This window comes from Homo sapiens, chromosome Y (genome assembly GCF_000001405.40).
Source record: "Homo sapiens chromosome Y, GRCh38.p14 Primary Assembly".
Lineage (NCBI taxonomy): Eukaryota > Metazoa > Chordata > Mammalia > Primates > Hominidae > Homo > Homo sapiens.
The window spans coordinates 11402034-11460188 of NC_000024.10; the positions used below are offsets into that span (position 1 = coordinate 11402034).

Here is a 58155-nt window from a genome sequence, read left to right on the forward strand (position 1 = left end):
TCAATAGGAAAAAGATGTTCTTTCAACAAATGATTCTATAAGAACTGGTTATTCATTTACAAAAACTAAACCTAGATCCTTAGGTCATATACGAAAATTAACTAAAATGGATCATAGACCTAATTGTATAAGCTAAAACTGTAAAACTCCTAGGAAAAAAAAATAGGATAAAATATTTATGACCTTGGACTAAGAAAAGTTTTCTTAGATATAATATCAAAAACATGTTCCATAAAAGAAAAACAGATAAATTAGACTTCACCAAAATGATGAAATCTTTGCTTTTCAAATATTTTTTAAATAAATGAAAAGAGAGGATCATTCCAAGATGGGCAAATAGGAACAGCTCCTGTCTGCAGCTCTCAGCATAATTGACGTAGAAGACAGGTGATTTCTGTATTTCCTACTGAGGTACCTTGTTCATCGCACTGAGACGGGTCAGACAGTGGGTGCAGGCCACAGAGGGTGAGCCGAAGCAGGGCAGGGCGTCGCCTCATCTGGGAAGCAGCAAAAGTGGTCGGGGGATTTCCCTTTCCTAGCCAAGGGAAGCCGTGACAGATGGTACCTGGAAAATCCGGACAGTCCCACCCTAATACTGTGCTTTTCCAATGGTCCTAGCAAACGGCACACCAGGATATTATATCCCATGCATGGCTCGGTGGGTCCCATGCCCACACAGCCTTGTTTACTGATAGTGCAGCAGTCCGAGATCGAACTGCAAGGTGGCAGCATGGCCTGGGAGAGGGGCGTCCACCATTGCTGAGGATTGAGTAGGTAAACAAAGCAGCTGGGAAACCTGAACTGGGTGGAGCTCACTGCAGCTCAATGAGGCCTGGCAACCTCTATAGACTCCACCTCTGGGGGCAGGGTATAGCTGATTAAAAGGCAGCAGAAACTTCTGCAGACTTAAACATCCCTGTCTGACAGCTCTGAAGAGAGCAGTGGTTCTCCAGCATGGAGTTTGAACTCTGAGAATGGACAGAGCTGCCAGTAGGGGTTTACAGACACCTCATACAGCCAGGTGTCCCTCTGAGATGAAGCTTCCAGAAGAAGGATCAGGCAGCAATATTTGCTGTTCTGCAGCCTCCACTGGTGACACTCAGGCAAACAGGGTCTGGAGTGGACCTCCAACAAACTCCAACAGACCTGCAGCTGAGGGTCCTGATTGTTAGAAGGAAAACTAGCAAACAGAAAGGAACAGCATCAACAAAAAGGACATCCACACCAAAACCACATCTGTAGGTCACCATCATTAAAGACCAAAGATAGATAAAACTACAAAGATGGGGGGAAACCAGAGAAGGCAAGTTGAAAATTCAAAAAACCAGAGCGCCGCTTCTCCTCCGAAGGATTGAAGCTCCTTGCCAGCAATGGAACAAAGCTGGATGGAGAATGACTTTGATGAGTTGACAGAAGTAGGCTTTACAAGGTCAGTAATAACAAACTTCTCTGAGCTAAAGGAGGATGTTCGAACCCATTGCAAGGAAGCTAAAAACCTTGAACAAAGATTAGATAAATGGCTAACTAGAATAAAGAGCATAGAGAAGACCTTAAATGACCTGACAGAGCTGAAAACCATGGCATGAGAACTACATGACACATGCACAAGTTTCTGTAGCCGATTCAATCAAGTGGAAGAAAGGGTATCAGTGATGGAAGATCAAATGAATGAAATGAAGTGAGAAGTGAAGTTTAGAGAAAAAGAGTAAAAGGAAATGAACAAAGCCTCCAAGAAATATGGGACTATGTGAAAAGACCAAATCTAAGTTTGATTGGTGTACTTGAAAGTGATGGGGAGAATGGTTTTGACATGAAATCCTTGCCCATGCCTATGTCCTGAATGGTATTGCCTAGGTTTTCTTCTAGGGTTTTTATGATTTTAGGTCTAACATGTAAGTCTTTAATCCATCTTGAATTAATTTTTGTATAATGTGTAAGGACAGGATCCAGTTTCAGCTTTCTACATATGGCTAGCCAGTTTTTCCAGCACCATTTATTAAATAGGGAATCCTTTCCCCATTGCTTGTTTTTACAAGGTTTGTCAAAGATCAGAAAGTTGTAAATATGCGGCACTATTTCTGAGGGCTCTGTTCTGTTCCATTGATCTATATCTCTGTTTTGGTACCAGTACCATGCTGTTTTGGTTACTGTAGCCTTGTAGTATAGTTTGAAGTCAGGTAGCCTGATGCCGCCAGCTTTGTTCTTTTGGCTTAGGATTGACTTGGCGATGTGGGATCTTTTTTGGTTCCATAGAAACTTTAGTTTTTTTCCAATATTGATTCTTCCAACCCATGAGCATGGATTGTCCTTCCATTTGTTTGTATCCTCTTTTATTTCATTGAGCAGTGGTTTGTGACCTCTCCATGAAGAGGTCTTTCACATCCCTTGTAAGTTGGATTCCTCGGTATTGTATTCTCTTTGAAGCAATTGTGAATGGGGGTTCACCCATGATTTGCCTCTCTGTTGGTCTGTTATTGGTGTACAAGAATGCTTGTGATTTTTGTACATTGATTTTTTATCCTGAGAACTTGCTGAAGTTGCTTATCAGCTTAAGGAGATTTTGGGCTGAGACAATGGGGTTTTCTAGATATACAATCATGTCATCTGCAAACAGGGACAATTTGACTTCCTCTTTTCCTAATCGAATACCCTTTATTTCCTTCTCCTGCCTAATTGCCCTGGCCACAACTTTCAACACTGTGTTGAATAGGAGTGATGAGAGAGGGCATCCCTTTCTTGTGCCAGTTTTCAAAGGGAATGCTTCCAGTTTTTGCCCATTCAGTATGATATTGGCCGTGGGTTTGTCATAGACAGCTCTTACTATTTTGAGATATGTCCCATCAATGCCTAATTTATCGAGAGTTTTTATCATGAAGGTTTGCTGAATTTTGTCAAAGGGCTTTTCTGCATCTATTGAGATAATCATGTGGTTTTTGTCTTTGGCTCTGTTTATATGCTGGATTACCTTTATTGATTTGCATATATTGAACAAGCCTTGCATCCTAGGGATTAAGCCTACTTGATCATGGTGGATAAGCTTTTTGATGTGCTGATGGATTTGGTTTGTCAGTATTTTATTGAGGATTTTTGCATCAATGTTCATCAAGGATATTGGTCTAAAATTCTCTTTTTTGGTTCTGTCTCTGCCAGGCTCTGTTATCAGGATGATGCTGGTCTCATAAGATGAGTTAGGGATGATTCCCTCTTTTTCTATTGATTGGAATAGTTTCAGAAGGAATAGTACCAGTTCCTCCTTGTACCTCAGGTAGAATTCGGCTGTGAATCCATCTGGTCCTGGACTGTTATTGGTTGATAAGCTATTGATTACTGCCACAATTTCAGAGCCTGATATTGGTCTATTCAGAGATTCAACTTCTTCCTGGTTTACTCTTGGGAGGGTGTATGTGTCGAGGAATTTATCCATTTCTTGTGGATTTTCTAGTTTATTTGCGTAGAGGTGTTTGTAGTATTCTCTGATGGTAGATTGTATTTCTGAGGCAACAGTGGTGATATCCCCTCTATCATTTTTTATTGCGTCTATTTGATTCTTCTCTATTTTCTTCTTTATTAGTCTTGCTAGCAGTTTATCAATTTTGTTGATCGTTTCAAAAAACCAGCTCCTAGATTCATTGATTTTTTGAAGGATTTTTTATGTCTCTATTTACTTCAGTTCTGCTCTGATCTTAGTTATTTCTTGCCTTCTGCTAGCTTTTGAATGTGTTTGCTCTTGGTTTTCTAGTTCTTTTAATTGTGATGTTAGGGTCATAAAACACCATAAAGATACTCCTCGAGAAGAGCAACACCAAGACACATAATTGTCAGACTCACCAAGGTTGAAGTGAAAGGAAAAATATTAAGGGCAGCCAGAGAGAAAGGTCGGGTTAGCCACAAAGGGAAGCACGTCAGACTAACAGCAGATCTCTTGGCAGAAACCCTACAAACCAGAAGAGAGTGGGGGCCAATATTCAACATTCTTAAAGGAAAGAATTTTCAACTCAGAATTTCATATCCAGCCAAACTAAGCTTCATAAGTGAAGGAGAAATAAACTCCTTTACAGACAAGCAAATGCTGAGAGATTTTGTCACCACCAGACCTGCCTTACAAGAGCTCCTGAAGGAAGCACTAAACATGGAAAGGAATAACCAGTACCAGCCACACAAAAACATGCCTAATTGTAAAGACCATCGATCCTAGGAAGAAACTGCATCAACTAATGAGCAAAATAACCAGCTAACATCATAATGACAGGATCAAATTCACACATAACAATATTAACCTTAAATGTAAATGGGCTAAATGCCCCAATTAAAAGACACAGACTGGCAAACTGGATAAAGAGTCAAGACCCATCAGTGTGCTGTATTCAGGATACCCATCTAACGTGGAGAGACAGACATAGGCTCAAAATAAAGGGATGGAAGAAGATCTACCAAGAAAATGGAAAACAAAAAATAGCATGGGTTGCAATCCTAGTCTCTGATAAAACAGACTTTAAACCAACAAAGATCAAAGAGACAAAGATGGCCTTTATATAATGGTAAAGGGATCAATGCAACAAGAAGATCTAACTATCCTAACTATACATGCACCCAATACAGGAGCACCCAGATTCTTAAAGCAAGTCCTTACAGACCTACAAAGAGACTTAGACATCCACACAGTAATAATGAGAGACTTTAACACCCCACTGTCAATATTAGACATATCAATGAGACAGAAGGTTAACAAGGATTTCCAGGACTTGAACTCAGCTCTGCAACAAGCAGACCTAATAGACATCTACAGAAGGCTCCACCCCAAATCAACAGAATGTACATTCTTCTCAGCACCACATCTCACTTATTCCAAAATTGACCACATAGTTAGAAGTAAAGCACTCCTCAGCATATGTAAAAGAACAGAAATCACAACAAACTGTCTCCCAGACCACAGTGCCATCAAACTGGAACTCAGGTTTAAGAAACTCACTCAAAACCACACAAATACACAGAAACTGAACAACCTGCTCCTGAATGACTATTGGGTAAATAACGAAATGAAGGCAGAAATAAAGATGTTCTTTGAAACCAACGAGAACAAAGACACAACATATCAGAATCTCTGGGACACATTTAAAGCAGTGTGTAGAGGGAAATTTATAGCACTAAATAACCACAAGAGAAAACAGAAAAGATCTAAAAACAACACTCTAACATCACAATTAAAAGAACTAGAGAAGCAAGAGCACACAAATTCAAAATCTAGCAGAAGGCAAGAAATAACTAAGATCAGAGCAGAACGGATGGAGATAGAGAAACAAAAAACCCTTCAAAAAATCAATGAACCCAGAAGCTGGTTTTTTGAAGAGATCAACAAAATTGATAAAACACTAGCAAGACTAATAAAGAAGAAAAGAGAGAAGAATCAAATAGATGCAATAAAAAGTGATAAAGGCGATTTCACCACTGATCCCATGGAAATAGAAACTACCATCAGAGAATACTTAGAGAATACTACAAACCCCTCTCCACAAATAAACTAGAAAATCTAGAAGAAATGGATAAATTCCTGGACAAATACACCATCCCAGGACTAAATCAGGAAGAAGTTGAATCCCTGAATAGACCAATAACAGGCTCTGAAATTGAGGCAATATTTAATTAGCCTACCAATCAAAAAAAGTCCAGGACCAAATGGATTCACAGCCGAATTCTACCAGGGGTACAAAGAGGAGCTGGTACCATTCCTTCTGAAACTATTCCAATGAATAGAAAAAGAGGGAATCCTCCCTAACACATTTTATGAGGCCAGCATCATCCTGATACCAAAGCCTGGCAGAGACACAACAAAAAGAGAATTTTAGACCAATATCCCTGATGACCAATATCAATATCAATGCAAAAATCCTCAATAAAATACTGGCAAGCCGAATCCAGCAGCACATCAAAAAGCTTATCCACCACTGTCAAGTCAGCTTCATCCCTGGAATGCGAGCCTGGTTCAATATATGCAAATCAATAAATGTAATCCGTCACACTTCAGCCTTCGAGTAGCTATCAGGTGCGCCACCATGCCCAGCTAATTTTTGTGTTTTTAGTAGAGATGGGGTTTCACCATGTTGCCTAGGTTAGTCTTGAACTCCTGGGCTCAGGTGATCTGCTCGCCTTGGCCTCCCAAAATGCTAGTATTACAGGCATGAGCCACTGTGCCCAGCCAAACTATGTAACTTTTCATGGAAGACAAATCTATAAAGAAAGCAGATCATTTGTTACTTGGGACTTGGGTAGGTGGGAGTGAGGATTTAATGAAAATAAACATGAGGAAACTTTTTGAGATTATGTAAGTATTCAAAAACTGAATTTTTGTAATTGTTGTACAACTCTATAAATTTGTCAAAACTCATTGAAATGTGCATTTAAAATAAATAAATTTTGTGCTCTGTATATTATACCTCAAAAAAGCTGATAAAATATAAATTGGAAGAAAAGTACTGGAAAACATAAGTTGGGGATGAATGAGGGTGATCAAAATTAATGCATCCTTCAAGATGAAACTAGTGATTTTAATTTTACGATTAGTTTTTTAAATTACTTGTTAATTCAAGTACACATATTACATTTCAAGGGTAATCGTGAATAGAATAGAACTAAAACATACAACTTTTAAACAAATAGAGGGGAAAAACCTTGATCAATCTAATAGAATGCATTGGGGAAAAGAATTGGAGAAATAATATGGTTACCAGAAAGCACAAAATATGAATGCAGAAGTAAATATAAATTTATCCATAACCACAATAAACTTAAATGATCTAAATTAGTTAAAGACAGGCACTTGAAGACTGGATAAAAACGTGAAAATCCAGGTATAACCCGTAATAGTTAAAAACATGAAGACACAAAATTCTGAAGGTATGAGATGAGTAAATGATAAATAAAACAAATATTAACCAATATATGGCTGATATAGCTATTTTCATATCAAAAACTATTATTTAAGACAAAAACATTCCGAGGAATAAAGGTCATTATGTAAGGACATGTATGCATGTAAGAATTCAATCACAAAATATATGAAGCGCAAATTGCAGAATTACAAAGAAAAATGGCTAAATCCTCAACCTTGAAGAAACTTAAACCTCTGAGTCAATGATAATCAAAATGTAGTAAGATTATCTCAGATTTTAACCACTGTATTAAAAAAGCTTAATTTAAAGGAAATATATAGACTTCTGTATGCTCAAATTAGAGAATATATATACTTTGAAGCCTGATAAAGTCTTAGGAGAACTGAACCTATGCTAGCCTATGAATCAAATCACAACAAATAAACAAACATTATAACATGCGGCTTATCCTCTCTAACCAAAATGCAATTTATAAGAGAAAAAAATGTAAATTTCTTTCATCTTCAAATTAAAGGCGTATCTTAAATAATTTTTCAGTCAAAGAAGACATGAAAACAAAAATCAGAAGATATTTGGAAGTGAAATACTACATAACAAAACTTGTGAGATAGAGCTGAGGCAGTACTGAAAGGGTAATTTATATCTTTAAATGTTTATATTGAAAAATAGGTTGAAAATTAGTTAAGTGTCCACCTTAGGAAGTTTAGAAAGAGAAAAAGAGATTGGGCATGGTGGCTCAGGCCTTTAATCCCAGCACTTTGGGAGGTCAAGGAGGGCAGATTACCTGAGGTCGGGAGTTCAAGACCAGCTTGGTCAATATGGTGAAACTCCTGTCTCTACTGAAAATACAAAAATTAGCTGGGTGTGGTGGTGGGTGCCTATAATCCCAGCTACTCGGGAGGCTGAGGCAGAAGAATTTCTTAAGCCAGGGAGGCAGATGTTGTAGTGAGCCAAGATTGGGCCACTGCATTGCAGCCTGGGCAACAGAGCAAGACTCTGAAAAAAAAAATTGGAGTAAACCTAAATAAAATAAATTAAACTCAATAAGGCTAAAAGTAGAAATAGACATTAATAAACTATAAAACAAAGAAACAATAGGCAAGATTCAGAAAACCAAATGCTGATTCTTTGAAAAGAATAATAAAATAGGCACTCTTCTGGTAACATTGATTAATTAAAAAGAGAAGGTATAAATAAGCAATATTAGGAATAAAAAATGAAGTGTAACATAAAATATGAGTGAAAAAATAATAAAGTGAATACTATAAATGACTATATGAAAACAGTCTAAAAATATAAATGAAATGAACAACTTCGTTGGCTACTACATCTTATAAACACTTAGTCAAGAAGAAATAGGACACCTGAATATTCATGTATCTATTTTTAAAAATTCAATCAGTAAATACTTTCTCATAGAAAACACCCACTAGTATGAGATACTTTAATATGAAAGTTCTACCAAACATTCAAAGAACATATAAATAAGCACTATCATATCAAAATAATTTCAGAGAATGGAAAAAAAGGGAACACCTTCAATTCATTTTGTGAGGCTAACATAAATGCAATATAAATATTTAAGATCATTATAATCCAAGAAAATTGCAGGCTAAACTAAGCTTAGATACAAACATCTAAAATAAAATAATAGTAAATCTAATAATGTATCCTAAAAAAAATTCTGGACCAGTTGGGTATCTCAGGAACAGAAGCAAACGTTTAACAATTTGCCCAAGCAGCTTTTATTTTATTTTATTATTTTTAAAGAGACAGGGTCTTGCCCTGTTGCCTGGGTTGGAATAGTGGCACGATCATATATCTCACAGCATCCTTGAACTCGTGGGTTCTAGGGACCCTCTGCCTTAGCCTCCTGAGTAGCTGGGACTACAGGCACACACCGCAATGCCTAGCTAATTTTAAAAAAGTTTTTATTTTGTAGAGATTAAGTCTCACTATGTTGCCCAAGCTAGCCGCAAACTCTTGGCTTCAAATGATTCTTCCACCTTGGTGCCCCGAAGTGTTGGGATTACAGGCATCAGTCATGGCACCTGGCCTGAGCAGGTTTTAATAAGTCACCCCATATTTGGAGAATTTCTAATATTATTAATATTACTTTCTCAATGCAGAAGCCAGGAACACAAATTTTTAAACTTCCTTTGTCATGAAGACATTGACACATGATGAATACACTGCTACTGACATTAATTTCTGCTTTTATCTGCATAGCTAGTACCTCCAGGAAAAGGAGAGGAATGAGGTTGGAAAATAGTACACAGGAAGCTTCAACTATATCTATAATGATTTTATATATGTGTGTGTGTGTGTGTGTGTGTGTATATATATATATACATATATATATATATATATATATATACATATATATATATATATATTTTTTTTTTTTTTTTTGAGGCTGGAGTGCAGTAGCGCAATCTTGGCTCACTGCGACCTCTGCCTCCTGGGTTCAAGCGATTCTCCTGCCCCAGCCTCTTGAGTAGCTGGGACTACAGGTGCATGCCATGATGTCTGGTTAATTTTGTATTTTTTAGTAGAGATGGGTTTTCACCATGTTGGCCAGGCTGGTTTGAACACCCAACCTCAGATGATCTGCCCGACTCAGCCCCCAAAGTGCTGGGATTACTGGTGTGAACTACAGTGCCTGGCCAGATAATGTTTAAATTAGAAGGTTGCATGCATAAATATGATATCTTGGACATTGATGAGATCACATAGACAAACTATGTAAAAGGAAAAGAGGAAAAGGCCCATGTCTAAGTCCTGAGTGATATTTCATATTTAGAAGTTAGGAAAAGAAGAATGGAAAATGGAAGACAAAAAAGGATGAAGCAGTGAGGGAAGAAGAAAACCAGTAAGTGGTGCCTCAGAATTAGAAAAAAAAGAGAAGTGTTTCAATAAGAGAGTGATCATCGGCGTCAAAAGCTGCAAAGATCTTGAATACGATGCAGACAGAAAAGTTCACTGGATTTGGTTAATACACTTAGTCAGATAACAAAAAAACAGCAATTTCACCAGTTACGCTCCTTTTCATACTCCAGAGATGAAGGATAATATTCACTAGCCTATATAATATTCTAAGTCTTGAATGTCAAATAACATAACATAGGTGATTGTGTTAAATGTCAGAGTATTTAAGGAATAATTATGTTGCAATATACAGGCCAGCGTGCATTTGTTGCTGCTGGAGTAGTCAAGTTTTATTTCTGACAAGTCTTCAGTTCCAGGGAGCCTCTCCCTGGCTGAGTAACTCTCACCCATTCATCTTTCAGGGAGAGTTTGCTGTGCATCCCAAGTATCTTAGAATTGGGTAGAAGTTTAGCTTTAATTAGTTTGACCTTGAGTCTAGCAACAGGAGAAGGAACAGGCAGCGAAGAGGCTGTGAATGATGTCCCAGCAGCAGGAGACAGGGAGTGTCATTATCATTCCTGGTCTTCTCACAGTACTCTGAATACAGAGAGTGAGGAAGATTAGGGGGTCGTGTCTGCTGACCCCCTGATGATCTCAGACCCTCTCTGCTCTTTCTGGATGGTGACCTGTTAATTCTGGCATATTATTACTGATAATATATTTATCCTTTTCACTGTGATTTGCCCAATTGTTGCTTTAGCACTGGACCTTGTCAAGAAGTTGTTGGTAGTGGATCCAAAGGCACGTTTTATGACAGAAGAAGCCTTAAGACACCGTGTCTTCAGGTGGGTGTGGGACAGTGCCTGCAAGCATAAAATACATGGGAAGCCCTGCTGCCTGAAAGACATGAGACAGAGGACAGAAACATGTTTAGTCTGTTTAATCTAATTGTTTTAGATGTACGGGGGGTATCTTGGAGGACGGGTTACAACCTGTATTTTTTTTTCTTTTTTGAGACAGGTTCTCATTCTCTCATCCTGGCTGGAGTGCACTGGCACGATCTCAGCTCACTGCAACCTCTGCCCCTTGGGTTCAAGTGATTCTCCTGCCTCAGCCTCCTAAGTAGCTGGGATTAAAGGTGCATGCTACGAAGCCCAACTACTTTTTGTGTTTTTTGTAGAGATGGGGTTTCGCCGTGTTGGCCAGGCTACAATCTTTTTGATGTTACTCATGGCTGTTGGATGTACAAGCTCAATTTATGTCCTGTTCTGGTTCCACTTGGCTGTCCCAAGTCTTCAGTCTGGCCTGTGTTCTTTTGAGGGCTTGTTCTGGCTCTACCCCCAGCCATGCCCACTGCTCTTCATAGGTGGGGTGCATTCCAGCCATCTTCAACTTTAAATCAGGGAAGTGGGGGAGGGGGAGGAGGGCAGCCTCCCTGGGGAGAATCCAGCTATTTCTCAAGCCCAAGTGACTGGGTATAAAGCTTCCCACTGCTTGTTCATTCCGGTGAGTAAATGTGTCCTTAGTGAAGGCCGTCACGTGCACCTTTCATCTGTGTTACTGCTGTGCTCCTGCTAGGGGTTGGGGTTGCCATTATTAAATGCTGACCTCATTTGGAACTGTCAAGAGTTGGAAGTACGTTTTGGCTTTGCTGGATTAATCTTTAGTTTTTGAATTAGCTACCCCATTGGGCAGGTTTTCTGATAGATGTTTGGTCTTCTGTAACGAGCAGTTCCATTCAACACAGCCATGTCCCTTTCTATTAATTTTCTTTTGGTCTGTGTATCAGTCTGTTCTCACACTGCTATAAAGAACTGCCCAAGACTGGGTAATTTATAAAGAAAGGACGTTTAATTGACTCACAGCTCCACATGGCTGGGGAGGCCTCAGGAAACTTACAATCATGGTGGAAGGGGAAGAAGGCATGTCTTAATGGCAGCAGGTGAGAGAGCTTGTGAAGGAAGTGAAGGGCGAAGAGACTTTTATGAAACTGTCAGATCTCGTGAGAACTCACTATCACGAGAATAGCCTGGGGGAAACTGTCCCCATGAGCCAATCACCTCTCAATAGGTCCCTTTCTCAACACCTGGGGATTACAATTTGAGATGAGATTTGGGCAGGGACATAAAGCCAAACTGTATCAATCCGTTTTCTGTGGAGATGGGGGACAGAACTGGTAGCTTGAGCTAGAGGCTGTTACTTGAGCTAAATGCTGTTTCTCTGGGGATTACTGGTCCAGGAACTCCTTGGGCAATCCAGCCTCAGCCCCGTACTTCTGGGACTCTAGGAAGACTGTCCCCATTCTCTGTTCTAATACTCTACACCTAACAGTTTTGCTCAGGCCAGCTCAGGTTGAGAACAACAAAAACTTAAAAAAAAAAAGACAGATATATGTGTTTTGGATGTTGCCCTGGAAACTACAGTCTCCCCAGAAGAAATCTGTCAGATGATTTAGCATTTAATAGACCACACAGATTTGAGACAGCGGGACCCTGCAGGAAAGGGCTTTGGAAACAAAGGGTGCCTTTGCATGTGGGGATTTTAATTTTGATGAAAAAAAGAAACATGTCTTTTGGCTCTTTTCATGTGTCCTAATAGGGAAATTCTCGGGTCTAAATGTAGAGGTACAGGAGCTGTGTTCATCCCTAGCAAAAAACAGAGCTGGCCTGTTGAGCCTGGGAACAGGGTTTGCATCTGCCTGAAATTTATGAGCAAGGGTAGCCCATTTTTCTTGTATTTCGTCTCAAATAAAACTTATTAACAACCAAGGAGAAGGTGAAGTTCAACTCTGTTGCAGGATCTCCCTGGAATACTCTTTTAGCCACCTTTTGTTTTTGCAGTAAAAGGAGGAATGAGCATTGAATGAAGACAAGGATGAAGACTGACCATCTAAAACATCTGTTAGTGATAGTTTGGGTTTTATTTTGGGAAAATTCAGTGTTTTCGCAAAAAACAAATGGTTTTGTGGGTCTGGAGCTGGACTGAGTGTTGGGAATGTGGATTCTTGTTTCTGTTTTGTCATTAACACAGTGCCCAATTTTGGGAGCATCCCTTACATCTACTGTCTGCCTCATATTTACTGCCTGAAATAGACGATTTCTTCTGTTTGCTTTCAAGGGATATTATAATTTAATTTTTATTTTATTTATTGTTCGAGACAAGGTCTTCTTCTATTGCCTAAACTGGAGTGCACTGGTGCAATTATAGCTCACTGCAGCCTCGACCTCCTGGTCTTAAGGGATCCTCCCGCCTCAGCCTCACAAAGTGCTTGGATAATAGGCACGAGCCACTGTTCCTGACTAATTTAATATTTTGGAATAATTGTAGACATCATGAAGAAAATCAATGTTTATTTATTTATTTCCTTTTTTGAGATGGAGTCTCGCTTTTGTCTACCAGGCTGGAGTGCAACGGTGTGATCTCAACTCACTGCAACCTCCACCTCTGGGTTCAAGTGATTCTATTGCATCAGCCTCCCAAGTGGCTGGAATTACAGGTGCCTGCCACCATGCCCAGTTCATTTTTGTATTTTTAGTAGAGATGAGGTTTCACCGTGTTGGTCAGACTAGTCTCAAACTCCTGACCTCAGGTGATCCACCCACCTTGGCCTCCCAAAGTGCTGGGATTCCAGGCATGAGCCACTGAGCCTGACCTGATTACTTGTTTTAAATATAGGCCTGATTAGGCTTGTGACCACTCTGTTTGGCTTTACTGAAGGTCTGCCAAGAGATGGACTTTTGAGAGTGACACTGCAAGATAATTGAGATCCAAAGTAAGGCCGTGAGAGGGTGCGGAGAGGAATCCAGATGAGCTTGCTGCTGTCAAATTGCAATGGGGAGCTACACTGTGAAACTCAAAACAGAGTGACCTCAAGAGATATGCCCTGCCTTCGCCTCCCAAAGTGCTGGGATTACAGGCATGAACCACTGTGCCTGGTCCTCCTTTCCTTCTTTCTTTCTTCCTCCTTCCTTCCCCCTCCCCTCTCCTCCATTTCTTTCCTCTCCCCTCTTTCATCCCCCCTCCCTTTTTCCTTCCTTGTTTCTTTCCTTCCTTCCTTCCTCAGGGTCTTCTTTGCTCACCTAGGCTGGAGTGCAGTGGCATGATCACTGCACCATGACTTTCAGGCTCAAGTGTTCCTCCTGCCCCAGCCTCCCAAGTAGCTGAGACTACAGGTGCATGCCACCATGTCTGGCTAATTTAATTTTTTTTTTTTTTTTTGGAGACAGAGTCTTACTCTTTTGCCCAGGCTGGAGTGCAGTGGTGTGATCCTGGCTTACTGCAACCTCCACCTCTTGAGTTCAAGTGATTCTCCTTCCTCAGCCTCCTGAGTAGCTGGGATTACAGGCATGCACTACCACGCCTGGCTAATTTTGTATTTTAGGTAGAGACGGGGATTCACCATGTTAGCCAGGCTGATCTCAAACTTCTGACCTCAGGTGATTTGCCTGCCTTGGCCTCCCAAAGTGCTGAGATTACCAGCGTGAGCCTCTGTGCCTGGACTAATGTTTAAATTTTTTTTGTAGTGACAAAGTCTCACTATATTGCCCAGGCTGGTCTCAAATTCCTGGCCTCAAGCAATTCTCCCACCTTGGCCTCCCAAAATGCTGGGATTATAGGCATGAGCCACCATGCCCAACCTAGTGTTGTAAAATTTCCATATCCATCAAATTGCCAAATGGTGGAGGACTTTGCTGTATCCTCTCCCTTTCCCCACTGTGGTATGCTTGGCTTAGTTGGAGGAGGGGCTGGAGTTGGGTGGGAAAGTACATGAGGCATTGGAATCAGATAACTCTGGGTCTGTATTCTGCACATGCCACCTGTGAGTGGCTGAGCTGGCCTTCTGGCCAACACTCAAAGGCCACATTCCTAGTTATAGATGTTCCTTTCACCTTGCTGAAGATGGGAAGAGCTGCACCAGACCACCTCTCAGGGTTTCCTAATGCAAATCCTTGAACCCTGCAGAAGTAAGCATCTAGAGAGGTGGGAGCTACTGGTATACACACTGTCTGTGCCCTCCTCATCTCCCGCTCCTGCAGCATGAAACACCTGTAATGCTTTGGTCTGTTTATTGTCTCCCTTTCTCATTAGACCTGAGCTCTGGGATATTGGGGGCTTAAGTACTTCTGAAAATTTTTATGGCATCTGCTGTGTGAATTTTCCTAGGGTGCTGGGCTGGTTGTTAGGACAGCCTGGGTGACTGGCCTCATTCATGGCAAGGGCAGCAGGTGGAGAGTGGTCCTGGAAGGATTTTAGGATTTGCATGGAGTCAGGCCCAGCCCCTGGCCCCCTTATTGTCACCTTTCTCAGGATCTGGGATGCTAATTCAGAAACTCTTGACATCTGGAGGCTGTGATTGACCCACTGAGAGCTTTTAGGCATGTGGATGTGAGTCAGCCAGGATTGATGGAGCATTGACCGCTAATTGGACTCCTCTGGGAAGGTAGAGGGGGGCAACACATAATGCCTTTGCTGTGGGAGCTTCATCAAGGGGATGATTCTTGGACAGACATCTTTTCCTCCCTCTTTCCACAGGGACATGCTACCCCTGTCATTCCAGGAGTTTATTATACTTCAGACACAGCTACTTATGTTTTTAATTCCCTCACAGGATGAAGACATGAAGAGAAAGTTTCAAGATCTTCTGTCTGAGGAAAATGAATCCACAGCTCTATCTCAGGTTCTAGCCCCGGTATTCGTATTCCTGATGATCACTAAATGTAGTCTGGGCTTAAGGAGCTGATAAGCAAAGATGATGAAATTCAAGATTTTCCTGAGCAGCAATTGCTTAACATTGTTTCAGTTATAAGGTAGTAGAAACTCTGTTTGAACTTGATTCACTCCAGCACCCTTAGATTTTAAAATGCAGGATATGTTTAATGTCTAACACATAATAGACAGATAAGCACAGCTAGGGATTGTCATCCAAAAGGTCACCTGCAAGGCAATTTTGAAATACTCTATTAGAGGCTCAAATATAAATTTGTTGGAAAAATTAAAATTTGGGTCAGTAGTTGATTCCTTGATTACAATTTTATTCTTTAAAGTTCTTTGTGAGTATAAGTTAATTCCAGTCCTGCTTTTTTGTTGTTGTTGTTGTTGAATGGTAGCTGTCCTTTTTCCCACTGTTTCCTCCCCGCCACCCCTGATTTTTTTTTTTCTTGAGACAGAGTCTTAGTCTGTCACTCAGGCCAGAGTGCAGTGGTGCAATCTCAGCTCACTGCAACCTCTGCCTCCTGGGTTCAAGCAGTTCTCCTGCCTCAGTCTCCCGAGTATCTGGGACTACAGGTGTCTGCCACTGTGCCCAGCTAATTTTTGTATTTTTAGGTGAGATGGGGTTTTGCCATGTTGGTCAGGCTTGTCTCGAACTTTTGACCTGAAGCGTCCTGCCCACCTCGGCTTCCCAAAGTGCTGGGATTACAGGTGTGAGTCACCACACCCAGCCTTCCTCCCAATTTTGTATATGGGAAAACAACTAAAGCACAAAGGTTGTCTTCCCGCAAAAGACCAAGACTTGGGGCTTCAACTGAGAGGTATTGTAGTCCTTTTAAACTTGATATTTAGAAGAGGATGATCCAGAGGAAGTTGGTTATGCTACTTGCTTTCAGTAAACATCATTCAGGTGTCAGAAGCCATAGGGAGAGAAATATCTATTAGATAAGCATGTCTGAGTTGAGGGCTGTGGTGAAGACTCAGTTGTCAATGATGACAACCAGTAATTTTTGGTACTAGAATTTCACGTCAAATACCTCCACTTTACTGGAAGTACATTGAGGAACTTTGACAATCTTAAAGAATCCAGTGATTTTCTTTTGAACATTTCTCCATTTTCCTTTATTTTCAGCCTTCTACTATTCGAAAGCGGCCTCGTGAAGGGGAAGCCGAGGGTGCTGAGACCACAAAGCGTCCGGCTGTGTGTGCTGCTCTGTTGTGAACTCCGTGGTTTGAACATGAAAGAAATGTACCTTCTTTCACTCTGTCATCTTTCTTTTCTTTGAGTCTGTTTTTTATAGTTTGTATTTTAATTATGGGAATAATTGCTTTTTCACAGTCACTGATGTATAATTAAAAACCTGATGGAACCTGGGCTTTGTTCTTCTGCTTGATAATCAGTTCTTTAGTTGAATGGCTTTATTATTTATTTATTTATTTGAGATGGAGTCTCACCCTGTTGCCCAGCCTGAAGTGTAGTGGTGCAAGCTTGGCTCACTGAAACCTCTGCTTCCCAGGTTCAAGCAATTCTCGTGCCTCAGCCTCCTGAGTAGCTGGGATTACAGGTATGCACCACCATGCCAAGCTAATTTTTATATTTTTTTGTACAGACAGGGTTTTGCCATCTTGGCCAGCCTCGTCTTGAACTTCTGACCTCAGGTGATCTGCCTGCCTCGGTCTCTTAAAGTGTTGGGATTACACATGTGAGCCACTGTGCCTAGCCTGAATGGCTTTTTTATATTTAAAGTTGTTGTGTGCCTTTCATCTGGAGCTACACCTTGGTTATCACTAGGCAGGTTTCCCAGGATGTCAGCCTGGTCTCAGCCTGTGAGAGCTGAATACAAATTCTAAGGGCCCCTTGGAAAGTTCCAGGGAAAGGAGCATAGCGAGGTTGGGGGTGGAGTTTGTAGAGACTGGCTGGCTGGCTGCTGACATCTTCATGAGAACAGCAGGTACCTTGATGCATAATAACAGGCCAGGTTATATTCTCATCCTTGCCCTCATAAAGATACAGGTCTACAGTCTCTGAAAACTTTGGGCTAGATAAGTTGTGAAATTTAATTACCCAATTTTAGGAAGGTGGTAAGGCATATCTACTATGTGTATGTGTAGCACCCCAGTGGAGTCCTACACATGTGGAGTCCTACCCCAGTGGAGACCAAACATGTTAATATTTCCACAGCAAATATTCACAGTAAGAGGGATAGAAAAAGATTATAGGTATTTGCATGTTGATTCATATCAGCCTTTTCTTCCAAATGAGCTACAATGACTCATTTTTGAGAGCTGTTTGGGTTTTGGAAGTGGAGATAAGGCATGGGTATGTCTTCTTGACCCAATAATGACTGGGGAGGCCCTGTGAAAAGACTTACCCTTGGCTGCTCTTGTCCTCATAGTGATTCTATGAATGAGGTCCTCTAGCCACTGTCATGTCACAGGTGAGGAAACCAAAGTTGGAGGATGAAGGTAACTTTTCTGATGTCGTGCAGCTGGTAAAGGGCAGAGCTGGGACCCAACCCAGGTCTTTTTGACTCTAAAACTTATGTTCATTATTGTCCACTGAATCTGCTTTTATAATTTTGCTTGGTTGATGCTAGGGCACTTTGTAGCTCGCTGGCCATGCCATGAATTGAGTGCTGTGGTTCAAAGACCACTGGCAACTCAGTCAAGGCAGGCTCAAGCCGTACACAGCCATTTCCTTAGGAAATGGGGATGGTGGTTGGAAATTTCTATTAAAGGGTATATAAGCATTCTGAGACTTGGCTGGCCTGGTGTAGGCGGTTTGTTGGGAATTTAGGTGGTTTGCATGTTTAAAGGAATAAGGCTGAGATTGCCAGTCAGATAGGTTTTAGCTCATTTGAATATTTAATGTGGAGGCTGTGGTTTCCTGGGACTTTTTTCCCACTGTAGAGAGTTAGCCAGATTTTCTCTCTTTCTTTTTCTTTTTTCTTTTTTTTTTTTTTAAATTGAGATGAAGTCTCATGCTTGTCACCCAGGCTGCAGTGTAATGGTGCGATCTCAGCTCACTGCAACCTCCACCTCCTGAGTTCAAGCGATTCTCCTGACTCAGCCTCCCGAGTAGCTGGGATTACAGGCACCTGCCACCATGCCCAGCTAATTTTTGTATTTTTAGTAGAGATGGGGTTTCACCATGCTGGTTACGCTGGTCTTGAACCCCTGACCTCAGGCAATCCCACCGCCTCCCTCCCAAGGTACTGGGATTAGAGGCATGAGCTACCATGCCTGGCCACCTTCTCTGTTTCCAGAGCATTTTGTATTAACTCCTTCTCATGATATCTTCCATGGCAGGCTGAATAATGGCCCCTCCAAAGTGTCCTCAACTTAATCCCCGGAATCTGTGACTATGTTCCATGAAAAAAGGGACTTTGCAGATGTGATTAAGCATCTTGAGATGGGAACTTATCCTATGTTGCCTGTGGGTCCAGTGTCCCATCACAGTGCTCTTTTTTTTTTTTTTCGAGACGGAGTTTTTTGCTCTTGGTGCCCAGGCTGGAGTGTAATGGCACAATCTCGATTCGCTGCAACTCCACCTCCCAAGGTTCAAGCGATTCTCTTGCCTCAGCCTTCCGAGTAGCTGGATTACAGGCGCTCGCCAACATGCCCAACTAATTTTTGTTTTTCCAGTAGAGATGGGGTTTCACCATGTTGGCCAGGCTAGTCTTGAACTCCTGACCGCGTGATCTGCCCACCTTGACTTCCCAAAGTGCTGGGATTACATGCGTGAGCCACCACATCCAGCCTACTGTGCTCTTTTAAGAGGGACTCAGCAGTCAGGGGAGATGGCAATGCGATGATGACTGTCTTAGTCTTTTTTGTATTGCTATGCAATATCTGAGACTGGGTAATTTATAAAGAACAGGTTTATTTCTTACAGTTCTGGAGGCTGGGAATGTCAAGATCAAGGGGCCAGCTTCTGGTGAGGGTCTTCTTGTTGTGTCATCCCATGATGGAAGGTATCACATCAAGAGAGAAAGGGGGCTGAACTCAATCATTTTATTAGCAACCCATCCCATGATAATTAACCCTCTGCTGAGATAACATCATTACTCTATTAATGAGGGCAGATCTTTCATGACCTAATCTCTTAAAGGTCCCGCCTCTCAACACTGTTGCATTGGAGATTAAATTTCCAACACATGAACTTCGGGGGACACATTCAAACCATAGCACTGTGCAGAGATTGGAGTGGTGTGCTTTAAAAATGGAGGAAAGGGCCACAATTCAGGGTATATAGGTAACCACTAAAAGCAGAAAAAGGAAAGAAAACGGGTTTTTCCTTCAGAACCTCCTGAAGGAATCAGTCCTTTACAACTTGACTATAGTCAAGTGAAACTGATTTGAGGCTTCTGACATATAGAACAATAAGATATTAAGTCTGTGTTGATGTAAGCCAATCAGTTCGTGGTAATTTGTTACAGCAGCCATAGAAAACTAATTGACTCATCAATGGGAGAAATCAGTTGCTGGTTGAAGGCTACCAAACACCTACTTCCTTTCCTAAGGTCACTTTAATTTTATCTTGGAGGAATTATTTTCCCTATCCCATTAAGTTATGGGAGATGGGGCCAGGCATGGTGGCTTAGCAATCCCAGCACATTGGGAAGCTGAGGCGGGTGGATCACTTGAGGTCTGGAGTTTGAGAGTAGCCTGGCCAACATAGTGAAACCCCATCTTTACTAAAAATACAAAAATTAGTCAGGTGTGGTGGTGGGTACCTGTAATCCCAGCTACTCCAGAGGCTGTGGCATGAGAATTGCTTGAACCCAGGAGGCAGAGGTTGCAGTGAGCTGAGATCGCACCACTGCACTCCAGCCTGGGTGACAGAGTGAGAATCCATCTCAAAAAAAAAAAAAATTATGGGAGAGGATGGTAAAGCTAAGTATCTTTTGCACCTACTCCCCAGCCCCACCACTGCAGAAGCTAAAGGGGTTCCTAGTGGCGTCTTCTGCCATGGAGTTGTTCCCACTGACCCCTAGATAGAAGTGTGTGTAGGACTTTGAAACATGAACAAATGGAGCTGGGATGGCAATGGCGGGAACAATATTGTGCTAATCTGAACTCTGCACTTCCTAAATTTGGCTCTGGGTAAATTACCTCAAATTGCTGAGCCTTTGTTTCCATATTTACAAAATGGGTGCGGTAAGAGTACCAACCTCTTCTATGCTGTCTGGAGGAGTCAGGTCCATAAGGTAACTGGCATGTGGTAAGAGATTCGTGAATGTTGGCTTCTATCATTAAGGGTGGGGGAGCCACATAAGTAGCCAGAGGGAGTCATAGAAAGTTCTTGAGCCAGAGAAGTAAGATAATCTTTTCAGCTTTTTGTGCAGCAAAGAAAGCGGATAATTTGCTTGCCTTTGACCAAGCAAATTTGGGATGTGCCAGGCATGGGGTGAATGGTGGGAACCCAAGTAGAGGGATATTTCTCATTGACTGAATTAACTGTGACTCCGTATTGCGGAGCAGCCAGGTTGCTTCATGGTGGACCTACTGCATGCCTACATGATGGTGCCGTGGATAGCTCTTGTTTGTGCCAGCCCTGTAATTGATACTTCCTGTGGTAATTGCATCCCTATTTTTCAGAAGGAAGCATCCCTCCTCCCAATTTCTGGTTTTCCCCATGTCCTTCTGGAGGGAATGACCCCAACCGCTTCCTGAAGGGGCTTCATGAAAGCCAGGTCTGGCCAGGCTGGATGTGGTGATTGGCTCAGGCAGGGGCATGTGGCCCAAATGGGTCCAGAGAAAGTCAGTCCTGGGACTTTGGCTGGAACTATTGGGGAACAGCCTCTGCTTTCTTGGGCAGATGTGAGTTAGGAGCTGCTCAGGTCACTATGTGGAAAGAACCGCATGAGAATGAAGTAATCAAAGGGAAGCAAGCACTGAGATATTAGAGAGACTTATCTTGTATAAGTGCCTGTATCCAGCTATGCCTGAAATGAGGTGCCACCCCAGGCCTTTTCATTCATGCTATCAGTTTTGTTCCTTTTTTCTGTTTTACTCTTGGTGGAGTTATTATTTTTTCCTTGTTACCTGAATAAGAAAAATACCAAACTAGAAGGCTGGGTGCAGTGGCTCACGTCTGTAATCCCAGTACTTTGGGAGGCCAAGGCAGGTGGATCACGAGGTCAGGAGTTTGAGATCAGCCTGACCAACATGGTGAAATCCCGTCTCTACTAAAAAATACAAAAAAATTAGCCGGACGTGGTGGTGCGCACCTTTAATCCAAGCTACTCAGGAGGCTGAGACAGGAGTATCGCTCGCATCTGGGAGGCGGAGGTTGCAGTGCGCCGAGATCGTGCCACTGCACTCCAGCCTAGGTGACAGAGCAAGACTCCATCTCAAAAAAAAAAAAAAAAAAAAAAACAGAAACTTCCAAAATTGACACCCTAACATCACAATTAAAAGAACTAGAAAAGCAAGAGCAAACACATTCAAAAGCTAGCAGAAGGCAAGAAATAACTAAAATCAGAGCAGAACTGAAGGAAATAGAGACACAAAAAAACCTTCAAAAAATTAATGAATCCAGGAGCTGTTTTTTTGAAAGGATCAACAAAATAGATAGAAAGCTAGCAAGACTAATAAAGAGAAAAAGAGAGTAGAATCAAATAGACAAAATAAAAAATGATAAAGAGGATATCACCACCGATCCCACAGAAATACAAACTACCATCAGAGAATACTACAAGCACCTCTACGCAAATAAACTAGAAAATCTAGAAGAAATGGATAAATTCCGCGGCTCATACACTCTCCCAAGACTAAACCAGGAAGAAGTTGAATCTCTGAATACACCAATAACAGGATCTGAAATTGTGGCAATAATCAATAGCTTACCAACCAAAAAGGGTCCAGGACCAGATGGATTCACAGCCGAATTCTACCAGAGGTACAAGGAGGAACTCGTACCATTCCTTCTGAAACTACTCCAATCAATAGAAAAAGAGGGAAACTTCCCTAACTCATTTTATGAGGCCAGCATCATTCTGATACCAGAGCCGGGCAGAGACACAACCAAAACAGAGAATTTGAGACCATATCCTTCATTAACATTGATGCAAAAATCCTCAATAAAATACTGGCAAACCGAATCCAGCAGCACACCAAAAAGCTTATTCACCATGATTAAGAGGGCTTCATCCCTGGGGTGCAAGGCTGGTTCAATATACGCAAATCAATAAATGTAATCCAGCATATAAACAGAACCAAAGACAAAAACAACATGATTATCTCAATAGATGCAGAAAAGGCCTTTGACAGAATTCAACAAGACTTCATGCTAAAAACTCTCAATAAATTAGGTATTGATGGGATGTATTTCAAAATAATAAGAGCTACCTATGACAAACCCACAGCCAATATCATACTGAATGGGCAAAAACTGGAAGCATTCCCTTTGAAAACTGGCACAAGAGAGAGATGCCCTCTCTCACCACTCCTATTCAACATAGTGTTGGAAGTTCTGGCCAGGGCAATTAGGCAGGAGAAGGAAATAAAGGGTATTCAATTAGGAAAAGAGGAAGTCAAATTGTCCCTGTTTGCCGATGACATGATTGTATATCCAGAAAACCCCATCATCTCAGCCCAAAATCTCCTTAAACTGATAAGCAACTTCAGCAAATTCTCAGGATACAAAATCAATGTACAAAAATCACAAGCATTCTTATACACCAACAACAGACAAACAGAGAGCCAAATCATGAGTGAACTCCAATTCACAATTGCTTCAAAGAGAATAAAATACCTAGGAATCCAACTTACAAGGGACGTGAAGGACCTCTTCAAGGAGAAATACAATCCACTGCTCAAGGAAATAAAAGAGGATACAAACAAATGGAAGAACATTCCATGCTCATGGGTAGGAAGAATCAATATCACGAAAATGGCCACACAGCCAAAGGTAATTTATAGATTCAATGCCATCCCCATCAAGCTACCAATGACTTTCTTCACAGAACTGGAAAAAACTACTTTAAAGTTCATATGGAACCAAAAAAGAGCCCACATCGCCATGTCAATCCTAAGCCAAAAGAACAAAGCTGGAGGCATCACACTACCTGACTTCACACTATACTACAAGGCTACAGTAACCAAAACAGCATGGCACTGGTACCAAAACAGAGATATAGATCAATGGAACAGAACAGAGCCCTCAGAAATAACGCCGCATATCTACAACTATCTGATCTTTGACAAACCTGAGAAAAACAAGCAATGGGGAAAGGATTCCGTATTTAATAAATGTGCTGGGAAAACTGGCTGGCCATATATAGAAAGCTGAAACTGAATCCCTTCCTTACACCTTATACAAAAATCAATTCAAGATGGATTAAAGACTTAAACGTTAGACCTAAAACCATAAAAACCCTAGAAGAAAACCTAGGCATTACCATTCAGCACATAGGCATGGGCAAGGACTTCATGTCTAAAACACCAAAAGCAATGGCAAGAAAAACCAAAATTGACAAATGGGATCTAATTAAACTAAAGAGCTTCTGCACAGCAAAAGAAACTACCATCAGAGTGAACAGGCAACCTACAAAATGGGAGAAAATTTTCGCAACCTACTAATCTGACAAAGGGCTAATATCCAGAATCTACAATGAACACCAACAAATTTAAAAGAAAAAAACAAACAACCCCATCAAAAAGTGGGTGAAGGACATGAACAGACACTTCTCAAAAGAAGACATTTATGCAGCCAAAAAACACATGAAAAAATGCTCATCATCACTGGCCATCAGAGAAATGCAAATCAAAACCACAACGAGATACCATCTCACACCAGTTAGAATGGCAATCATTAAAATTCAGGAAACAACAGGTGCTGGAGAGGATGTGGAGAAATAGGAACACTTCTATATTGTTGGTGGGACTGTAAACTAGTTCAACCATTGTGGAAGTCAATGTGGAGATTCCTCAGGGATCTAGAACTAGAAATACCATTTGACACAGCCATCCCATTACTGGGTATATACCCAAAGGACTATAAATCATGCTGCTATAAAGACACATGTACACGTATGTTTATTGCAGCATTATTCACAATAGCAAAGACTTGGAACCAACCCAAATGTCCAACAATGATAGACTGGATTGAGAAAATGTGGCACATATATACCATGGAATACCATGCAGCCATAAAAAATGATGAGTTCACGTCCTTTGTAGGGACATGGATGAAATTGGAAATCATCATTCTCAGTAAACTATCGCAAGAACAAAAAACCTAACACCGCATATTCTCACTCATAGGTGGGAATTGAACAATGAGATCACATGGACACAGGAAGGGGAACATCACACTCTAGGGACTGTGGTGTGGTGGGGGGAGGGGGGAGGGATAGCAGTGGGAGATATACCTAATGCTACATGACGAGTTAGTGGGTGCAGTGCACCAGCATGGCACATGTATACATATGTAACTAACCTGCACAATGTGCACATGTACCCTAAAACTTAAAGTATAATAATAAAAAAATTAAATTAAATTAAATTAAAAAACCATAAAAAAACAGACTAGTAAATGCACCCAGTTACAAATTCCAAGAGACTCTTGAAGATTATTTTTGTTAGTAGGGAAAACATTCTCTATTTTTCTGCCAACTTTAGGGTTTTCAGAGAAGTTTGGCGGAGAGAAAGGAAAACAATGATGTGAGAAGAAAGAGTCCTTGCAGCCCCAAGTTGGGTGAACTCTTCCCAGCTACTTATACCACAGGGTTTTGGGAGAAGAGCCCCTTCCATTAAACTTTTAGGAGTCTTGGATGGATAGGGTGGGAATTACACCAGTGAAACTCAGCTTTGTGTGTGCCAGGCATTGGGCCCTGGGATATGCATTCATGTGTTTTATTATGACATTTTAGTCAATGACAAACCACATGTAAGTCAGTGGACCATAAGATGACTATGGAGCTGAAAAATTCCTATTGCTTAGTGACATAGCCATTGTAATGTTAGGATAATGCATTTCTGTGTTTCTGGTGATGCTGGTGTAAACAAATCTGTGCTGCCAGTTCTATAAAAGCCTAGCATGTACAATTACATACAATATATAATACTTGATAATGAACAACTATGTTACTGGTTTATTTTTTTGAGACAGAGTCTTGCTCTGTTGCACAGGCTGGAGTGCAGTGGCACGATCTTGGCTCACTGCAACTTCTGCCTCACAGGTTGAAGAGATTCTTCTGCCTCAGCCTCCTGAGTAGCAGGGAATAGAGTCACCCACCACCACAGCCAGCTAATATTTGTATTTTTAGCAGTGATGGGGTTTCACCACACTGCCCAGGCTGGTCTCAAACTCCTGACCTCAAATGATCTGCCCTCCTCAGCCTCCCGAAGTGCTGGGATTACCCACATGAGATACTGTGCCCAGCCCTGGTGTATTTAGTGTTTTTCATAATTTTAGAATGTATGTCTTCTACTTACATTAAAAAATAGTTAACTATAAAACAGCCTCAGGCAGGTCCTTCAGGAAGTGTTCTGGAAGAAGAAGGCATTGTTATCACAGGAGATGACAGCTCCATGCGTGTAATTGCCCAGTCTGGAGTGCAGGGGCACAACCTCGGTTCACTGCAACCTCTGCCTCCTGGGTTCAAGCGATTCTCCTCCATCAGTCTCCTGAGTAGCTGGGATTACTGGTGCACACCACCATGCCTGGCTAAGTTTTGTATTTTTAGTAGAGATGAGGGTTTCACCACGTTGGCCAGGATGGTCTCGAACTCCTGACCTCAAATGATCTGCCTGCCTCGGCCTCCCAAAGTGCTGGGATTACAGGTGTGAGACACCACGACTGGCAAATTTTTTTAAGATACATTTCAGTAAGCTAAGGTTAATTTATTGAAGAAAAGCTTTAAAAAAATTTGGTGTAGCCTAAGCATATGGTGTTTATAAAGTCTACAGTAGTGTACAGTAAGGTCCTATGCCTTCACACTCACTGACTCACCACAGCATCTTCCAGTCCTGCAAGCTCCTTTCATGGTAAGTGCCCTATACAGGAGTACCATTTTAAAATCTCTTATACTCTATTCTTACTGTACCTTCTCTATGTTCAGGTACTCAAGTACTTACATTGTGTTACAACTGCTTATGGTATATTCAGTAAAGTATCAGACTGTACAGGTGTGTAGCCTAGGAGCAATAGGCTATGACATACAGCCTAGGTGTTTAGTAGGCTATACAAGGCTATACCAGGTTTGTGTAAATGCACTTTGCTGTTTGCACAATGCTGCAATCACCAAAGGAGGCATTTCTCAGAACCATCCCGTGATTAAGAGAGTCATGATCATACAGTCATCATCTCAATGAAAGCTCAGTCAACCCTGTGAAGTGCTACTGCCACACTCCCCTTTTGCACATGTAGAAGTCAAGGATCTTTGGCTCCTCTGAGTGACTTGTTCAAGGTTTCTCAGTTTCCGAGCGATGGAGGCGGGACTTGAATTGAGATTTCCCTTTCTTGAGAACCTGTGGTCCTTAACCATTAAAACCACTTAAGAGGTCTTCTCTCTTGATCACTACCTACTAAGAGCTAGGTGTGGTGCTGAGGCATTCTCTTGATTATCATATTGAGTCTTTAGATTTAGGAGAAACAGGCTGAGCGTGCTGGCTCATGCCTGTAATCTCAGCACTTTGGGAGGCTGAGGCAGGAGGATCACGAGGTCAGGAGATGGAGACCATCCTGGCTAACACGGTGAAACCCCACCTCTACTAAAAAGACAAAAATTAGCAGGCGGTGGCGGGCGCCTGTAGTCTCAGCTGCTCAGGAGGCTGAGGCAGCAAAATGGCATGATCCCGGGAGGTGGAGCTTGCAGTGAGCCGAGACTGTGCCACAGCACTCCAGCCTGGGTGACAGAGCGAGACTGTCTCAAAAAAAAAAAAAAAAAAAGATTTAGGAGAAACAAGTCCCGAAGCCCTGACCCTAACACGCAAGGGTTAGTGGAGATGTGGGACTTGAACTCAGCTTTTCCTGTTGAGTCTGGCTGTCTCCGGGACGCAGGCACGTGCTTGCACACCTCCACGGTGGCGAACCCACCCCCTTAGTAGCGTCCTTAGCTCCGAACTTCTTGCGGGGAAGTTCCTCTTGGCCCAGACCCTCGTCCTAGGCCCCGCGTCGTGGGGGAAGCGAAAGGGGCATTGTGGGGAAGTGGCCGAGGTGTCGGGTCCGGGGTGGTCTGCAGAAGGGCAGGCAGCGGTGCGGAGCTGGGAACCACGCGCTCACCTGCCATGTCCGACAGGCCCGGCGGGGGTGGGCGAGACACTGGGAACAGCGGCCAGCTCCAGAGGGCTCGAGGCAGGGCTCGCGCGGAAGGGGGGGCGCACGCGGTTGTGGGGCAGTGAGGGTCGCCGTGGCGGCGCGCAGCACGGCGGGAACATGGCGGGCGGAACTGGCGCGCGCGGCTAGCTGGCGGGACCGTTAGCTCGAGGCGGACGTGGCCCGGACCCTGTGGATATGGAGCAGTCGCCACCGCCCGCGCCCAAGCCTACCCAAGGGCTGACCCCCGCAAGGAGCTGAAGGCAGCGGGAGCCCGAGTCGTCGCTGGCTTCAGCGCCGGTGAGTGCGTGAAGGGCTCGGGCCGGGAGACTTTCTTTGTGAAACTCCGGTGGTGGGAGCCAGGCCAGGCCTCAGAGGCTGAGGAGCGCCTGTGAGGTGGAAGGCATCTCCCAGTCCGGGTTCTATCCCAGCCGCGAGCCGTCAGGCGGCGGGACCTGGTCCGCCGCCTGCCTGCCTCAGTTTCCACGGGAGTGTGTGTGGGTGTGTGTGGGTGTGTGAGGGTGTGTATGGGTGTTGGCCTGTGCACACCGGAGGGGGGGCTCGGTGTACAGTCGGCGCCTAATGCACGCAGCACCTCCCCTCTCCCCCCAGTCCCCGTGGGTCGGAACCTGGGGAATGGAGTCCACCGGAGCAGTAGGCGGCACCCGCGGGGAGACAGGTGTTGGCACAGCCCGGGAGGCTCAGGTGCCACCTTTCCCGGGTGGGGTTTGTGAGGAGTGAGCTGTTCGTCCCCGGAGGTGAGCAAGACTGTCGGTGGCTCATCACAGAGCGCTGTTTTGGAAAGTGTTCCACCCACCTCAGCTTCGTGCTGTGTTTGGGCCACTAGTCAGGGGGAAGGATGCTGAGAGACATGGACTTTAGAGGTGGGGCTCCCGCTGGACGGGATGGCTCTGGGCTCTCCAGCTTACCCCCACCCTTACCTCCCAAACCCGTTAGAGCGTAGGAATCATTGGGAGCACCTGATAAAAATGCCTCGGATTGTGGCTCACCAAAGCAGGGAAGCCGATTTGGAACTTAAGCTCCCAAGTTGTGATCAGTCGAGCTTGGCAAGCACTGCTTTAGAGAGTAGGCTCCCTGCAAGCAGGAGCCGGTTTTGTGTATACCTTACCATGGCATCTTGGTACCTGGCATGATGCCTGGCACACGGTAGATGATCAGAAAATATCTGCAGAAAGTCTAAATTATTAGGGATAGTGCAACATAGGAGTTCTTGAGACATTTTCAGGAGCTTCTTGAGATTAATATCTGTCAGATTTGTTTTACAGTATATGATATTTCTCAGCTCCCAACTTTTGTGATTGTTTTTAATGCCATGTTTTCAGTATGTTCTAGGCAAAAGCAGGGTATATGTTGCTTAGTGTACACTATCCACTAGGCCGGTTGTGGTGGCTCACTCCTGTAATCTCAGCACTTTGGGAGGCAGATTGCTTGAGCCCAGGGGCTTGAGGCTGTAGTGAGCCAAGGAGTTAGAGGCCAGTGTGGGAAACATAGCGAGGCTCGTCTCTGCAAAAATTAGCTGAGTGTGGTAGCGTGCATTTGCAGTCCCAGCTACTCTGGAGGCTGAGGTGGGAGGATCGCTTGAGCTCAGGAAGTACAAGTTGCAGTGAGCCAAGGTTGTGCCACTGCATTCCAGCCTGGATAACACAGCGAAACCCAGTCTCTTAAATAAGTAAATAAATACATAAATGATTATGTATACTCCAGCTAGGTTAAAATTATTTCTGAATCAAAATTCGAAATTAAAATATGCATGTTTCTTTCTCTTCATCATTTGAGAACACTAGGCTTTTAGGATTTCATTCCGTTGGGGCAGGCAAATATCTACATTTTTGACAAAGCAAATATGAATTACTGTTAATTCAAGAAAGGTGGGAATTTTCTTAAACATGAGTATTTGTAGTCTTTGTGATTTTTTTAAACTTTAAATATAAGTTTTCTTTTTTTTTCTTTTTTTTTGAGATGGAGTCTCACTCTCTCATCCAGGCTGGAGTGCAGTAGCACAATCTCAGGTCACTACAACCTCTATCTCCCAAATTCAAGCAATTCCCCTGCCTCAGCCTCTGGTGTAGCTGGCATTACAAGTGTTTGCCACCACACCCAGTTAATTCATGTATTTTTAGTAGTAAGGAGGTTTCACTGTGTTGCCCAGGCTGGTCCCAAACTCCTTGACCTCAAGTGATCTGTCCACCTTGGCCTCCCAAAGTGCTGGGATTACAGACATGAGCCACGGCACCTGGCCTTATTTTTATATTTTTGAGACAGAGTCTCAGTCTGTCGCCCAGGTTGGAGTGCTGTGGCATGATCTCCACTCACTGCAACCTCCACCTCCCAGAGTCCAGCGATTCTAATGCCTCAGCCTCCTGAGTATCTGGGGTTACTAGACCCGGCTAATTTTTGTTGTATTTTTTAGTAAAGACTGGGTTTCCCTATGTTGGCCAGGCTGCTCCGGAAATACTGGCCTCTAGTGATCCACCTGCCTTGTCCTCCCACAGTGCTGGAATTACAGGCATGAGCCACTGCCCCCAGCTAATCTTTGTGATATTTTGAAATTGAGGTTTATATTTTGTTCAGAGTCAAAGCTAAAATAGAATTGTTTGAAAATTAATATTTCAGGAACTACTTTTTAATTAAGTTGAATTATATTTTATTACTTTCATTTCAGTAGGGTTTTAACTTAAATATATATATACACACACATATACACACACACACACATATATATGCACACACACACACACACACACACACACATATATATATATATATTTTTTTTTTTTCCAAGACGGATTCTTGCTCTGTCACCCAGGCTGGAGTGCAATGGCATGATCTTGGCCTTACTGCAGTCTCCACCCTCCCGGCTCAAGCAATTCTCGTGCCTTAGCCTCCCAAGTAGCTGGAACTATAGGTGCCCACCACCACACCTGGCTAATTTTTATATTTTTAGTAGAGAAGGGGTTTCACCATGTTGTCAAGGCTGGTTTTGAACTCCTGATCTCAAATGATCTGCTCTCCTTGGCCTCCCAAAGTGCTGGGATTACAGGCGTGAGCCACCATACCTGGCCTAAAAAATATTTTTAAAGACAGGATCTAGCTATGTTGCCTCAGCTGGTCTTGAACTCCCAGTCTTGGCCTCAAATGATCCTTCTGCCTCAGCCTTCTGAGTAGCTGGAAGCACAGTTGTGAGCCAGCACACCTGGCTTTTTTTGATTTGTAATAAAAAAGTTAATAGAGTTTCTTGTTTCACTGGACAAAATATACATATATAGGAAGGAAAGACTTTTGGACTTGAGATTGCGCTGAAGAAGAAAAATGGAAAAATTAAGCATTTTAGTCTCTCAGTGTGTTATTTTTGTAGCTTATACAGATATGTCTTTTTAAAGTGTCTTTAAAAAGCTTTATTGAGATAAAGATAAATTAGATAAATTCACCTACCATGAAATCAACCCCTGGATTGCAGAATTTTGTGGTTTATAATATGTTCACAGAATCGCACAAACAAGATAGGTATCTAGATACTTTCAGACAATTTTCATCAGTCCACAAGAAATCCCATACCCATTAGCAGTCATCCTTATTCCCTTTTCCCCTAGTCCCTGGCAATAACTTGCCTACTTTCTGTCTCTGAGTTTAGCTCTTCTGGAGGTTTCACAGAATGAAATCTTACTACATATGGTCTTTTGTGATTGACTTATTTCACTTGGCACAGTGTTTTCAAGGTTTATCCATGCTGTAGCGTATATCAGCACTTCATTCTTTTTTAATGCAGAGTAATCTTTTGAATAGATACACTATATTTTATCAGTTCCTCTGTTGATAGGCACTTGAGCTTTTTTTCCAATTTTTGGCTGTTATACACAATGCTGCTGTGAACATTTGTGTACAAATTTTACTGTGGATGTATATTTTCATTTCCCTTGGGTATATCCCTAAGGAATACTCTATCTGGGTCATATGATAATTGTTTAAGACTACAGGCACATGCCACCACACCTGGCAAATATTTAAAAATGTTTTGTAGATAAAGGGTCTCGCTATGTTGCCCAGGCTGATCTTGAACTCCTGGCCTCAAGAGATCCTCTCACCTCAGCCTCCCAGAAAGTGTTGGGATTAGAGATGTGAGTCACTGCACCTATAAAAGAGGCTGATACCTCTTTTTATGTATTTTTTTTAAACAGGGTTTCGCCTGTTGCCCAGACTGGAGTACAGTGGTGGGATCACAGCACACTGCAGCCTGGACCTCACTCCATATGATTCTAGCTGTGGGTGTCTTTCCTGTAGTTTTTATTATGTTGCGATATGTTTCTTCTGTACCCGTTTCTTTGAGGATTTATAGCATGAAGGGATGTTGAATTTCATCAAATGCTTTTTCAGTTTCAGTTGACACGATCATAGTTTTTTTTTTTTTCATTTATTTGGTTGATATGATGTATCACATTGTATGTTGAGTGACCCTTGCATCCCAGGGATACATCCCACTTGATCATGATGAATTATCTTTTTAATGTATTACTGAATTTGATTCACTGGTATTTTGTTGAGGATTTTTGCATCAATATTAGAGATACTAGCCTGTAGTTTCCTTCTTTGATGCCTTTGTCTGATTTTGGTATCACAGTAATAATGGTCTCATAAAATAAGTTTGGAAGTATTCCCTCCTGTTTTTCAAAATAGTTTGAGGAGGATTCGTACTAGGTCTTTAAATTGTTTGGTGTGAAGCCGTCAGCAGTGAAGACATGAGTTCCTGGGCTTTTCTTTACTGGGATACTTTTTCTGATGGCTTCAATCTCATTACTTGCTAGGGATCTGTTCTGGTCTTGGATGTTTTCATTGTTCAACCTAAGTAGGTTGTATGCATCTAGGAATTTGCCAATTTCTACTAGGCTTTCAAATTTATTGACATATAATAGCCAGTTATGATCCTTTGAATTTCTGAAGTATTAGTTGTAATGTCTCCTTTTTTTATCTGTTGATTTTATTTATTTGAATCTTGTCTCTTTTTTCTTAGCCTGGTTAAAAGTTTGTCAATTTTGTTTTGCTTTCCAGAAAACCAACTTTTCGTTTAATCTTGTGTGTTTTTTCTTTCAATTTTATTTCCGCTACGATCTTATTTATTTTCTTATTTTTGGTTTAGTTTGTTCTTACTTTACTAGTTCTTTAAGATGTATTGTTTATTTGAAGTTTTTATTTTGTTTGGATGGTAGGCACTTATAGCTGTAAATCTCTGCCTTTGTACTGCTTTCTGCGTAACAAGTTTTGGTATACTGTGTTTTCATTACCCTTTGTTTCATGAAATTTTTGAATTTCTGTCTTAGTATCTTCATTGACCCGCTAGTCATTTATTCAGGAGGGTAGTGTTTAACTTCCATGTGATTGTATTGTTTCCAAAATTACTCTTCTTACTGATACCTAGTTTTATTCCTTTGTAGTCAAAGAAGATGGCCACGGAGACAGTAGCGTGGTCAGAGTGGTAGGAGCCGGCCATTGGCGAGAGCTGCTCTGTGCCTGGCTGCTGGGTGCTAGAGCCTGTGGCCCACTGGCTTGCCTCACTGTGGTTGGTGGTGGCGGTGACAGAGACTGCAGCACGACCAGAGTGGTAGGACAGGGGCTATCCAGGGCTGTACCTTTCTCAGTGTGGGGTGGGTTGGGGGCGCTATCCAGGGTGTCATTGCCTGCATTAGGGGTACTGGTTGGTAGCACTGTACAGGGCTGCACTGCCCACAGCAGGGAGGGTGGGTTATGGGCACTTTCTGGGGCTGCAATGCCCATGGAGGAGGACAGGTTAGGGCACTATCGGGTATACGCTACTGGCGGCATTGGGGGACGGAGGTGGGGGGCGCTATTGAGGGTAGGACTAGCAGTGGAGGGCGGGCGAGTTCAGTGCTATCAGGGGCTGCACTTCTGGCGGCAGTCAGCAGAGTTGGCATCTAAGGAAGGAGTGGTTCTCCTCTCCCTGACTCCACACTCCAGAGGGCGACCCACTCTTGGTCATACTGGAGTGCGGCAGGCACGCAGCATTTGCGTGGGAATCCTGAGCACGGCAGAGCCCCCACACCCACCGTGGTTCCTGGGCCTGTGCACTCTGGGTCTGTGCCTCAGAGGCTGTCAGGCACCCCTGTGGACACCACGGGGGATGGGGCCCTGTGTGTGGAGGCGTCCGGAACAGGAATTGGCACCTGGGTGCGGAGGGTTGGTTGGGTCTGAATTTTTTTTACCTCTCCTGCTCCCCAAGGAGTGCAGCCCTGGTGGGCCCAATGGTTCCTGTGGAGTGGGGAGCTGGGTGCTGTGGTGTCTCCAGCACCCACCCCAGACCCCAGTTCCCGGCCAGCTTGGGCCAAAAGGAGGGGCTGGACTTTGGAGGGTGGGTGTGAGTGCCTTTGCTGAAACTGGCCCCTGCCACCCAGTGGCCGGCATGACAAGTTGAGGCTCTAACCCTTCCACCGCTCTCATCTTCCTCTAGGCTTTTCTGGCTTTGCCTGCCCAGCTACTCCATGCCAGGAGGAGGAGGAGACACCTAGTGCCTGCAACACCACGACTCGCCTCGCTGCGGGTGGGTGGCAGCGACGGAGACTGCAGTGTGCCAGAGCGGTAGGAGAGTGGCCGTGCTAGGAGGGCAGGTGGCTGCAGCCAGGGTTGGGGGTCAGGCTTACAGCGATGGATGGGCTGCAGCAGTGGCCAGGTGGTAGGAGCCTTGTAGGGAGGGCTGATGCATTGGCAATGGGCCTGGCTTTGCCCTGCCTTTCCCTGTAATATCCCTACTCTTACCTGGACTGTCTCAGCCCTGTCCTGCTCTGGTCCCATCCTGACCCTGTCTTGGCCCTGTGCTACCCTGTCCCTGCCCTGATCTTGCCCTGGCACTGGCCCTGCCCTGAACCTGCACTGGCCTGACCTTGGCTCTGGCTCTGGCTCTGGCCCTGCCCCTTGTCCTGACCCTAGTCATGCCATGGCACTGGCCCTGCCAGTGGTCATGGTCCTACTCCTGTTCTGGCCCTGACCTGGCCTTGGACATGTCCTGGTCCTGCTTTGGCCCATCCCTGCCCTGGCCCCACCATGGGTCTGCCTGTTCTGTTCTCTCCTGGCACTGACCTTGCCCTGTCATGGCCCAGTGGTGCCATTGCCCTGCCTTACCCTGCACTGGTTGGGCCTTGGCCCTGCTTGGTGCCGGCCACTCCCTGGACCTGCCCAGACCCTGCCTCGACTTTTGCCCTGCCCTCAGTATGGCCTGGCCCTGGCCCTAGCCCTGGTCCTGCCATATCCCTCACCCTGCACTTATCCAGGCCCTGCCCCTGCTGCTGCCCTGGCCCTGGCCTGGAACCTGGTCCTGTCAAGGACCTGCCCTGACTGTGCCATGGCCCTGGCCCTGCTCTGCCTTGTTCCTGGCCCTGACCCTTTCCTGGCTCTGCATTGGCCTTTCCCTGGCCCTGAGCTGGCAGTGGTCTGCCCCTGGTCTTGCCATCACCCTGCCCTGCTGTGCTCTGGATGTGTCATCACCCTGCCCTGGCCCTACTCTGCCTTTGACCCTGCCCTGGCCTTACCTTGGCCCTCACCCTAGTCTTCACTAGGCCCTGCTCTGGAGCTGGCCCTAGCACAGACCTGGCCCTGACCCTGGCCCTGGTCTTTGTCCTGCCATAGCCCTGGCCCTGAAGTGGACTTGGAGGTGTCCTGGCCCTGGTGTAACATGGCTCTGCATTGGCCTGTCCCTGCCCTGCCCCTACCATCGCCTTGCCCTGCTCTGCCCTGTCCCAGTACTGACCTGGCCATGCTATTTCCCTGCCCTACCCTGCCTTGGCTGTTCCCTGGCTCGGTTCTGGCCCTGGCCCCGACCCTTCCCCGGACATGCTCTGACACTGCCTCAGCCTTGGCACTAGCCTGGCTCTTTCTTGGCATCAGCCCTGATCTCTCTGTGGACCGGCTCTTGTCCTGTCCTGCACTGGCCATACCATGTCCTGCCCTGCCCTGCCCTGACTCAGCCCTGGCTCAGCCCTGTCCCAGCCTTGGCCTTGGCATTGCCCCTGGTCCTGCCATATTTCTTGCCCTGTCCCTACCCTGGCCTTGGCCCTAACTCTTACCTTGCTCTGGCCCTGCCCTTGCCCTAACACAGCCCCTGGCCCTGTCATGGCCCTGCCCTGGACCTGTCCTGGCCCTGGCCCTTCCCTGCTTGAGACCTTGCCCTGGTTCTCCCCTGGCCCTGACCCTGAAATGCCTGGCCCTACCCTGGCCTTGCACTGCTCTGGTCCTTGCCCTGACTCTGGTCCTGTCACTGGCCTAGCCCCAGCCCTGTTGCTGGTCTTACCATGGCCATGACCCTGCCTTGGCCCTGCCCTGACACTGTCCTGGACCCTGGCTGTGCCAAGATCCTGCACTGTCCTTGCCATTGTTTTTCTCGAGCCCCAAACCTGGTCCTGCCCAGGCCCTGGCCCGGGCCCTGCCCTGGCTGTTCCCTGGCCCTGTCCAGGTCTTGGAACTGGCCTGGCCCTGCCCTGCCTTGGCCCTATGCTTTCCTGGCCCTGCCTTGCCGGCCCTGGTCCTGCCTTGGCCCTAGCCTGGCTTTGACCCTGCCCTGGCCCTACCTTGGTCTTCACCCTAGCCTTTCCTGGGCACTGTGTTGGACCTGCCTATAGCACAGACCTAGTTGTGGCCCTGGCGCTGCCATGGCCCTGTCCCAGACCCTAGCCCTGCCAGGTACCTGCCCTGGCCCTGCTCTGGGCCTGGATTTGTCCCTGGTTCTTAGATGAACCTGGCCCTGCCCCTGCCCTTGTCCTTGCCCAGGCACTGGCCTTGGACATGTCCGTGGTCCTAACCCTGGCCCTGCCCTGGAGCTGCCACTGTCTTGGCCCTGCCCTGGCTCTGGCCCTTGCCCTGCCCCGGCCCCAGCCAAAGGCTGGCCCTGGTTGGTCGTGCCCTACCTTAACCCTGTGCTACCCTGGGCCTGCTCCACCCTGCCCTTGCTCTACCCTTCCTTTGGCCCTGCCCTGACCCCACCTTGGCCCTCACACTGGCCCTAGCACAGACCTGGTCCTATCTGTGGCCTTGGCCTGGCATTGACCCCTCCTCCTGACCCTGGTCCTGCCATGGCCCTGGCCCTGTCAATGACCCTGACAGCGCTGGCCCTGGCTCTGTCTAGGTCCTGGCCCTGAACTGGCCCTGCCCTGACCCTGGCCCTGAAGTGGATTTGCAGGTGTCTTGTCCCTGATTTAACCTGGCCCTACCATGGCCCTATCCTGACCCTGTCCTGGCCCTAATGTGGCCTGGCTCTACCCTGGCATGCTATTCTGGCCCTAGCCCTGATTCTGTCCCTGTCCCTGTCCTGGCCCTAGCCTGGTTGCTGGTCCTGCCATGACTCTTATCCTGACATTGCCCTTTCCTGGTCCTGGCTCTGGCCCTGTCCCAGCCCTGCTCTGGCTGTAGTCTGAACTCTGGCCCTGCAATGGACCTGCCTTGATCCTGCCCAGACCCTGGCTCTGGCCCTACCTCTGCCCTGGCCATACCTTTGCCCTGGCCTGGACCCTGGTCCTGGTCCTCGTCCTGCCCCAGCTGTGGCCCTGGCCCTGCCCTGCCTGTGCCCTGTTCTATCTTGGGCTGGCCCTGCCATGGCCTGGTCTTGCCATTGCCCTGCCCTAGCCTGCCCAGCTTGTGCCCTAGATCTGCCCTGGCCTTTGCCCCATCTTTGTTGCAGCCTTGACACAGCCCTGGACCTTCCCTGACCTTGCCTCAGCCCTGGCATTACCTTGGCCTTGCCTTGGCATTTGCCCTACTCTCTCTATGGCCTGGCTCTGATCCTGCCCTGCTCTGCTCTTGTTCTGTCCTGGCACAGCCCTGGCCCTGGCCCTGGCCCTGCCGTATCACTGGCTCTGGTCCTGCCCTTATGCAGGCCTGACCCTGCCCCTGCCTTGGCTTTGGCCTGGACCTTGGCCATACAGTGACCCTGCCATGACCCTTTCCTGGCCCTGGCCTGGAACCTTGCCCTGCCAAGGACTTGCCCTGGCTCTGTCATGGCCCTGGCCCTTTCCTGGATTTGGATGTGTCCTGTCCCTTATTTGCCCTGGCCCTTCCCTGGCTCTGCCATACCTCTTCTCTGGGGTAGGGCCAGGGTCAGGACCAGGGTAGGGCCATGGTAAGGCCTGAAGATGGGAAAGGGCAAGGGCAGTGGTAGAACCAGGAAAGGGTCAGGGCCAGGATGTGGTCGGACTAGGGGCAGAGCCTGCACTAGGGCTGAGCCAGGACAGAGCAGGAGAGATTACATAAGGCTATTACGTAAAATTTTTATTTCATATTTTTAAGATAACTATAGTAGTGGTAATAATGTCTATACTATGCTGTTTGCAATAGTAATAATATTTACAGTAAATAATCACTAAATTTTAACTAATACTATATCTGCTTCCAGTAATGTTCTATGAGTATAATTTTATCAATATGTAAATATGTGAGGCATTGATTCTCACAATAATTCTATGTGCTAGGTACTTAAAGCATCCCCATTTTCCAAATGTAGGAAACAGGCATAAAGAAGTTAAATACTTGGTCAGATTACTCCTGTAATTCCAGCACTTTGGGAGGCCAAGGCAGGCAGATGGCTTGAGCTCAGGAGTTTGGAACCAGCCTGGGCAACATTGTGAAACCCCATCTCTACTAAAAGTGCACAAAAATAGCTGATTTAAGTTTCTTGTAGGATTCTGGTTATAAAACACTGGTCAAACACACAGGACATGGATAGGGCAGGACCAGGGACAAGGTCAGGTGAGGAAGGGGCCAGGGCCAAGGCAGGGCGAGAGCTGGACTTGGAGGTTTCCTGGTCTGATTTGCCCTGCCCCTACATTGGCCCAGCCCTGCTCTGGCACTTCCTGTCACGCCCTGTCCCTGGCCTGAGAATTGGCCCTGGCCTGTCCTACTTCTGGCCCTGCCCCGGAGTTGACCAGGCACTGCCATGGCCCAGTCATTCATTACCCTGCCCTCCTCTGCCCTGGTGCTGCCATGGCCCTTCTTGGGCCCTAGCTCTGCCTCGACTCTGGACCCGCCCTGATTGTGCTCAGCCCTGAATCTACCCTGACTCTGCCTTGGTGATGCCCTCCCATCTCTGTGGCCTGGCTCTGGCCTGCCTTGCACAGGCCATGCTCTGCCCTGCATGTCCCATCCTGGGCCCAGCCCTTGCCCTACCATATTCCTGACCCCAGCCATAACCTTGTTCTTGCCTTGACCCTGCTGTGGCACTCTCCTGGTCCTTCCTTGGTCTTGCCCTGCCCTTCCATGCCCTGGCCTGGCCCTCACCCTGCACTGGTCCTGCCCTGCCCTGCCAGTGCCTTGGCCCCGGCCCTGCCTTCTCCCTGGCCTTGCCCTTTCCCTGCCCTTGCCTGACCCCAGGCCTATCAAGTCCATGAAACGACCTTGGACCTGCCTTGCCATCATCTGTCCTGGCCCTGTATTGTCCCCACCATGCTCCGGTCCAGCACTTACCCTGGCCCTGTTGCTAGTCCTGCCACTGCTATGGCCCTGCCCTGTTTTTGGCCATGCCCTGTGCTACCCTAGCATTGCCCTGCCTTGGCCTTGGCCCTACCATGGCCTTTTCTTACCCTGGCCTGGCTGTACACTGGCCTTTTCTACCCTGGCCTTGCCCTTCACTGGTCTTGCCCTGCCCTGGCCTTGGCTTTGCCTTATCCTGGTCCTGCCCTGGCCCTGCTCCTTCTCTGGATCTTCTCTGGTTCTGCCTTCTCCCTGGCCCTGCCCTTGTTCTGGCACTGTCCCTGACTCAGCCTTGACCCTGGCCCTGGCCCTGACAATCCCCAGGCCCCACACTGGCCATGCTTGGCCCTGGCCCCTCCTTTGGCCCTGCCCTGGCCCTGAACTCACCCTGGCCCTAACCTCACCCTACACTGTCCCTGCCCTACCCTGGTGTTGCCCTGCCCTGGACCTGCCTTTGGCCTTCCCTGGCTCTGGTTCTGCCCTGGCCTTGCCCTTGCCCTGAACCCTCCCTGGCAATGTTTTTACCATGGTCTTTCTCTGGCCTTGCCCTTGCCCTGTCCCCTTTCTGGTCCTGCCATGTTTCTGGCCCTTCCCTGTCCATGTCCTGGACCTGACTCTGGCCCTTGACCTCCCTGTCCCTGCCCTGCCATACCCTGGCCCGTTCCTTGCTCTACACTAACCCTGCCCTGCCTTGGCCCTGTGCTACCCTAGCCCTGCCCTGTCCTTCTGCTGGCCCTGATCCTGCCTTGGCCCTGGCCCTGCCATGTCCCTGCCCTGGCCCTGGTTCTGCCCTACTTCTGGCTCTGGCCTTGGTCCTCTCATGTCCCTGGCTGTGACTCTGCCCCTAGTTTTTCTCTGTCCATGACCCTGCCCCGGTTCTGTCCTATCCCTGGCCCTGTCTCAGTTCTGTCCTAGCTCTGGCCTTTCACAGTACTTTATGCTTAGTAAGGGCTCCATAGTGTCTGTGAGTTGAATGTTGTGTTCATAGTATCTGCCAAAACAGAAAGAAAAAAAACAAAATCTGATGATGAGAAGTTAAAGCTTTGTATATAATATGCCTTGAATTGTAAGTGCTTGTTATTAGTTGTATTACATATAGGTCATGGTTTTGTACACGTAACTCCAAACCATTGATACAGTTAAAAGAATATATGAATATATGAAAGAATGCATAAACGTAAGAATGTATGAGTATCTAATGACCTCTCCAAATTAATTTTTATTTTTAGCTCTATTAGATTTTTCTCAGTGTAACAAATGTTTATTCCTATGTAATTAAGGGCATATTTCCTGTACAGAATATTCATATTACTTAATTGAAAATTATATAATGCAAAAATATAATACTATTTTTAGGCCAGGCATGGTGGCTCATACCTGTAATCCCAACATTTTGAGAGGCCAAGTTTGAAGAATCATTTGAGTCCAGGAGTTGACCAGCCTGGGCAACATAGTGAGACCTTTTCTTTATTAAATACATAAATAAATAAATAGGTTGGGCACTGTGGCTCATATCTGTAATCCCAGCATTTTGGGTTGCCAAGGCAGGAGGATTGCTTGAACCCAGGAGTTTGAGACCAGCCTAGGCAGCATACCAAGACTCCATCTCTACAAATAATAAAATATTAACCAGGTGTGGTGGTGCACACCTGGAGTCTCAGATACCTGGGAGGATAAGGTGGGAGGTTTCCTCGAGGTTGCAGTGAACTGTGAATGCACCACTACATTCCAGCCTAGGCCACAGAACAGGACCTTGTCTATAAATAAATAAGTAAAAATATAATTAAAAACAAGTAAAAAGAAATATAAGTAAATATAAATATAAATACATATAAGTATAAAAATGAATACATGAAAACAAACAATTTTTAAATTTAACATCACTGAGGGCATCCTATCCATTTCATTTCATGATTCCATTACATCATTTCACTTAGATGAAATGATAAGATGACTTGAGATGAGATGAAATGATGAGATGAAATGATGAGATGAAATTTTGAGATGAAATGGTGAGTAGAAATGATGAGATGAAATGAGACAAAATGACAAAATTGAAAAGAAATTGAAAGGAGATGAAATGAGATGATGGATGAAATGATGAGATGAAACGAGATGAAATGATGAGAAGAAATGATGAGATGAAATGAAATGAAATAATGAAATGAAATGATATGAAATAATGAAATTGAAATGAGATGAGATGAGATGATATAATGAGATAAAATGATGAAATGAAATGAGATGAACAATAAGATGAAATGATGAAATAAGATGAGATGATAACATGAAATGATGAGATGAAATGAGATGAAAAATGATGAGAAGAAAAATGAGATGAAATGAGATGAAATAATGAAATGAGATGAAATGAAATGAAATAATGAAAGGAAATTATGAAATGTAATGATGAAATTGAAATGAGATGAGATGAAATGAGATGAAATGATGAGATGAGATGAAATGATGAGATGAAATGAGATGAAATGATGAGATGAAATGAAATGAGATGAAATGAGATGTAATGAAATGAGATGAAATGATATGACATAATGAAATGCAATAATGAAACGAGATGAAATGAAATAATGAAATGATGAAATGAAATGATGAAATAATGAAATGGCAATGATGAGATGAGAAGAAATGATGAGATGAAATGATGAGATGAGATGAAATGAGATTAAATGATGAGATTAAATGATGAGATGAGTTGTGATGAAATGAGATGAAATGATGACATGATATGATGATATGAAATCAGATGAAATAATGAGATGAAATGAGATGAAATGACGAGATGAGTTGAAATGAGATGAGATGAAATGTGATGAGATGAAATGACATAATGAAATGAAATAATGAAATGATGAAATGGAATAATGAAATGCAAATGATGAGATGAGATGCAATGAGTTGAGATGATGAGATGAAATGATGAGATGAAAAGATGAGATGAGACGAGATGTGATGAAATGATGACATGAAATGACATAAAATGAGATTAAATAAGATGTAATGATGAAATGAGATGAGAAGAAATGAGTTGAAATGATGAGATGAGATGAAATGAAATGGTGAGATAAAATTATGATATGAAATGATGATATGAATGATGAGATGAAATGATGAGATAAAATGAGATGATGAGATGAAATGATGAGATGAAATGAAATGAAATGAAATAATGAAACAATGAGATGAAGTGAAATGAAATGAAACAAATAAAATTGAAATGAGATGAGATGAAATGATAAGATGAAATGATGAAATGAAATGATGAGATGTGATGAGATGAAATGATGAGATGACATGACATGAAATAATGAAATGAAATTGAAATGAGATGAGAAGTTACGAGATGAGATGAAATGATGAGATGAAATGATGAAATGATGAGATAAGAAGAAATGAGTTGATGAGATGATGAGATGAAATGATGAGATGAAAGAGGACATGAAATGATGAGAAGAAATGAAACAAAATGATGAGATGAAATGAAATTAGATGAAATGTAATGAGATGAAATGAAATGACATAATGAAATGAAAAAATGAAATGAAATAATGGAATGAGGTGAAATTAAATGATGAAATGATGAAATGGAAATGAAATGGAAATGATGAGATGAGATGAAATGACGAGATGAATGATGAGATGAAATGAGATGAAATGATGAGATGCAATGATGCCTCAGCCTCCCGAGTAGCTGGGATTACAGGCACCTGCCACCATGCCCAGCTAATTTTTGTATTTTTAGTAATGACGTTTCACCATGTTGGCCAGGCTGGTCTCGAAATCCTGACCTCAGGTTATGCGCCCACCTTGGCCTCCCAAAGTGTTGAGATTACAGGCATGGCAGCTGCGCCCGGCCAACTTTCAGTCTCAAGTACCATTTTTTGCTGCTGTTTCTTTTTTTGAACCCCAGGAAAACATTAACTCATTTAATCCCCTATTCAAACTGCTACAATTTTATTTTCAGTGTTGTCGCCTGGTTGTAGATGCATTTGTCTCTTCAAATGCACTGTGATTTTTTCGAAGACAAAACATTTTTTGGCATTGTGAGATATATATATATATATATATACATATATTATAAATATTTATATTTTATATATCATATAAAAATTATATGTAAAAATTATATATATATATAAATGTCACTTATCCCTAATATAGGGACTCGATTAGTTTCTGCTAGTGTGGAGACAAGTCATATCATGGCTAGGGGCCATGATGGTAGGAGTACTCAGAGGATTTCTTGCATTGTGATGAGTGCATATAAGTTAAATGAGCCACTTATCAGTAGATTTGATAGCAGAATAACAGTTATATCACTGATACCTAGGCAGTACATGACACTCGGTAAAGAATAGATTAATCCTCATGCTCTTCATCTTCCTCCTAATCTCTTTACCTATGCTGCCCTCCAGCTTTCAAAGTGCTCTGAGTCATCACTTACACAGTGTTCCTTAGCTGTCCCTTCAGTGGGCCAGTGTTTCTGTGCCCAGTGTTCCTGAGAGTTAGAACACAGAAAACAGAGCAGGCTCTTGCCCACATCACAGAACATCTTTGTCTCCCTGTGGATCCCGCACATTTGTTCATTAGAGCTCAGGAATTGCCAGAGACTGGCTTTTCTGGCAATGGACACTAGATTCTTCCAAAGAATATTGGTTGAAATCTTCCTGCTGTGACAGTTCCCTGCATGCAGGGCAGGAGTGTGTGCTTCTTCCCAGCAAAGGCAGAGGCAGGGCCTACAGAAACTGTGCCCGCAGCCTATAGTGATGGGGTCTATGAGGTAATTCAGGCAGATGAGGCAGGTGAGTTCTTTCTGGAAGGCTTGTGGGAAGTCTAAGTCCATTTTTCTGAGGGAAGAAAACCAGAAGAATTTATTCTTATGCCATAGACAGACAAAGATCTACATAAAGTTTGAATCAGGTTTTGAGTAGGATCTGCTCACAGGTTTAAATCTATAGCAGGATATGACTTTATTTTGCACATAACAAAATGAAAAACTGAGGCACAGAATTCAAGCTTTGCAGAAAAATATGTTGGCTCCCTAACCAACACACACACACACACACACACACACACCTACTTTCCCAAATTCTTTCCCCCTGTATGAAAAAACCTTAAGGCTGGGCACAGTGGCTCATGCTTGTAATCCAGCATTTTGGGAGGCTGAGGCAGCAGGATTGCTTGATCCAAGGAATCCAAGACCAGCCTGGGCAACATGATGAGACCCTGTCTCTACAAAAAGAAAAGGAGGAAAAAATTAGCTGAGCATGCCAATAGTCCCAGCTACTAGGGAGGCTGAGGTGAGAGGATTGCTTGAGCCCAGGAGGTCAAGGCAGCAGTGAGCCGTAATCCAGCCACTACACTCTAGCCTGAATGACAGACCAAGACTCTCTCAAAAATGAACAAAGAAAGAAAAGAAAGAAAGAGAGGAGAGGGAGGGAAGAAAGAAGGAAGGAAGGAAGGAAGGAAGGAAGGAAGGAAGGGAGGGAGAAAAGGAAGGAAGGAAGTTTACAGAGTTTTTCTGAGGTGTTAGTGTTCCCTAAATTGTATGGTCTTCAGAGGTTTACCCTCTTATAGCTTCAATGGGTGAGTCTGGACAGGTAGGAAAATCAATCACACTCTTACTTGCCAGTGATTCATTTAGGGAAGACAGCTAACTAAGCTGTTCCAATTTGATTATTTTATTTAATTGTAACAACCATCTTATCATGACTTCTTCAAAATTACCCTGCCAGTAAGTGTTGGAGGACTCCCCAGAAGCAGAAACCACCATGCTTCCTGTATAGCTTACAGAACCATGAGCCAACTAAAGTTGTTTCTCAAGTATTTCTTTATATCTTTGGCCAAATTTAAAGAGTTAGGCTTTATTCTCCAAGATACTGAAACAGAAAAAAACAAGCCACCACTGTTTTTTAATGTTGTCTTCTTGTTAATTCAATCAACAAGTGTTTTCTGGTAAGTTTAGTGTTCCAGAGACTGTTAGCCTGGTGATGCACCAGTTAATAAAACTTCCTTAAGAGAAATAAAAGTTTAAAAATAAACCAGATGATAAAATGCAGTAGTGTACACAATGCCTCTTATCCACATGTCTTGTCTGCCACCCATGATCCAGAAAATGTCTTTAGTATAAGCCATTGATAAAGATGCCTGAAAAATTTATGTATAGAAGACATAGTCACAAAATTATTTTTTTTTCCTTTTATATCCCTTGTTAGCTCAAACAGAATTTACCACTCCAATTCGATTTCTGAATACATGGGAGTTAATAGAATACTCCTAATTCATTTACAGGATCTACACCAAGTAAAAAAATTAAAGACATCTGAAAAGTATTTTGTGAGTCCTTATAATCCATATCAAGCAATCATGGAATATATTAAGTGATAGACCAAAAATTAATCATCATATTAACCAAAAACACATAGCAAGACAAGATTACTAAATATTTTCATTTGGAAATTGGGAAATTTAGTCAATTTTAAAACTCAACAAATGAGATCATTTCACAGAAGGAACCTAGGTTTGCTGGTAAATTAAAATTATGACATTTTGTTTCAGTTTGGGAGGGTAGTTCTTCTTCTGTAAATTGTGTACTCACATGAGAAATATATCTATGTTCTCACAGACACTTGCTGTAGAGGTAATAATATGAAGTTAGCTCAGGGATCAGGGCCTCACAGTGCAGTGCTGGTAGATTTTTTTTTTTTTTTCCCTGCACCTTGAGTAAAAGTTTCCTGAGGCCTCCCCGGAAGCAGAAACCACCATGCTTCTTGTATAGCCTATGGAACCCTGAGCCAACTAAAGGTATTTATCATGTATTTCTTTATAGCAATGCAAGAATGTACTAATACAGCTAAGCAGAGGCCATCAGGACCAGCAACAGTCTGAGCTGGATGAGAGACAAAGCTAAAGTTTGAGCAGGAGCAGGAGCTGCCAGGGAGACAGAAAGGAAGGACGGACTCCTAAATTCCAGGATGTCTCCTTTAAGCCTGTAAGAAACTCAGCCACCGTCTCCTTACCTGACTCCTTTGGGAAAGAGTTTCTTTAGGTTAAGCCATACAGGGATAGGGTAGGAGATGCCATTTGCCTCTAGGAGCAGAGGGCAGAGACTCAGCAGGAAGAGTGTCTCTATGAGAAGGAGACACAGTGGAACAGGTGTGTAGGTTCACAGGGCCAGCTATGGGTAGAGTCCGGTGTACATTTTTAGAAGCCACAATTCCCAAAAATCTCCTGACTATAACATCAGTGCACAGAGCCAGTCAAATGGAGGAGGAGTGGGTCCAGGCAATTCAGGAAGAAGGAAAGTAACAAATGAGTGGTTGCAGGAGGACACTTTTTCTGTCGAGGTCACTAAACAAAACATTGTCTCCTCCCCTTAACTCCAGAAACAAGCAAAGGAGGATAAAACTGTTGCCTGAGCCCTGGGGGCAAAGGCAGTAGATAACTTCTCTGTCGTGTTCTCCAGAAGGGCCCATTCCAGCCTCACAGGCCGAGAAGTCTGTTCAGTTCCCAAGTACTAGAGATGCTGCTATAAGGGACTCCCGAATTTCCTTCCTGAACCAGAGGCTGTCCAGCCTTTTCTTCCTGTTTTATTTTTTCCTAGGAAGAAACTTGCCTGTAGAATTACAAGGTTCTACGGTTCTAATTCAGATCTAGTCTTCCACATCATTTTGAAGGTAAAATATTACTTGTCAAAGTGGGATGATAGAAGATATGTGTGGACATAAATTGTTGACAAAGAAAAAAATTAAATAAGAAAATAAGAGAGAAAAAAATGTATGTATGTACAGTGGTTAGCTAGAAATATGTCTTTTAAATATTTGGCGTGTGGTATGTGGGCCTCAATGTGTACTATTGCACTAGCTTCCCAAATATTAAAGGATGTCTTTTAAAAGAAAAACCTCTTGCTAAAAAGTTAACAGTTAAAATAACCAGAGTGGCACAGGTACCAGTCATTAAGTGAAACCTTTCATCTTCCCAGAATAGTACCTGTTCCCAAGCCAGCTTCTTTGAAAATCACTTTTCTCTCCTTTACTATTTAGTTTACAGATTGTATAGTAACAATACAGAAACCACAATAGTAGCAAAAAAAAAAGAATATTTTTAAATGAAAACTCACACCCTAACTCTACCAAAACACGAAAATTAAATCTGAATGCCTCCCATTCCTGATATATTTTTCACCTAAATATTCAGCTCTGGGATTGCATTGTTTTTGGATTGAGTGGAAATTATTGCCTGGTCTTGAAATCTTCCATAATGTGTGTGTGTGTGTGCGCGTGTGTGCGTGTGTGCATGTGTGTGTGTGTATGTATGTATGCGTGGTGAATATATTTCTTTTTCTTCAGAGCAAACATTTTTTCAATATGTATATTTATTTTAGGCAGATTATGCTAGTAATTTTCTACAAATGTGCTTTTTAAAAAATAACCTTTAATTTAAAAAAAATTATTCTTACTCAGTGGACCACAATTGTTAAAAACGCTGCTAATGGAGCTGGGTATGGTGACACACACCTGTCATCCCAGCTACTTGGGAGACTGAGACAGGGATATTGCTTAAACTTGGGAATGTGAAACCAGCCTGGGCAACATAGTGAGATCCCAATCTCAAAAATCCATCAATCATTAAAAAATAAAATACAATAAAACACTACTAATAGCTTTTTAAAAAATAGTTCTTAACCAATTTTCCTAGCACCTTCCTTTCCTCAGTGAAGTATAGAAATATGTGGTCAGGCACTGTGGCTCACACCTATAATCCCAATAATTTGGGAAGCCAAGGCATGAGGATCAGTTGATTCCAGGAGTTCAAGACTAGCCAGGGTGATATAATGAGACTTGGTCTCTTACAAATTTTTTTTTTCTTTAATTACCAGGGCATGATGTTGCACGCCTGTAGCCCAGCTACTTGGAAGGCTGAGGTAGGAGAATCACTTGAGCCCAGGAGGTCAAGGCTGCAGTGAGCCATGGTTGCACCACTGCACTCCATACCTGGGTGACAGAGTGAGACACAGTATCAAACACAAACAAACAACAACAAAAAGTATTTGTTTTAGAAAAAACATTTGGTGAGGTTTGGGCTTAAAAATATATTATTCTAAAATATTCATAAATATTCTCTAGTAATGATAAGATTAAAGTGATAAAGACAAACTTTTTTCCTGTGCAGTTCCATCTCTCACCTTCCCATAATTTGCCTGTCCCATCCAGCTTCCAAAGGAAATTACTTACAAAATAATGTCTGCATCCTGGGTCTATATATCTATTGCCTATGAGGAGAGCGTTTAAGATCTGAGCCATCTTCAAGTCTTATACTTTGTGTATAGCTCTCATGTTTTTGCAGGTTAAGTAAGTTTGTATACCCTTTCTTTTATTAATCTGTGTATGGTCAGTTCATTTCGGGTAATCTTCAGAGGGTGAAAGGGGAAGCTTTTCACTTCACTCCTATTGTGACAACTAACTACATTCTTACTTATTCAATTTTTTAGTCTATATCAACACTTTTATATACATTTACTTTTAAACAAAATTTTGCATCATTACACTTAAAATTTTATTTACATTTTAAAAAGGAAATTAAAAATAAAATTAAAAATTATAAAATTTTACATAATAAAAATAAAATAAATGATTTATATAAAAATTAATCTGACCTGTGAAAAACACTCTCCAGAGGCCAGGCGCACTGGCTAACGCTTGTAATCCCAGCACCTTAGGAGGCCGAGGTGGGTGGATCACGAAGTCAGGCGATCTAGACCACGATGAAACACCTCTCTACCAAAAATACAAAAAATTAGCTGGGTGTAGTGGCGGGCGCCTGTAGTCCCAGCCACTCAGAGAGGCTGAGGCAGGAGAATGACGTGAACCCAGGAGGCGGAGCTTGCAGTGATCCGAGATCGTGCCACTGCAATCCAGCCTGGGTGACAGAGCCAGACTCTGTCAAAAAAAAAAAAAAAAAAAAAAAAAGAAAAAAGAAAAACACTATTGAGAGAATAAAAAGACAAATCACAGACTGGGAGTAAAAATTTACAAAAGCTATATCTGGTGAAGATACATTTGTTATCCAAAATATACAAAGAACTCTCAGGACTCAATAATAGGAAAATAAATAGTCTAACACAAATATAGAGATCTGAACAGACATTTCATCATAGAATACAGATGGATAATACGTAAGCACATTGAAAGATGTTCAACATCATTCATCATTAGGGAGATGTAAATTAAAACCACAATGAGATACTGCTACATGCCTATTTGAATAGCTAAAATTTAAAAGACTTGACCATACTAAACATTGGTGAGAACACAAAGGAACAGGAATGCTCATACACTGCTACTGGAAATACAGCCACTTTGTCAGTTTCTTTAAAAGTTAAACTGGCGAGGAGCGGTGGCTCACGCCTGTAATCCCAACACTTTGGGAGGCCAAGGCGGGCGGATCACGCAGTCGGGAAATCGAGACCATCCTAGCTAACACGGTGAAACGCCGTATCTACTAAAAATACAAAAAATTAGCCGGGCGTGGTGGCGAGCGCCTGTAATCCCAGCTATTCCGGAGGCTGAGGCAGGAGAATGGTGTGAACCCGGGAGGCAGAGCTTGCAGTGAGCCGCGATGCACGACTGCACTCCAGCCTGGGCGACAGAGCGAGACTCCATCTCAAAAAAAAAAAAAAAAAAGAAAAGAAAAGTTAAACATATCACACCACCTAGTCATTGAAATCCGGCTTATTTGCCTAAGACAAATGAAAGCATATGTCCAAACGATTGGACAAACATTCGTAGCAACTTTATTTGAAATAGCAAAAACAACTGGAAGCAAACCAAATGTCCATCAAGAGGTGAATAGATACACTAACTGTAGAATATCCATACAATAAAACTATTTTTTTTTTAAACTACGGGGCAAAAAAACAAAAAAAACCCAAAGATAGAATCTAACTTCTTAGTAAATACATTCACTATTAGGGTTTTTATAACAGATAATTCATTCTTTATTAACACTCTTTTGACTATGAAAATATTTTGACATCAAAAATCTGCAAAATATGAAGAAACAAAGGACACACAGCTTTTTTTATTTTTTATTTTTATTTTATTTTTATTTTTTTGAGAAGGAGTCTCTTTCTGTCACCCAGGCTGGAGTGCAGTGGCGTGATCTTAGCTCACTGCAAGGTGCGCCTCCCGGTTCACGCCATTCTCCTGACTCAGTCTCCCGAATAGCTGGGACTACAGGCGCCCGCCACCAAGCCCGGCTAATTTTTTGTATTTTTAGTAGAGACAGGGTTTCTCCGTTAGCCAGCAAGGTCTCAATCTCCTGACCTCGTGATCTGCCCGCCTTGTCCTCTCAAAGTGCTGGGATTACAGGCGTGAGTCACCGCCCCTGGCCCCAGGACACACAGCTTTAAAATTTCTCCTTTGTCGGCCGGGCGCGGTGGCTCACGCCTGTAATCCCAGCACTTTGGGAGGCCGAGGCGGGTGGATCTTGAGGTCAGGAGATCGAGACCATCCTGGCTAACAAGGTGAAACCCCGTCTCTACTAAAAATACAAAAAATTAGCCGGGCGCGGTGGCAGGCGCCTGTAGTCCCAGCTACTCGGGAGGCTGAGGCAGGAGAATGGCGTGAACCCGGGAAGCGGAGCTTGCAGTGAGCCGAGATTGCGCCACTGCAGTCCGCAGTCTGGCCTGGGCGACACAGCGAGACTCCGTCTCAAAAAAAAAAAAAAAAAAAAAAAAAAATTTCTCCTTTGTCTCACCCAGTGCCAACCACCTAAAACCTCTCATTTTCCCCCAGACATTTCTTCTGCCTCCAGGATGGAGGTAGAGAATCTTGGCCTTGGGCCACGCTCTGGGGACCATGCTGGGCTGTCGTGGTCAGTGAGGGACTCAGGTTCTCACCAGGATCCCCAACATAGGCCCCTGAAAAAAATGTTACCATCAGGGTGCGCTCCCTGACTCTTGTGTCTACTGGAAGGAGGAAATCAAGCCAGGAACATTGTCAGGATAGAGATGAAAATGGGGCTCACTTTTCTGTCTCTTGTGATGTCAGACAAGCCTTTCAGCTCTGTCTCCTCAGCCCTCATGGAATTGTTTGGTGTGGACGCACCGAGATTCTGAACTGGGTCCCCTTTCCCTCTGCCCTTCTCTGGGGCCAGATTCTGAGCTCTCCATTCCAATTTTTCCCCCAATTTGCCCTTGCACTTATTTATCTGGATTACTGTCTGCCTGTCCCAAAGAATAAAAGCTTTATCACAGTGGGGACTTTGTTTAAAAAAAATAATAACGGCTATATTTTTAGGATCCATGACACTCTCCAGCATATCGGTGGTATCTGATAAAAAATGTTTGTTGACTGAATGAACAAATATATTATTCACAATTCACATTATCCTGAACTGGCTAGAAAATTAAATATCTGATATCAGTATTGGCAACATTATGAAGTAAATATAATTCTGATACAGTGCTCGTGAAAGTCTAATATGAAATGCTCATTTTAGAAAACATTTTCTTGTAGATTTGCAAATGTTTCATCTCCATGAACTAGTTGTATATATGCAAGTTGTGTATCTTTGGGTTAGGCAGAATAATTGTCCCCCACCAAAGACAGCCATATCCTAGTCTTCAGATAAGGTGAACATGCTAACGTAAGTTAGCATGTTCAAAGGGACTTGACAGATGTGATTATCATTAAGGGCATTGAAACAGGGAAATTACCTTGAATTACCTTGGTGAACCAATCTAATCTCATAATTACTTGAGAGCAGAGAATATTTTCTGGATGCTGAGATTCAGACAGACGGCAGTATGAGAAAGATGTGGCCTGCTATTACTGGCTTTTACAACAGTGGTAGGGGGCCACAAGCCAAGGAAAGCCAGTGAACTTTAGAAGCTGGGAATGACCCAAAGTTTACAACTAGGAAGAAACTGAGGATCCACAACCACAAGGAACTGAATTCTGCCAACAACCCAGATGCTCTTTTAGAGCCTTCAGAAAGAAATGCAGCCTGCCAACATCTTCATATTAGTTCAGTGAGAGCCATGCCAGATTTCCAACCAAAACAATTCTAAGACAATAAGTTTGTGTGTGTTTTTTAAAACTGACTCAAATCTTACAAAAAAGTGTTCTTTTAAGCCACTGAATTTGTGGTAAATTGTTACAGCAGGAATAGAAAACTGATACAACCCTAGAGAAAGTCTTGTACATGTGCCCTATAAACACACAGCAGAATTTTTTTAACCTTTTATTGAGTTAAAAAATACATATATAATTTACCATCTATACATTTTTAGAGGACAGTTTAGTGGTGATAAATACATTTATATTTTCTTCTCTTAATCTCCTCTTCCCACTCCCCTTGCTGGCCTCTAGCAACCAACGATTTACTTTCTATCTTCATGAGATCCACTTTTTTACTGCCCACATATGAGTGACAACATGTGGTATTTGTCTTTCTGTGCTTGGCTCATTCCACTTAACATAATGGCCTATGTTCATTACGTTAAGCCAAATGGCCAGCACCACCTATATTCCTGTGAATGACAGAATTTCATTCTTCTTTGTATCTGAGCAGTATTCCATTATGTACATATATGACTTTTAAAATCTATTCATTTGTTGATGAGCACTTACGTTGATTCAATATTTTGTCTATTGTGAATAGTGCTGCAGTACACATCGGCATGTAGATATGTCTTTGATACATTAATTTCCTTTATTTTGGATATATATCCAGTAAGGAAATTGCTGGACCACATGGTAGTTCTATTTTTACTTTTTTGAAAGCCTCCATACTGTTCTCCATAGTGGCTTTATTAATGTAGATTCCCACCAACAGTGTACTAGTATTTCCCTTTCTCCACATCCTTGCCAACATCTGTTATTGCCTGTCTTTTTGAAACAAGTCATTTCAACCAAGGTGAGATGATATTGCATTGTGATTTTGATTTGCATTTCTTTGACGATTAGTGATATTGAACATTTTTTCATCTTCCTATTGGCCATTTGTATGTCTTCGTTTGAGAAAATACCTGTTCAGATCGTTTGCCCATTTTTAAATTGTATTTATTTATATATTTTTAACTATTTTTTTTAGAAGCAAGGACTTTCTTTGTCACCCAAGCTAAAGGGTAGTAGCCTAATCATAGCTCACTGTAACCTCAAACTCCTGGGACTAAGAAATCATCCCGACCGGGCGCGGTGGCTCACGCCTGTATTCCCAGCACTTTGGGAGGCTGAGGCGGGCGGATCACGAGGTCAGGAGATCGAGACCATCCTGGCTAACACGGTGAAACCCCGTCTCTACTAAAAATACAAAAAATTAGCCGGGCTTGGTGCCGGGCGCCTGTAGTCCCAGCTACTCAGGAGGCTGAGGCAGGAGAATGACGTGAACCCCGGGGGAGCAGAGCCTGCAGTGAGCCGAGATCGCTCCACTGCACTCCAACCTGGGTGACAGCGAGACTCCATCTCAAAAAAAAAAAAAAAAGAAAAGAAATCCTCCTACCTCAGCCTCTTCAGTAGCCCATTTTTCAATCAGATTTTTTGTTTGTTTATTACTGAGTTGTTTGAGTTCCTTATATATTCTACTTATTAATCCTTTATCAGATAGATAGTTTGAAAATATTTTGTCCCATTCTGTGGTCGGCTCTTCACTTTGTTGATTGTTTCCTTTGCTTGAGGCTTTTTAGTTTGATATAATCCCATTGTCTATTTTTGCTTTTGTTGCCTGTGCTTCCGAGTTCTTACGCCAAAAAATCTTTGCCCAGACTAATGTCCTGGATCATTTCTCCTATGCTTTCTTTTTTTCTTTCTTTTTTTTCTTTTCACGCCATTCTCCTGCCTCAGCCTCCCGAGTAGCCAGGACTACAGGTGCCCACCATCATGCCCCGCTAACCTTTTTTTTTTTTTTTTTTTTTTTGTATTTTTAGTAGAGACGGAGTTTCACCGTGTTAGCCAGGGTGGTCTTGATCTTCTGACCTTGTGATCCGGCCACCTTGGCCTCCCAAAGTGCTGAGATTACAGACGAGAGCCACCGCGCCCGGCCTTTCCTATGTTTTTTTTTTTTTTTTTTTACTAGCTTCATAGTTTCAGGTCTCAGATTCAAGTCTTTAATCCATTTTTATTTGATTTGATTTTTGTGTATGGTAAGATGGGTTTAATTTTATCCTTCTGCATATGGTTATTCAGTTTTCCCAGGATCATTTATTGAAAAGACTGTTGTTTTCCCAGTGTATGTTCTTGATGCCTTTGTCAGAGGTGAGTTGTTTGTAAATGTGTAGATTTGTCTGCAATCTCTATTCTGTTCCACTGTCCTATGTGTCTGTTTTTATGCCAGAAGAAATATATTGGCAATAATTAGTACAGAAAAGCTGAAACAATGAAATGACAAAAGTGAATTGTACTGATATAATTCATTATGCCCACTAAATGCAGTAGCATACAGCCAGGAAAACAATGTAGTGCACACGGTATTAAAATACAACACAATTCAATATACACAGTGCTCACAGTGGCCTTCGTTAGAGTGTTGAAAAAGGGGATGTAGTCAGCAAAAGTTGTACAGGTGACTTCAAAAGTAATCATAAGCACTTATGATTACTTTTGGCTTAATTTCTTAAATCAAGACTGGAGACACAGGTGTTCATTATGTGCTTATTATATATATAAAATAAATATTTTATAAATCTGTTGTTTCTATTCAGTATTTAATAAAGTAAATCAATAGAAAAGGTTAAAAAGCAATGCACACATATTCCAAATATTTTTTGCTCTAAATTATATAAACATTGCATAGTTATTGCCCTGGGCCTGGCAAGGTGACCCACACCTCTCATCCTAGCACTATAGGAGACTGAGGCAGGAGGATAGCTTCAGCCCCAGAGGTCAAGGCTGCAGTGAGCCTTAATTCCACTACTGCACTCCAGCCTAGGTGACAGAGAAAGATGCTGTCTGATGATAAAAATAAAAATAAGTTAATATATAAATATATGTTTATATATTAACTGATTTTATTAACTATATATATATACATATATATATACACACACATATATATATATATAGTTGTTGTCTTGGTCTATAGGCAATCTTACAGTGCTTAAGACTTTGATATTGAGAACAGATCTCCTAGGTATATGCTGTGTTTCTGGGGTGACATGATGCTCTCATCTGGCCTCTGTGAGCCTAATTCTATCTTACATTTACCCCACTCTTCAACAACTTGGGGAGGTGTCCCTAAACATTCCTAGGTGAACCCAAACCTGTGGCCCTCAACACATTTCTAGGTAAAGCAAGCTCCTGACATATCTGTGGATATCCTCTCATTGGAAGAAGGGGGAAGAGATCATCTCAAAATAATTCATTTAATATAGCTTTTCAACATTAATTTTATTTTGATAAAGAGACACACAGTAAATAAAATTTCTAAAAAACTATAAACTTTCAAACATTCTCACGCTAAATCTACCTCTGCTCACATGCCAGGGAAATATAAAGGTAATCTGTTTCTCAACCTGACCAGGATGCTACAGTAATTAAAAATAAACTCAATTCCTGGATCCCTACCAAAGGGACATTTCATATGGATCAAAGTTCTGGAAAAATTATTTGTCTGGAAATAGACTAATTCTCCAAAATATAATTGAAATAACGGCTTCTGGAAAGGGCCAAATACGACTCTTAATGATATAACAGCTAAATATAGGTCTGATGCTCATTCCGTGTGGAGAACAATAGCAGCCATTCCCACAAACGGCAGATTTGGGGGAAGTAAACACTACTTTTGCAGAATCTTACATGATTTCAGTAGAAGGGCAAGGACATTTCAGTTGGGAACAGATTGCTCCATGGTAATGTGATCACTATGTACCCAACAATGGCTCTTTCTTCCTAGTGTCATTGCAGATGATATTTTCACTTTAACTATTACCATTGCTGTTTCTAATCACATAAAAGTGTATCCTTTATATATCTGAAGTAAATTCATACTAGTGATGTAACATCTCCAGCCATTTAAGTGTAAAAACAGAAAACGTATGATGTGTTTGCTTACTGTTTTATACTCTTAACGCATGAAGAGAAGATCCTTTTATTCATTGCCTATACTTTTATTTCTAAACTTTCCATAACACTTTATCTTATATCCAGCATAGAATTGAGATTTGCTTTTTCATTTAATCTAACAATATTTTTTCCTCTACTAAGAGTCAAGCCCACTTACTTTTAATGATAAATTGTGTTTGGTTATATTTTGATTACAATATATTATGCTATGATTTATATGCACATATTTGTCTTTTGCTGTCTTGTTTGTTTTTATTGTTTATGTTTTGATGGTTGTGATACTTGGAAGAGTTAAACTTTTATTCTGATGGCTACCTTATGTAATTTCATAAAATCATCTCTTTCTTTAGACGGTAGCTAATGTCTCTAAACTAAGAACAATAGTATTAGCTGTATTCTCTTTCTTGTCCTCCCTATGTGATTTTTCATCCCACATTTTGATTTAATCATATTAACTTTGATTCCCCTGGTACCATTAAGTATGCTTACATTTCTATAAACAATATCTTTTGACTCCCAGGCATTACAGATGAGCAGTCAGTAAAATCATTCTGTGGAATACTTTCTCTTTCCTTTTCTTCCATTTTTCTTAGTTGTATCATTTCTATATTGCCAGAGCACCTACAGTTGCATTTCTTTCTGTCAGCTTTATCCAGCATTTGTTTTTGACTTTTATTTGAAGTTAAATATATTCCTTGCTCACTACAACACTGGGGGAAAGAAGGTTTCTGTTGTCATTGTTGTGTTTGTACAGTTGTTTATTTAAAGACGTTGGGGAAAACAAAAACTGTATGTAGATGGAATGGAGATAAGACAGAAAATGAGAGAGACTGATGATGAGTGTGCCTATTCTAGACTGGGAGGCATGCTACACTGAGTAGTGTCTCAAGGCCGCAGGAAAGGATGGTTGATAGTGAGCAGGTGGACTTTCCACTGGAGGAGAGAAGTCCTGCTCTCAACAACCTGTGCAGAACCAGAAACTGGTAATGCTTCAAATCAACTTACAGACCTGGAGGTAGAAATTTAAGAAAACTCGTTTAGCACCTAGTTTCGTAGAAAATATTAGCTACTATTTGCTGAGCATCTGTCAGTCTGTCTGTAGCATGGAAGATCTGAGTGCAGGGGAAACTGGATTAGTAACAGTGGGTCAGAAAATTATATAATATTCAACCAAAATTCCTGCTTTACATACACAGCACCTGATATTTCCAGAACTAGAAGGTAAAGAAATTATTTGTTCTTGAACTTGCAGACAACTGCCTTTTCCCTTCTTCTCTTGCATATTAACCTGGAGCTTCCCTTTTCTTGAGCCTCAGTGTGCTTCTCAACTCAACTTATAATTGACTTCCTGCAGCTTCTCCTTAGGACAGGGCTTTGTTTTGGGAGTGGTTAATTTGTAGGATTCATAGGAAACAGACCACTCACAGCACCTGTTTTATGCCATCCTCACTCTCAGCTATGAGTTGAGGCCCAGGAAGCCTTCTGCCAGCCTCAACTGCTGCTCTCAGATTATCTGCTGAGTTCTTTTTGCCTAGTAAGAATCTCTGAATTTAGGAACATTGATGTTAGCGCTTGTGTTTCTAGGTTTTCCAGTTCCCAGGGCCATTAAACATTTTTTTTCCTTTCCTTTCCTTTTTCCAAAAAAATTGGTGATTCCCCTGGGTCTCTGTGGTTTAACCTTAGTCAGTTTTTGTGAGAGATTCAGGGATATTAATAAAGCCGTGCTGCTACTGCTACTAACATCTTGAATAAAAGCCCTATTAATTAAAATGTTTATTGTGCCTGTGATTTGAACTTGTAATTTTATTCAAAGTTTTTCAACAGAGATCCAGAAAAGACCCTCCTTATATGTTTAGTTTTGTGCATT

The 58155-nt window shown here is 43.0% G+C and overlaps 2 pseudogenes; one reads left to right on the plus strand and one right to left on the minus strand.

Annotated features, from left to right (window-relative positions):
• On the plus strand, positions 10514-16839 carry CHEK2P1 (CHEK2 pseudogene 1; annotated as a pseudogene).
• MTND1P12 (MT-ND1 pseudogene 12) lies at positions 43385-43531 on the minus strand (annotated as a pseudogene).